Raw genomic sequence first — 72,089 nt, 5'->3', positions numbered from 1 at the left:
CAAAGCTGATGGACTCAAGAAAGCCAGACTTGACGCTGGTGACAAGCACCACAAACAAAACGTAGCAACTGTTGAAGCTTCATATTTGGTGGCACTCAGATCACCAGAGCTGTGCAACCTCACACCATTGCTGAGCATTTACTGTTGCCAGTGGCCAAAGGCACTGGTCGAGTTATGATTGCAGATGAATTTGTTACAAAATTGAATGCAATTTTCTTTTCTAATAGCACTGTCTACAGAAGAATAGATGACATGTCTGCTGATATTCTTGTCAGGTAATCCAGGAAATCAAATCTGCTCCTCTTCCAATATTTAAAATCCAGATTGATGAATCTACAGATGTTGCAAACTGCTCACAGTTACTGGTTTACATGAGGTATCTTAAAAATGGCAACTTTAAAGATGAGTGTCTTAATTGCAAACCTTTGAAATGACAACTACTGCATGTGATGTGTGACACAGTTGGTTCATTTCTGAGAGAGCATAAGATCTCTTGGGAAAAGATTTTTGGTGTTTGCACAGATGGTGCTCCAGCTATGCTAGGATGTCGATATGGATTTCAACGTTTGGCGCTGAATGAGTCTCCAAAGGTCATAGAAACTCACTCACTGTATGATTCATTGGCAAATATTAGCAATGAAGACTGCCACAAGAGTTATAAGAAGTAATGAAAAACATCATAAGTTCTGTCAATTTTGTAAACGCGAGCACTTTAAATAATCAATTGTTTTTGCAAATATGCAATGAATTAGATGCACTGACTAATGCTCTGCTATTTCACACTGAAGTGAAATGGTTGTCTAGAGGAAACGTTTTAAAGTGTGTTTTTGAGCTTCGTGATGAACTCAAAAAGTTTTTTAATCAGAAAGCAAGACCACAGTTTGAAGCACTTTTCAGTGATAAAAGTGAACTGCAGAAAATAGCTTACTTGGTTGACATCTTTGCCATCTTCAATGAGTTAAACAGATCACTGCAAGGACGAAATGCAACATGCCTCAATTTGCCTGAAAAGATCTGATTATTCCAAATGAAACCTCAGCTATGGCAAAAATAAGTACTTTTGTCTGTTGCCTGCCTTATCTGCTTTCTTTGAGGAACATGACATTGAACCAGACAAAAGGACTATGATGATAATTTCTGTGAAAGAACACTTACACATGCTTGCAGACAAAATTTCATGGAACTTTCCAAATCTTCCTGACACCCCATTTGTACTTGCCAGAAGCCCATTCACAGTCAAAGTTGAAGATGTTCCTGAGACAGCACAAGCAGAGTTCATTGAAGTTATTAACAGTAATGCAGTGAGAACTGATTTCTGTACAATGCCAGTAACAGATCCTGTTCTGTCTGAGACTATGCTGAGACTTCTTCTGCCATTTCCAACAATGTATCTTTGTGAAATAGGGTTTTCCAGCTTGTTGGTTATCAAGTCTAAATACAAAAGTAGATTTGTTGTGGAAGATGATCTTCGTTGTGCTCTTGCAAAGACTGCCCTGAGAATTTCTGATCTGGTGAGAAAGAAGCTTTCTCAACCTTTGCACTGACGTTGGCTTTTTACGCATACTGTCGCAAAATGTAACAGTGTAGTTTGCTGTTGTTATGTTAAGACTGTTATGCTACATCATGCTTCAAGACAAAATTCATTTATCTGTAATTAGAAATAAATATTTCACAATATATAATTATATAGTGTTTTGTGAGTAATCAATATATATTTTTATATTGTTTTGTGATTAATCAATATATAATTATATATTATTTTTGTGATTAATCACTATGCTTTAATTATGTTCAATTCATAACAATGAAAATACATCCTGCATATCCGATATTTACATTAGATTCATAACAGTAGCAAAATGACAGTGATGAAGTAGCAATGAAAATAAATTTATGGTTGTGGGTCACCACAACATAGGAACTTTATTACAGGGTCGCGGCATTAAGAAGGTTGAGAACCACTATACTAGAGCTTTGTGTTTTCTTTGATTTTTGTCAGTGATATCCTTGATCTCATTTTTAAACAGAATAGTCCTGGTTATAAATTTTTGAATTACTTATCAGGTAGTTCTCATAGGGTTTCCTCCTCTGGAAGATTTTCTTGATCTTTGTTTGAATTATGGTGCTGGCAAAGGACAGTGAAAGCACCGTAGACTGCCAAAAGAACAAGCAAGCCTGTCTGGGAAGCAGTACAACCAGAATGTTCCTTAGAGGCAAGGATGATAAACCCTGCTCTCATGGACTTTAGCCATGCTGTCAGGAGAGACCAGTCCCTTGGGGAAGGGCATCATGGTGGGAAAAGTAGAGGGAAAGTGAAAAAGATGAAGGTTCTCTACAAGATGGATTGACACAGTGGATGCACCAATGGATCGAACCTCAGAACAACTGTGAGGATGATGTAGACCTGGGTAGTGTTTTGTTCTGTTGCACAGAGCATTACTATGTGGTGGAAGGGACATGATGGCACCTAACAGCAACATATTTTGAACATATGTGTGATTCATCTTGTCCTGTTTTTGTGAGCCTTGAAATTGTACCTTGAAATTGTGAGCCTTGAAATTGAAAAGTTACCATAATGTAACTTGTTTATAGTATGCCTTGGTGGAGTGGTGGTTATGTGTTGAGCTGTTAATGACAAGGTCAAGAGTTTGAAGCCACCAACAGTTCCATGGGAGAAAGATGAGGCTTTCTATTCCCCAGGAGTTGTAAATTCAGACCACCAGAGAGACAGTTCTACCCTGCCCTATAAATAAAAAGAAAAATTTCTAAAGTGGATATTAAAGTGACCACCATGCACATGAAGTGATGTTCAATGTCAGCAGCAACTTCCAAATGCAAACAAAACCCACTCCCTTTGAGTCCATTTCAACTCATGGACACCTCAAGGAGAGAGGACTGCTGGGTAGGGTTTGCAAGGCTCTCCATTGTTACAGGAGCCAACTGTCAGTTCCCGTTCCCACAGAAGGACTGGGAAGTTTGAGCCACTGATCTTTCAGTTGGCATCCAAGAACTTGAAAACAGTCCCACCAGGCCTCCTTCATCAACCATTAGGATATGCAAATGAAAACTACAGTGAGCTACCATCTCATCCATTTTGAGAATGGCAATAATTCAAAAAGAGGAGAAACAATAGCTATTGACATGGTTCTGTAGAAGCTAGAGCCCAAGTCCATTGTTGATTGGCATGTAAAATGATATAACCATAATGGAAAAAGAACTGTTGAAGTATTTTTCCCATTTAAAAATATTTGGTTTTTTGTTGATAAATTGTAAACATTTAATATATGTACATTTTGGGTGTTAGACCCTTATCAGATACATGATTCCTGAAAAGTTTCTCCAAATATTGTCTCTTTGTGTTAGTAATTAATTTTAGTTATTTATTTAATAAACATCTTAAAATTATAGATTAAATGAGGGATTATATTTCAGATAATCAAGTTATTATTCAACAGTGTAAACTATTAATCAAGGCTCCCAATGGCTTCCTCTGGACACACTCCTTGAGTCCTCTTCTCCCTCTTGTGGACTACTCTGTAATTTTACCTAAGCGAACACCCATCAAAGCCTAGCCCATTGCTCTATCATCCCTCCTTTGCTCTTCCGTGCTTGGCCATCTCCAAAGTCTACGTCCTACATTATGAAAGTCTTCATCTTGTTTTGTTTGTTGCTCAGTGGTAGCATATAATGTTTGTCCTTTGGTCATTGGCTATTTTCACTCAACATAATGCTCTCCTAGGGCATTCATGCTATGAGGCTTTTGTGGTTTCGTCATTTTTTAAAATGATGCATAATAGTCCATTGTGTGGGATATCAATTTCATTTTCCGTTCTTCCACTGATGGGCATTTGCGCCCATCTTCTTGCTATTGTACCCATATTCTTGCGCTGCACTGGGCATGGGTATTCATGTTGACTCATTGCTGCCGGGTTGCTGGATCATATCAAATTGCATTCCCATTGTTGGAGGTAGTGCCATAGGACTCTGCACAGTGGTTGTGTAGATTGACTGTTGGCAGCTCCCACCACCATCATTTGTTATTATTATTTTTTTTTTGTACTTGCTGTCTTTGTTAGAGTGAGTGGTTGCTTGTTACTTGGAATGGCTTGGGATCGAAAGCCTTTCTCAGTTAGGTTTCTGGATGTCATCTTTGGTGAAAGGTCTGTCCATATCCTTTGTTCATGTCTTTAAATACTGTGGCTTCATTGAATTGTTCTTATTGAGAGTTTTGGTTTGCTCTAGATTTTGGAGATTACTTCCCTGTCTGTTGTGTTTTGGTCAAAAGTATTTTCCCTTTCATTCTGGTTCTCTTTTTTTAATTAATAAATCTTTTTATTGGGGCTCATACAACTTTTATCAAAATCCGTACATACATCAATTGAGCAAAGCACCCTTAAACATTCGTTGCACTCGTCATTCTCAAAATTCACCTTCCACTTGGGTTCCTGGAATCAGCTCGGTTTCTCTTTTTCCCCCCTCCCTCCCTGCTCCCCCCTTCCCCCTGGTCCCTTGATAGTTTATAAATAATTATTATATCTTATCTTACACTCCCCGGCTCTTTTTATTCTTTCGATGAAGACATTGGTGCACATAATATGTGTCCTATTTTCAGAAGGTTCCAGTCATCTCTTGTATCTTCGACCATGTGTTTCCTTTGTTAAATTGATACTGTGTCTATGCCCTGCAATAGGACCCTTAGGCTTCTCCCTATTTTCTCATTAATTAATAATTTTTCTAGTTCTGGGATTTACATTTAGGTCTTTGATCCATCTTGAGTTATTTTGTGCATGAATTCTTATCTGGGACCTGCTTCATTCTTCTGCAGATGGAAACCCTGTCTTGCCAGCTCTCTTTGTTGAAGAGGCTCTCTCCTGTTTAATGTTTTTTGGCCCTTTGTCCAAGATCAGTTGTCTGGATGTGGATGAATTTATTTATCACAGTACCAGTAACCGGCTGTTTAAATGACTAGAGCTGGTAATGGGTAGTGAGATGGAGAAGTTAGAGGACTGCTACTGTGTTTCTTTGCTTCAGAAGTGTTTTGCTTATCCTGTCCTCTCCTCACGAAGTTAGCATTCCAATTAACAAAGTATTTAATTTTAATGAAGTTCTATTTTTCTATTTTGTCCTTTTCTGTTTGTGCTTTGGTTTTCTAATCAGATAAAACACAGTTGAAAACTAGGTCTCATAGCCTTCCTCCTACATTTGATTCTAAGAACTTTATATGTTTGCTTTTCATATTTATGTCCTTTATCTATTTTATGAATTGTTTTTATGTGTTGCATAAGCCATGAATCTTTTGTTGTTCTGCGTGTGGAAGTCCAAAGTTCCCCACCCTTCATTGATGGGGTTTTCCCTTTTCCATTGAATGACCTTGGCACCCTGGTAAAAAATCAGCTGACCATATAAGTCTGGATTTATTTCTGGACTACAAAATCTATTCCACTAATCTATATGTCTGTTATTATATAAGGACCAGGCTGCTTTAATCGCTGTAGCTTTATTATATGTTTTGAAATCAGGACATATGAGTCATAAATTCTTTTAATGTTATACAATCTTGGAAAGAGTTTGTCATAGCTTAATTTTACAAATGAGAGCAAGAGGGCCAGAGAGTACAAATTGCATAGTTAATATATGAGCAGGGATTCAAACACAGGTTATTATAACTCTGCGGCCTGCTATAATAGGTTGAATGTTGGCTCCCTCAAAAATAAAACATGCTCTTCCAAAAAGGAGCCAGCCCTTTGACCCACTGATTTTGTCTTATGACCTCCAGACTTGAGAAAATAAATGTATGTTCTTCTAAGCCACTAAGTTTCTGGCAAATTGTTATTAATGCCCCGGAGAATGAATATGCTCTGCTTCTCTTTTTTCACATCATATATGCTCTTTTATAACCTCTTCTTCCTTTAGCTTGCCTTTTATCTCACAGTTTGCTTCAATAGGAATGGTCTATTGATAACAAAAATAAAAGGAATTAAAATGAAACAGCTCACATATGATTGCTATTTTGGAGGCTATTTCTGGGTCAGTTGTCTCTACCATACAAGCAACATTTCTTAAAATGGATTTCTTTGGAAAAAGAAGGGGAAGCACCCACAGTGAATTACAAACCAGCGTGACACTTACTTTTTGTAAAAATAAAAATGACATAGGCCACAGAAATGATTCCTAAATCATGTGATATGAATATTAAAGGCATCACACAGAACTACTTTGTTTACCACAATCTTTCTTTCACATTCATGGTATCATTTTGCTCTCGTGTCAACCCTGCATTATTCATGCCATATGATTGATGAGAAAACAGCACATCAGAGAGTTACCTGCCCTGGATACCAATAAGGACTTAAAACCATCTCAACTTGTGAAGACTTTTCCTCTGTGATATAAAGGGAAGGATGGTCCTTTACTATCTAATCCTTTTTTTCCATGTTACAGAAGAGCCTTGTCCATTGATCTCTATATAGAAGCAGAAAGAGGTCATAAGACAACTGGAAAGATTCCCACTCCTAATCCTTACGTGTCTCATCAGTTCAAAGCATTGTGTGGATAACGGGAAATTACTGTGAGAAGCCTTGTGGAATTCAAATCTGGGATTAAAGTCATAAAGCAGCCAGATGTTTCATAGTAAAACCTCCAAACATGCTAGAAAATATATAATTACTTCACAGCTCAGTCACATTGAAAACAGAAATTTGGGAACAGTCATCACTTTAATTGTGTCAATGGCCATACTTTCAATTTAATAAAAAAAATTGGAAACAGGGATTACATTGAACATATTTATAGCATTTATAACTTTTTTGTTCTCCTTTTACCCCTGAGATATGGAAGTCAATGTCACCATTTTATAGATGAGAAAACTGAGGCTGAGATGGATCTACAGACTTATTGACTTGGCACAGTAAAGACAGTGGTTGAGAGTCTAACCTCCCTTTTCATCAGACTTCATAGTGAATTCAATCTATTGAGGGAACTTTGACTCCTCTCAATTGATCAGAAGTTTTATCAAGTGTCATCTGTAGTAATGGAAACTGAGTGACAGAGACCAATAAATCACATATTGCATTTAAAGAGATGAATTTTTCCACAGGCAGGTTGGGGAAAGTCAGAAGCACAAAGCCTCAGAACAGCACCTGAGTTGGAAGAGTCATTCAGAATAGATATTATTTTAAAACCTCATACTTGGTTCTTTACCTGAACTTAGCACAGGTGGGTCCTTTTTCTGTACCAACAGAGATACCAATTGGAAGCTACACAAGTCTTATTAGTGGCTAAAACAATACAGGTTGACTAACTGATTTACTGAGAGCAAGAGTGCTATTAATAAATAGCTCCAGGGTTGGTTTCATGGTCTGCTGTTGCCATCAAGGATGGAGCCATTTCATTGTACCTCATGATTTAAGGACCACTTGTCTGTCAGTTTGTCACACTGTGGTAGCTTGTGTGTTGCTGTGATGCTGACAGTAACATCACTGGTCTTTCAAGTACCATCAAGGTCATCCAAAGTGAACAGATTCAGAAGGGGCAGTAATAGATGTCCCATGGATTTTGGCCGAAAGTAGAGAATACCAGAGGAATGGCTACTTGTGTTTTGTTAACTATGCTAACGCATTTCACTGGGTGGGCCCTAACTAATGATGGATAGCCTTGAGAAGAATGGACATTCCAGAACCCCTCATGGTACTTATGTGAAACCTGTGTCTGGATCAAGAGATCCAGGTTCAGGTAACATCACATTGAACAGAACAAGGAAATGCTGCATGGTTTAAAATCAGAAAAGATGTGCATCGGGGTGGCCTCTTGTCATACTTATTAAATCTCTATGCTGACACACGATCAAACAAACTGCATTACATGAATAAGAACCTGGAATCAAGATTGGAAGAAGACTTAAAAACAACCTGTGATATGCAGATGGCACAAACTTTCTTGCTGAAAGTGAGGACTTGAGGCACTTGCTAATGAACACCAAAGAGTTCAGCCTTCAGGATTGTGTTAATCCAGGTAGATCAGAGAAACAAATCCACAGAGACACTCATATGTCTATAAGAAAGAGGTTTATATGCAATTGCAATTAAATATTGAGAAAATATCCCAGCCTAGTCCAGGTCAAGTCTATAAATCCAATATTAGTCCATATGTCCAATACCAATCTATAAAGTCCTCTTCAGACTCATGAAACACATGCAATGATGTCAAATGCAGGAGGATCACAGACCAGTAGATTAGAAGTCTTGTGGATCCAGTGGCATAATCATCTCAGTGCTGGTAGGGATCTCTACGTGGCTTCTCCAGCTCCAGAGGTCTGGTTGCATCCAGGTAGGTCCATGTGGCTTCTCCAGCTCCCAGGACATAGAGCCATGTGTCTTGTCAGTAGCGTGTCTCTCAAAGAGTGAGCAGAAAGACAGTGTGTCTTCCGCCTCCAACGAGGAAATACAGGAGTTCCTAGAATTCTCAGAAGGCTCTGAACCACACAGAGGCCTCATTGGCTATGACCCAATTGACAGACTAGACTCCATCCCTTCACTCCTAATCCTCTCAAGTCCCCAAATGACACCAGATTATGTAACTACCAGGAGGATGTATTACAACTCAATGTAAAGAAAACCCAAACCCTCACAACTGTACCAATAGGTTGCATTATGATAATTGGAGAAAGGTTGAAGTTGTTAAGGGCTTTTTTTCTTGCTTGGATCCTCAATCAATGTTCATGGAAGCAGCAGTCAAAAGGTCAAAGGACACATTTCATTGAGTTAATCATCTGCGCAAACCCCTTTAAAGTGTTGAAAAGCAAGGCTGGTGCTTGGAGGACTAAGGCATGCCTGATCTGAGCCATGGTATTTTCAATCATCTCATATATATGTGAAAATTGGACTTTGGATAAGAAAGACTGAAGAAGAAAGGATTGATTTCAATTATGGTATTGGCATAGCACTTTGAAAGTACCATGGATTGCCCCAAAATACCAAAAAACCCGAAACAAAATCTCTCTTGGAAAAAAATACTCCTTAAAGGCAGGGATGGCAAGATTTCACCTTACATATTTTTGACATGTCAAGAGAGACAAATCCCTGGAGGAGGCCATCATGCCTGGTAATGTAGCAGGACAGAGAAAAAGAGGAGGACTTTCTAAGAGGAATTGATCCAGTGGTTGCATCAAAGGGTTCAAAAGTAAGAACAATTGCAAGGATGGCAAAAGATGGGGCAGTGCTTTGCTTTGCTGTACATAGAGTTGCCATGAGTTGGAACTCACTGGATGACACCTAACAACACAAACAACATAATTAAAAATTGTTGCTCCAGCGCTAGTCTTCACATCCTAATACTGGGGCAGAGAAAATAGGATTTTCTCCTCAAAAACCCGCTTTTTTATCAGAAACATTTTCTGTGCTGGGTGTTTTCTCATTTAATTTCCCACACACATTAAACCAAACCTAAACCATTGTTGTTAAATTGATTCTAACTCGAAGCAAGTCTGTAGACTACAGTAGAGCTGCCCGCATAGTGTTTCCAAGACTTTAATCTTTATGGAATGAGATTGATACATCTTTAGCCCTTAGTGAAATTGATAGGTTTACAGCCAACCTTTTGGTTAGCACCCAAGAGCTTAACAAATGCTCCACCAGGCACCTTATACACACGGCTCACCCAAAGCAAGCAAACTAGCAAAAACAAACGAACAAAACAAAACAGAGCAACATTATAATATTATCTACAACTCACAGGTAAAGTAATAGAAGTGTTATTTAATAGGTGTGAGGTCAGAGACAAAGGAAAGGATGGGTTTTGTATTATAATTCAGTTGAATTATAGTCTAAAGGATGTGCTTTTAATCATAAAACTTCTATAAAATCTGATTTGCTGAAAGCTAAGGATTCCTGGTGGCTCGGTGGTCGATTGCTTATCTGCTAACCGAGTGATCCACAGTTTGAACCCACCAGCAGCTCTGTGGAAGAAAAAGTATGGGGATCTACTCCAGTCAAGATCGCATGTCCCCTAGTAAACTCTATGGGACTGTTCTAGTCTATGTTACAGTCTTGTTATGTCAGAATCACAACAGCAATGCCATAATAACCTCTACAGTGAAATTTAGGCAAAGGCCAGGTACTTGCAGGCATATCATATGAGGGAATCATAAGTTTATGTGAATAGAGGAGGTACAACTATAACAGGAAGATAAGAATGGCTATGCAATTGGAAGCAGGGCATCAATATCATCACATGGTAGACATAGAAACTCCATTTGGTATTTTTTGCTAGGTATATTCCCAAAATGAATCCATTTTAAATAATTTAAAAAAATCTGTTCGAGCATGTTTTACCCCAGATGAAGAGGACAGTCTAGCAAAGAGTAAAAGGGAATCTTCCAAGATCACACCATGACTTGATGGTGAGGCACACCAGGTCTCTAAGCTCTCCAGTGTAGGAACTGTTCTCCTGTTGATTTTACTCCATTTCTGTGGAGGGGAGGACAGTCTAAGATGAGCATATGCTTTGAATGTTTCAATGAGAAATCGATGCTGTGGGTGGAGTAGGGTATGCATTGCTGTCCTATCTCAGGCAAGGCTAAAATACCAAGATTCCCCCTCTCTTTTCTTTAAGAAAATGCCATGAAAGAAAATACTTCAATGTGAGGGTGAAGGAGGGAGGGATGAGAAATGAAAGATATGAGAGCAAAAGAGAATCCAGAATGTGTTTTGGTCTGAGCTGTGAGGAAGTCACCACCTCTTTCCTCTTAGCCACCACTTACATCAGCTGGGAGACTGTTGGTCGTTTGTCTTCCTTTCTTTCATGAAGCTCGTCATTCCTCCAGGTATAAAACACAGCTGTCTGTGTAAGTGTAAATGAGGTGAAACAGGGTGTTTGTGTTTGTATTGGCTGGAACAATTGCTCCTCCAGTTTTTGCTCTTCCCCCACCCCCCTCATTCCTCTACCCGTGGACTTGGCGGTACTGTTGCTATGTCTCTTGCACAGGATTTGAATCCCTTCACGATTCACGATTTCTTTAGTCTTAGTAGCAATTTTCAAATAGCTTAGCCTGTGGGGGCCCTGTACATAGAACGTGCTGTCATATTTGGTGCTTCATCAAAATACATTCAGGAATCGAAGTGGAGGGTGGTATGAAATCTAATAAAGGATTGCGGTTTTGTGAGAAACTAAAGCCAATAATATCTTAACATATGTTAGGAAAATGTCAAACGATAGCAAGGGAGAGGTAAGAATATTGGGCTCTTAAATCACCCTAATTTGCCAGACAAATTATGTAATTAACAAAGATCTTCTTAAAGAGTCATTAGCAAAACTAGGTTTGAATATATGACAATTACAATACATGATTTTCTCATAAAACAGCCAACATGATGACTAGTAATTAGCCTAAGACCTGACAGAGCATCTTTCCTTCGGGTCCATTCTCAAGCAGAATTGTGCCACAATGACACGAAAACCCAAGAGATCTGTTGGTTTTCTCTGTCTGGATTAATTTCATGGATTTATTATTTATATCTGCAAAGACATCCAACTGTGTGGAGCCTAACAAACCATGTGAAATACAGAATACTTCATTGTGCTCGCGCGAAAACTAGGAAATAGTGCATGAGCCAAAGTAAGGGCTGTGTCCCCCCCACCGTACTTATTCAAGCTGTAGCTGAGCAATTATTCAGAGAAGCTGAACTATACAAAGAAGAATGTAGCTTCTGGATTTGCCAATGGCACAATCTTGCTCACTGAAATAAGGAGGAATTGAGGCACTTGCTGGTAAAGATCAAGGAGTTCAGCCTTCAGGAAGGATTATAACTCAATGTAGAGAAAACCCAACTCCTCACAACAGGACCAGCAGGTAACAATATCATAACTGGAGAAAAAACTGAGGTTGTCAAGGATTTCATCTGGCTTGGATCCACAATCAATGCTCAAGTAAGCAGCAATAAAGAGATCGAGCAACACATTACATTGGGTAAATCTGCTGCACAAGACCTCATTAAAGTGTTGGAAAAAATATATATATTTCTTCAAGGACTAAAGTGTGTCTGACTCAAGTCATGATATTTCCGATCTCCTTATAAGCATATGAAAGCTGGGCATTGACTAAAGAAGACAGAGGAAGAATGGATGCGTTTGAATCGTGGTGCTGGCGAAGACCATTTAAAATACAATGCCTGCCATAGGCACCAACATCTCTGTACGAGAAGAATTAGCCAGAATGCTCCTTAGAGGCAAGGACAGCAAGACTTTGTCTTGAGTATTTTGGACAGGTTGTCAGAAGAGTTGGGTCCCTGGAAATAGAAAAAAGCAAGGCCCTCAACAAGATAAACGGCTGCCACAATGAACTCCAGTGGCAGAATACTTGTGAGGATGGCCGTGCTTTGTCCTGTAGTCCATAGACTGGCCATGAGTTGTAAATAGCTCAGAGAGACCTGTTTCACCATGCTGCCGGTGTATACCTTGCTTGAGTTTGAGGCTGTCGAATCCTGTTGGCTTGCTTTGCTTAAGTTCGATATCCCATTTGTGCCTGCTTTCCAAGCTCCTGCAGTTTGCTGCCTGTGGCTAGACTGCCACATTTCCCTAGAGAAGACTCATCTGTCTGCTTCCTTGACCTTGGACCCAGCAGCTCCCATAAGTTGAAGGACTTCCAGTATATTAACTGTTCCATGGGAATGCTTAGTTGAACTGAGCCCTCTGTACTGCTGTGTGGACTAATTAGCTATTTTATTCCTTCATACTGTATACATCTATATCTATCTATCTATCTATCTATCTATCTATCTATCTATCTATCTATCTATCTATCTATCTATCTATCTATTCCTCTAGATAATGCCCTCTAACACAAGTGTCCTCCTCTAGAACTTCCCACAGGGTTTTCTAGGCTCTAATCTTTGCAGGGGGAGTTTACAGGTAGCTCTCTAGCACAGCAGCTCCTGGGTTCAAACCAGCAATCATTCTGTTCATAGCCAAATGATTAACAATTGCTCCACTAGGGGCCCTTGATGCTGATGCTGCTGGTCTTAAAAACACCTTCTGCATAGCAATAGTTTTGAAGCACTGATCATATTTGGCTTTATATTAAAATAGGCTATTTGTGTGTCTTCCTCAAGCGATTGTCATCTTCTCCACAATTGGATTACTGTTTAAATTCTTTCTCAAGAGCTCTCTAACTAATGTAAACACTCATTGGTGTTCTAATCCATCAGCTTCTTTTAATTATTTGTACAGGATTTCCCTTCTTCGTTAGGCTACCCCTCCTCCTGTCCCCCTTAGAAGTAGGAACATAGTTCTCTCAGTTTCAGATGCAAACTTCAACCTCATACCTGACACAGAATTGGTAGTTTGTAAATGTTTATCGAAGGGATAAGCACATCCTTTTTCCTTACTTCCAATTTCATATAATTATGGTAGGGGAGCTGTGAGGGTTAGCCTTCTGTGTTTTTTAAACTTTCATCATTTCTGTAGTTTCATATGTGCTGTATAAGGAGGATTGAAGAGACTGAATTGAGAGTAACTAACAACATGTTATTTTAAACCTGAAATCTTTGTATACGAGTGTGAGTGTATGAGTGTAAAGCATATAAGATACAAAATATAAAATAAATAATGCGTACTTCCTTTTGGCTGTTTGGGTCTCCATTCTGTCCTACCTGTGGTTTGTTTTTGTTTTGTTTTGATTTTGAGATTCTTGATTGGAATCAGATAAAGTGTAATCCCTTTTCAGGGCAGTAAAAACTTAGTATTGATTTTTCCTTATTGACCAATCATACATTGCAGTATAAATATTTATAATGGCTGCACATAAAAAAAGTTAAATACCACCGAGGAAAATGAAATGTAAATGGGAAAGGATTTCTCCAGTGTAATACATCACTTTACAATCTTGTGTTACTTTGAAAAGCACCTAGCGACTTTCTAGAATCAATGCTCACATTACAAGACCTCCATCACCACAAACAGACATTTGCAATTTGGTCTTGTGTCCTCTTGGGGCTCACACGAGTCAGGTTTATTTGGCGATTTAGCAAGTGAAATACAATATATATGCAAAGCCCTTCTAAAGTGGCCAGGTGTTTAAATGAAATTCTTCTAATACCTTAGAGTATTTTTGTAGATTCCCCAAATGTCAGAGTTGAAAGGAACTGTGCAGATTGGCATGCCGAGCCTCTGGTTTTATGATGAAAGGAACTGAGGTAAAGTGAAAGGGCTGATGTCAGGTCCTACAGCATGTTGAAAATGGAGCAAGAGTCTAATTGAGACCCCAGTTTTCTCATTCAAAGGAATCTCTTAAGTCTCCCATAATTCTGGAGACCTACCGATAGTTTGGGAGTGGAGGTATATAGGCTGGAGCAGACAGAGAAGGAGTGGTGAGGTAGACGTATATGTAGATAAGATTATAAAACCTGGTTTTTCCTTAAATACCTAACCAGAAAGCTTTAAAGTTCTCTTCTGGAGTTATTACTGCCTTGGTGAGAATGCATGGAGACAACCATCTGGTTTGAGATCAATTTCTGTTTTATCTGTCTCTGAAGAATAGTGATGATACTAAAAGGTTTTACAGTCAAAATTCTCTAAAGAAAAATGGATGCTTCCCACTACCATAAACGTCCTTGGGACAGTACCTTCCATTTTGGTAAAGGCAGGCTAATTTTTAACAATTCAGAATGATGGAAGCTGGGGAACTCCCAGGAATATCATCAACAATTAGATGTCTGCGGCTTTGAACATGAGCGATATGAATCAGATAAAATCTATTTTATACACCTAACGATAAGCTGTGGATAGGTTTACAAAACAGATTTTATTTTATGAGTATTCTTGTTTTATACAGCTATACACAGCTTGTTGTTAGGTTTATAAAACATTGTATTTGTGTTTGCATGTGACCAGTATTAGTAAAATAAAATCTGATTTTATACATAGTGACAATCTAAGAACTACATGTTGAGTTACTAACCTCCAGGTCAGTGGTTCAAGTGCGTGTGACAAAAGCTGAGACTGCTGATTGCAAAGATTTAAAGTTGCAGAAACCCCAAGGGCCAATTCTACCCTGTTCTGTGGGGTTGCAACGAGTCAAACTAGACTCGATGGCAGCAGGCATGCAGAACAATAAGCTAAGCATTTATCTTCTATTCTACTGTTAATGGTAAGAGAGGAGGACAAGGCTATGACATATCAGATTTTCAGTCTTTTTCAGTTATTTTTATTATCTTCCTTCTTTGTAGGAAACTTCCTTTGCCTGTCATTAACCTCTCCAAACACACTTCCTGAATACAATTCTTCAACTGCAAATGGATACAAAATGGGTATGAACATTCACTCAGTGAGGAAAAAATAAAATCAGAGGTCAGACATACACATAGACTGGGTCAAGATTACACCCCTTCTTTAGTTACAATTGCCGTATTTGTCTTCAGAAAGGAATGCTATTATGAAATGTGTATATATCAGTGTATGTAAGTACATATTTTTGTCTAGACATGCATAGATGCATGTTTTTAAACTACATATCTGTAAATTCTTTTTAAGCAAAGGAAGAAGAGAATTACAATTGAAAATGCAGAAATCCGAGGGAACTTGAGTATTCATAGCAGATCACAACCCAATGCAGCTTGAGGTTTGACAGCACAGCCCCACTAGCTCTAAAACCAGAGCCTGGGTGACAAGAAGGACACCTGATGTTTGAAGTGCCGTTGCAACTACATTTTTTTAAAGGCTTTCAAATTGCTGCTTGCTAACATTTACAGTTCTCTGCAGCCATAATATGGCACCATGGGACTTGGGAGGTGATCAAAGAATCAGGAAAGAAATTGCTATTCCCAAATTCTTAGAGTAAAAGATCGGTGCTTGTCAAACGACGTTTAAAGTCCACAAACCGAGCTCTGTGGGCACACGAGGCCGTTTCCATTAGTAAAACCTGCACTTTCCTCATTGAAAATCTGTTCAACTCCAAAGAGCAAAGAAACCCTGCTGTGAATCTTAATAGGTATAGACATTAGCCTTCAAAGGAACTTGCTCAACTTTTCTAGTCCCTTGTCCATTGGTTATAGAATAGGAGAGGACTGTTTGTTAAGAAAACTTACTCTTCATAAACTATTTTTTCTTAAACAACTAAGACAGGTACAGGAAAGTTGAATATTTCATTACAAAGAGTCTTCATTTTTGAAAGGAGTCTTTACAGTGGTGAGAACAGTATATGTAGCACACGTTAATTCTTCTCTAAGACCCCCCCACACATTGTTGTTCTTGGTGTTGTCATCAGGTACCATTGACTTAGTTTCCACTCAACGTGACCTCATGCACAGCAGAAGGAAACACTGCCCAGTCCTGTCTCATCCTCACAGCTGTGCCTATGTTTCAGCCCATTGTTGCTGCTCTGCGTCAACCCACCTCAATGAGGGGCTTCCTCTTGCCCACTGCCTTTCTACTTAACCAAGCAGTATGTCTTTCTCCAGGGCCTTGCCTCTCCTGACAACATATCTAAAGTATGTGAGATAAAGTCCCCTCATCCTTGATTGTAAGGAGCACCCTTGTTGTACTTTTGCCAAGACAGATCAGTTTGCCCTTCTAGCAATTCACAGGACTTTCAAAATTCTTCTCCAGTCCCCATTTTTAATGCACAACCCCATATACACATATTGAAAAATAGAAGAATGTGCAGAAAGACACAAAGTGACTCGATATAGGCTTAAGGAGGTCTTGTGGTGAATTGGTTAAGTACATGACTGCTAACAGAAAAAGTCAACCGTTCATGTTCAATAGTCACTCCATGAGAGAAAGATATAGAACTCTGCTTCCACAGAGATTTACAGACCTGTAAATCTTAGGGAAAATTCTACTTTGTCTGATTCTACAAAGTCAATGAGTCTGAACTGACTAATGGTGATGGGCTTTGGTACCTATCAAGGGGAGGGAGAGAGAGAGGTAACAGAAATAAAATGTAGACTTCTCTGAACATATCTCATATTGTAAATTGGACTTTGATGCAATATAAGTATTTACATAATTTTAAAAGGCAATCAAAAATTGAAATTACATTCCATAAATTTCAAAGAAAATTACCTCAAATGGACCAAGCAATGTATTAATTTGATAACTTAATATATAACCACATATGGAAAACAAATTTTAACAGTGTAAAATAGAATGACATAGTACTCCTTCTAAGGACAAAATGAATTTAAAAAAGAAAAACTTGCTTTCAAAAGTATAAATTCTTTGATATTATTACTATTTTCTTACTATTATTAACTATTATAGTTGAATAAAGGAACTCTGGTTGCCCCTTGGGTTTTGCTTTCAGCTATTAGTCAAAAGATGGGCAGTTCAAATCTACCTACCGGTTCACTGGAGAAAGATGAACCAATTTGCTTCCTTTATAAGATTTGTAGACTCAAAAACCCTCTAAAACAGTTTTACTCTGCCCTATAGTTTTGCTTTGGGTCAGAATTCACTCAACAGCAGCAAATTAGTTTATTTTTTGCCTTTATGGTTGAGGAAAAGTGTAGATTCAATTATAGAAAGTTTTAGCAGGTGAGACACTAATCTAAATTCTTGATATTGAATAAACTATAAGTTACCAAAACATGAATTTAAAATAGTATGTATTTTTGAAACATTTGCTTTTTAAGTGCTAGCTCTTTTCTAGCTTCATCCACTGATGAAAAAGCTAAGAAATAATGTCTTCCCAATACTGACCAAGCAACAGTGAGTGGCCACTTGCTAGATGATTGTTGGCTACATATACCATTTCCTATTTTCAAAATCCAAGACAACTTGAATAAAAAATGAATTAATTCCTTGTCTATAGCAGGAAACAAATCAGATGTTTATGGGATATATTTCGATACTTGGAAGCTATAAAGATTACCAATGAATGAAATTGTGTCAAAAACAATAAGGAGACAGAACAAGTGAAGCATTTCTGAAAAACTAGCCACTGAAAACTAGGTATCAGCAGAATATTGTCTGGTATAGTGTCAGAAGATGAACCCCTCAGATAGATTAGAAGATACTCAACATATGACTGAGGAATTGACTATACTATTCCCACGAAGATTTACAGTCTTGGAAACACAATGGGGCAGTTGTACTCTGCCCTGTGGGATGCTGTGGGTCAGAACTGGCTCAGTGGCAGTGGATTTTTTTATACATGTAGACCTTGCAAGAACTGTTTCAACTAGCAGCACCCTTCCATCTGTGCCAATATACTTGGCCAACCCACAGAGAGATCCCCATTTGTGCCCATTCCAAAGAACGTTGACCCAACAGAATGCAGAAATTATCAAGCAGTATAATCTTTGTCATCGGCAATTAAAATTTTGCTTAAAATAATACAAAAAAGCAGTAGTACATTAGTTGGGAGCTGGCAAGAAATCAATTTAAATTCAGAAGAGAACATGGCACTTGCATGAGGAATATCCTTACTGATGTGAGATGGTTCTTGGCTGAAAGCAGAGAATATTAGGAAGATGCTTACTTGTGTGTTTTATAGGCTATGCAAAAATGTATGTTTCATAAGAGACTATGGATAGCTTCGCAAATAGAATTAACAACCTTTAATATAGAGATGAATAGCTTGCTTGTGGAAAATAAAGAGTTCTTGAAGGATTTATTGATAAAGAACAAAGACTAAAGCCTTCAGTATGGATTAAACCTCAATATAAAGAAACCCCAGGAGCAGATGCAAGATTATGACCAGGTAAGTACCCAGACTGGGAGCTCTGAGGCCATCAGTGAGGCCGATCTCTAGGAGGACAAGTGGGAGGTTTCTGGTAGATGAAAGACCCCATGATCACACGCAGTGCTTCCTCTGTCCAGAAGGCAACCCTCCCCACATCTGCCTTCCTCCAGCACCTGAGAGACTTGCAAACCCATCCCAGGGATTTCCTGACCCATGAAGGCTGTGCTGCTTCTTCACACAGTCAAGGTCACGGTCACGGATTGAACCCCCACCCCTCTTCAAGGTTATCACACAAGATCTGGACAGCTGGAGGACCAGACAGCAGCTGTCCACCCATGGAATTCCCCTAGGGGTGCTACGCCCTTCTCCTATGGTTCCCCTCTCTCCACATCAGGGACATCCCACCACCAAGGTCTGGTCCCTCCCACCACCCACCCAGGGGTCGACCTGCAGTCACCTGCAGTAAATTTAGTAACCCACAGTTGTGGAGACCCTCTACACCACTCTCTGAGACCCCTCCACCCCTGTAGGAGATGTTTTTAACATGCTGGTCCACAGGGCGCAGTGCCCACAACTTCCCCAGCAGCACCTCTCTCGGCCTGCTGCTCACAGAGTGCATGCTTGGTCCAAAAAGTATATTTAACCCAAATTTAAACTTTTTTTGGAACCCAGGGGATTAGCAATCTAGTCCATGGAGCTCCCTGGCCCATGCCAGCCACACGACCTCAAACCCCAACGCAGCACCACCCATCTATCGGCACATCTCAGCCCTATCACTGTACCCAGAGCTTCTCCCCTCCTGCAACCGACAACAGCAGCGGCCTGTCCCATGCCAGCTCGGTGCTCCCAATGTGCAGCAACAGTAGTAGCCCCACCGGTTCCTGGCACCATCACTCTGTGGAGGCTTTCCCAGCCCCAGCCCCTCCAGCACCTACACTTGCAGCAGTTCCTGCCTTCACTCAGAATCCTCTCCTGTGTCAGTGGGGCCTCCCCCACCATTGACTTATATTAGCTGCCTTTTTTAAAAGTCTGATAACTGTGGCCTGACAGTCCAGACCAACTCAGTCAGGAGCTTGCATACAGTCAGTAGGCTCAATCAAGCCTCTCAGGCCCCTCATCACCATTGGCCACTGAGTTGCCACCACACCCTGTATACACAGCAGTCTGACTCACCACCATAGTAGGCCACAGGCAGCCCTAAAAAATACTCTTACCATTCACACAAAGAGTGCAGGGCCCATTGGTTCCCAGAAACATGGCACCCAGCTCTATAAAACTGTCGTGTAAATAACAGCAAACCACAATATACCATACAATAAAATAAGAAAGACAAAACACAACAGCAGAGCTAACAATTCTCCCAGAAGAATCAGACATTGATCTGCTGCAAAAAGAAATATTCAGAAGGCTGCTTGGAGTAAGACAGGAGATGAGGGAAGCAATGCAGAATAAGGATTCAGTGATAGAGGAGATGAAGTCCACAACGGAGCAGATGAAGTCCACAATAGAAAGGATAAAGCCCATGTACCAAAAGGAAATACAGGAGCTAATGGATGAGGTAAAAGAAGCTATACACACGATTACAGATCTCATGAACAGACTAGAGGAGGCTGAGAATTGTATCAGTGATCTCAAAGACAACCAGGCAGACCCCAGCAAAAGAAAGAGTCAATCGATAATAAAAGAGGTGGCAGAAAACCTGAGATCAATTACAGATGCTATAAAGATGAAGAAATTGGCAGTTAAATTAGCAAGGGAATTTCTGAAAGCAAACGTTTCCACCTTAATGAGAATCAGACACTCATACCGGAACACAGAGGACAACTATCAGACTAAACCCTAGGAAGGATTCAATAAGGCATATTATAGTTAAATTATCGAACTTCAAGGATAAAGATAAAATTTTAAGAGCAGCAAGTTAAATGAAGACAGTTACATACAAGGGTTCTCAGAAAAAAACACTATGCTCAGACCTACCAGCAGAAACCATGAAGAGGAGGAGAGAGCGGAGTAACATCTCCCAAAAGCTGAAATAAAAAACACCTGCTCAAAAATCCTCTACCCTGCCAAACTATTTAAATAGAAGGAGAGAAAAGGGACTTCCAGGACAAGGAAAACTCAAAGAATATGCCATAAGACACCCAACCCTGCAGAGGAACCTTGTAGACTCACTTGGTCAGATACCAATATCCACCAGGAGACCACCACATAGCCCAACTCCACCTAGAAGCCAGCATGCTAATAACAATAACCATGATAACATGGCCTCAGAGGGAAAAGAAGGCAGGAATGAAGTTCCCACACACAAATACAGCATCTGAAGGAAGATAGGGAAACACCCCACACAGAAGACATGAGATGACAGCAATGAATCCACAGATTGTGATAATATCTCTAAAGGTCAATGGTCTGAATCCATACACTAATAAAAAAAAAAGGCTAGCAGACTGCCTCAGGAAACATAACCCATCAATCTTTTGCCTACAAGAGAAACATCTTAGGGTAGCCGACAAAAATAAGCTAAGAATAAAGGGCTGGTGGAAAAATGCACCAGGCAAATTACAACTTAAAAAAAGGCAGAGGTTGCAACGCTAATCTCCGACAAACTTCACCTAAAGGTTCAAACCATAAAAAGACAAGGAAGGGCACTATATGATGCTCAAAGGATCAGTAAACCAGGAACCAGAGAGCATAATAAAAATATACACACCTAATGAGAGACCTGCGGAATTTTTCAAACTATTCAAAAGATGAAAAAAGAAATCACAGATTCAACAATCATAGTAGTTGACTTTAATACACCACTATCAGAGAAAGATAGATCACTGGGAAGAAAGTTCGGCTAAACACTACAATTAGGCAATTGGACCTGATAAATATACATAGAGCTTTCCATCCAAATGCAAAAACAAACCAAAACAAAAACTTTCACATTCTTTTTCAAGCTCTCATGGCTCAATTTCAAAAATAGACCACGTGCTGGGATACGAGTTGAGCCTGAGTAATTAAAAAACACAGAGATTACTCAGACGTCCTTGGATAACCATGCCATAATGCTGGAGATTAATAAAAGGAGGACTGGAAAAGCAAGGGCAAACAATTGGAGGATGAATAACGATCTTTGGCAACATGAGTGAGTACTGGCCCAAATTGGAGAGGATTTTAGGATGTTTCTAGAAAGTAATGAAAATGAGAATACAATGTATCAAAACTTATGGGACACCCCAAAAGCAGTTATGAGAGGTAACTAGATAGCTATAAGTCCATAATTGTAAAAGGAATAGAGACCTATGACAGATACACTATCACAAATCCTCCAGCAACTATAATAGAGTCAACAGAACAACCCCTCCAATAGCAAAAGCAAAAAAAATCAGAGCAGAGTTAAAGCAGTGGGAAGATAAAAGAATGATGCAAAAGATTAATGTAGCAAAAGCTGGTTCTTTGAAAGGATCAACAGAATCAACAGAATCACAAAGTACTATGAAAGTCGATATTCTAATGAATTCAACATGGAAGACATGAGAAAATACGTGGAAAAGCAATCCTTCCCTAGATTATCCCAGATAGAGTTTAAAAACTTCAACACACTAATAGAAAAAGAAGAAATAGATATGGTTATCATGAAACTACCAACACAAAAAGCTCCTGGACCAAACAGCTTCACAGGAGAATTCTACCAACATCCAGAGAAGAGCTGACACTGATGATCCACAAATTATTCCAGAGCATTAAAAAGGATGGCAAACTCCCAAATTTATTTTACGAAGCCAGCATAACTTTGATACCCAAACAGGTCAAGGATCCCACAGGAATAGAGAACAACACACTGATATCCATAATGAATATAGATGTGAAAATACTTACAAGGTGTTGGCTAATAGAATACAAAAGCACACAAAACATATCATTTACCATGATCAGGTAGGATTCATCCCAGGAATGCAGGGATGGTTTAACATCCAAAAACCCATCAATATTACACACCATATTGATAAGAAAATGTATAAGTATCACATAATATTGATAGATTCAGGAAAAGCATTTGACAACATCCAACACCCATTCCTAAGAAGATGGGAATGGAAGGAAAATTCAACTTAATACAAACTATGAAAAGCCAACAGCCAACATCATAGTTCATGGAGAAAAGACAATCAATCTCATGTTTTCAGGGGACCAGACAAGGATGTCCCTTCTCCCCACTTCTATTCAATATCATACTACAGGTCCTAGCTAGCAACACAAGACAGCGGAAAAACATTAAAGGAGGTTAGCACATGAGGTTAGCACAAATCAGAAAATCAGAGAGCAACAAATGTTGGAGGGGAAGTGGTGAAACAGGAACTCTCCTCTATTGCTGGTGGTCGTGCAGATATGCACAGCTTCTGTAGAAAGCAATCTAGCAATATTTAAAGAAAGGGGAAATTGAACTCCCTTATGACCCAGCTCTCCCTCTACTGGGCATATACTCAGAAGAGGTAAGAAATAAAACACGACCAGTTGTCTGTGCTCCAATGTTTATTGTGGCACAATTCACAATTGCAGACTAGGAAACAATCTAATTTTCCATGGATAGATGAGTGGATTAGTAAACTCTGGCACATAAACACAATGGAGTACTACACATCACTAAAAAGCACTGAGGATTGCATGAAACACTTCATCTCATGGGAACAGTTGGAGGAAATTATGCTAATAGAAGTCAGTCAATCACAAAAGGTCAAGCACAACATGAGTCCCCTGAGGTAAGTATAACCAGCACAGTAGGTATAGAAGAAAAGCCACTTATCTCACAATATATGGGTTGAGATACAGACAGTTCAGTGTAGGTCAGACCAAAACCCAGACGTACATGTTAATCCAACACAAATAAGGGGAAAGGGAGGGAGAAGGGGGCACCAAAAGTAAGATGATGGCAGGTAGAGGGGTGTCAGGGCACTAACCCACCCAGGGGGAGAGTACTGGTTACGTCTCCACAGAATTGGGAGTTTGCACACAGACCCCACCATAGCACACCAAACCACGAGAGCAACGTAACCACGTGGAGGAATGCATGATTGGGCTACAGGGCAGACCCCAACCAGAGCCAAACTGACCCCCACCCTAAAAATATGTGTGACAGTGAACAACACTAAACCTGCAGGTTGGGGTGAGGGACCAGCATATGTCCACATGGAAGCAAATCAAGAAGGAAAAAGAAAAGGGACAGTTGGTCTAGACCCCATATTGGCACACCAAGCCCGGAGGATGATGTTCCTGCATAGAGCTGCTAAAACACAGAGAGGACTGTAGGGCTGACAACAGCTCACGACGTGTTGCCCCCCTACTGGAGCATACTGTGACAGAGGACAATACTGGGGACACACAGCAGGGAGGTAGTGTGATCTGAACCCCCTGCAATGGGGCAAACCAGGAAAGGAACATAACAGATCAGCGACTGAAGCAAAACAAAACCACAAAACCCCTAAAGAGCCTACAAAATAGATGTCAGGCTAGGAGGGACAGCTCCTGAATTCCCCCAGGACCAGTGGGGAGATCGTCATAATGGTCAGCAGACAGACCTGGAATTATGTATGTTTTCTCTCTTTTCCTTTTTCAATCTTTTGTTTTCTTCTTGTCTGACCTATGTCATTGCTGGTTTGTCTGTTTATTTAAGACTGGCATGGGAGGAAATAATTTTGAGGAGAAAGCAATAGGACAGATGGTCCCAGAGGGACTTTGGGGTAGAAGGTGGCAGGGAAAGGGTGTGGTGAGCAAACAACGCCATAGAAGGGGGAGCAACTAGGGAATTCAAATCAACAACAAGGAGGATGTAGAGCTCCTGCGAGTGTTGGAACAACAGCAATCTAGCTGAGAGGAGGTACTTACAGGAAGTAGTAGGGGGAACGTGACAGTGGGATAGGAGGAAGGTAAAAGAAACAGAGAAAGGATCTAGGAAGCAAAGCAATGGGTACAGGGATAAGCACAGATGGGTAGGTATGTAAATTAACCCATAAAAATAGAGGTATTGACCTATTTACATTTTTTATATAGCAATACACTGAGGTAGTGGATGGACTTTGGGCCTCTGTTCATATACTCCCTCAATATAAGAGCACTTTGTTCTGACCAACTGGTATTCTGTGATGCTCACTTTCCTGGAACAATCGCTGAAGCAAAATGGGTAAAGAAAGTGGATGGTGCCGGTTATTAAAAGGTATAGCGTCTGGGGTCTTAGAGGCTTGAAATGAAACAAGCAGCCCTCTAGCAGAGAAGCAACAAGCCCACACGGAAGGAGCACACCAGTTGGTGTGATCAGGAGGTGTCATCGGGACCATGTAAGCGCCATCAGAAGACTGAAACAAACAACAAAAACATATTGTTGAGAATGAGAGGTGTGGGAACAGAGACCCAAAGCTTATCTCCTCCCGCCCCCCACACCAGGAGTCACAGGGAAGGGATGAGTCAACCAGGGCACAGCAAAGCATCGATGAAACACACAATATTGCTCTGGTTCCTTGAGGCTTCCTCACCCCCCACTATCCTGACCCCAGTGCTGCCTTTCACTTCACCCTTGGAAAAAAGTACAGTCAGATTAATCCTTAGAAATGAAGAGGATGGGACTTTGTCACTCATCGTGTTACCAAGAGACACCAGTCCCTAGAAGAGGACATTATATGACAATAAGGGGTCTGAGAGAAAGATAAATGCCATCGACGAATGAATGTCTTGGCACAGTGGCTGTGCTACGGACACACATCACAACGATGGGAATCACACAGGGCCAGGGAGTATTTTATTTTGTTTTACAGTGTGGCTCTTGCTGTGAGTCAGATTGGAATGACCAGCCTCTAACAGCAAAAATTTAAACTTTCGAATGGATGAGTAGGACAGAAAATATCTTAAATTAAAAAAAAATCATTTTATTGAGGGCTTGTACAACTCTCCTCCCAGTCCATACATCCATCCATTGTGTCAAGCACATTTGTACATCTGTCGCCATCATCATTTTCAAAACATTTGCTTCTTGCTTGAGCCCCTCATTTTTCCTTTCCCCGTTTCCCCCTTCTTCATGAACCCTTGATAATTTATAAATTATTTTGTCCTTACACTGCCTGACGTCTCCCTTCACCTTAACAACAACAAAGCCCCAAGCCCACTGTCTTGAGTGGATTTCCACTCATAATGACTCTGTATGATAAGGTCAAATAGTCTGTGGAGTGTCTAAGGTTATAAATCTTTCTGGAAGCAAATGGCCACATAGTTCTCCCTCTAAAAGGCTGGCTGATTCAAACTACAGATCTTCTGATTAGCAGCCAAACATTTTGTCACCAGGGTTATTGAAACCTACTGATAAATCTTAACATGTTAATCAAGAGACAGCATTAATAATTAATATTCAGACTTTAATTCTCCCTTGACAAAACAGGAACTACACCCAATCTACAGATGAAAAGGAGGAGGGGGAAGGGAGAGGGAGAAGAAGGAGAGGAGAAGATCCTCACCACTACCAACAACATTTTGCCAGTTTGTCAAAAATACAAGGTCAGAATAAGATGCTTACATATAAAATCTGCAGGACGAATTGCCAGATATCTTCACCAGATTAGTTATGTCCAAGCACTGGAACACAAAGAGAGATGGGGAACTTGTGAATGATATTTAAAAGGACTTAAGACACAGAGTGATTGCTTTAGACCTTGTTTTCATTGAGCTTTGGAAGAATGGCAAAAATTGTATTTTTCATGTAATCTGGAAACTTGAATACTATATGGATATTTGATAATACTGATATTTTTTTATTTTTGTTGTGATCTAGATAGTGTGGCTATCTTTTAAAAAATAATTCTTAAACTTGGGGAAAATGGCAATAACATATCAGACAAGGAACTAATTTCTGAAATTCATAGAAAACTTCAACATCTCAACAAGAAAAAGAGAAAAATCATACAGTTAAAGAATGAGCAGAGGACAAGAGCAGAGGACATCTTCACTGAGGACAACAATTAGGTGGCCAAAAAATCCATGAAGAAATGCCCATGATCACTAGCTATTCAGAAGATGCAAATCAAAACACCAACGAAATATGTCCTCACTCCAGTATTAATAGCAAAGTTCAGAAAACAAACAAACCAATCAAAGGACAAACACACAGGAAAACTACAGAGGCTGATGATGGTTTATAAATACAGGGCCGGACACATTCCCCACTGGGCTGTGATATGGTGAGCAACTGGGAGCCCTGTGGGGCTGCCCCAAACATTTGGGAAGAGAGCTGTCCTAGGACCTAGCAAACGTTCCACTGAACTTCAACCCTAGAGAAGTGGGAGCCACAGCACAAGTAGATGTACGCACAGCACTATTCACAATTGCAAAAAGATGGTAGCACACTCCATCAGCAGAAGAATGGATAACTAATTTGGTGCGTACACATTAGGATCCTAAACAACATTAAGAATAACAATATTTTTGCAAAACATCCCATAACATGGATGGGCATTGAGGACCTCATGCTGGTTGAAATTTTTCGTTCAGAAAAGCATAATTATTGTATGAGATCACTTGCAAAAATTAAAAAAATAAAAAGTTGTCAAATGAAAGGATAACAGATGACTACTAGGGGAGAAAGGGGAAAAGAGGGGAAGTCACTGGTTATGTGGTAGATAAGCACATAAGTATTAACTTGGGTGAAGGGGAAGGTGATATCAAATAAGAGGGAGGGGGGCCCAAAGTGATGGAGGCAAAGGAAGACGCTGGGAATTTTGTGGGCTCAAGGCAAGGGAGGCCAAGGCTGTTATATGCAGAATCCCGTCATCTCTGAACAGATGTTTCAATAGGCATGCAGGCTGAACAAGTGAGATAGCGAGAGTACATACCCACCGGGGCCAGGGGGAATAGATACACCTCTGCTTCAATGCATCCATGAATGTGGTGGAGCACACAAGGAAAAAAGCTAAACAACAATATCAGCAACAACAAAAACACCCTCTTAGTGTTAGAACTATTCATTGAAGTATATTTTGAAATGGTACATATCTAGGATTGACTTTAAATGCAGACAGCCGTGTGTGAGCACGTGGGTGGAGGGTGGGTAGTCAGCGGTAGCAGAGGACAAGTGGAATGAAAGAAACAAATTTAGCCATATAGTAAAAATGGTTCGGTTAAAGCGAAGTATTCTCTACTTTCTGATAACTTCTCTACTTTTGCATATGATTGAATATTTTCATGATAAAACACTTTACAATGCTAAAATGTGACTTGGCAAAGCATTCTTGAAATATTAAAATGTACTAGGGTAATAGCACATTGTTAATGCGAATGACAGTACCCAATACAAGCTAGCTTAAGCAGAAAGAGAGAGAAAGGAAGATGAATTTGTTTAAATTCCTAAAAACAATTCAGATGTGGAACAGTCTCAGAAACTCTGATGATTAAAATGTCCACTTTGCATACAGTGCCACCCCACCCCCAGAAGAATTTACTTCAGAGGACAGCAGTGAAGCTATAGCTCAGGGAGGGGACATGTCTGATCAGAGCACACAGGAGAAAATGAAGGGGGAGGAAGAGAGAGTGGAGCACATGCCATGCCAGCCAATATGTCTTGAGGACAATATCTCTGCTCAGAGCAGCCAATGCACAGAGAGGACCATATGGCCAGTCCCACTAGGAGACACACCATCCCCCACCCATAGCACTATGGGGTACAACACTGGAGACACTGTAGGAGTTGCACCCGATCTGACCCCACTACACGGAGGCAAAACACTAAGGGCATGCAACAGATCAGCAAGGGGAGCAAAGCAAGGAAGTCCCCAGGGAATACCAAAAATAGACTTTAGGGACAGGGCATGACACCCCATCAGACTCAAGCTGAAAACACTCTGAAAGGTCAACAAAAAGACCTTGAACTATTTACAGGTTTTTCTTTTTGTGTGTGTGTTTTTTGTTGTTGTTGTTTATTTTCTTTTTTTGCTCTGTTTTGTTTTTTGTGCATATTATTATCTCTGCAGGTCTATCTAGTTAAGATAGGTGGCATAAACAACCTGGAAGAAAAAAACAACAGACTGACCATTCTGGGGGGAAAGGGAAGACAGGGAGGCGGGGGAAAGGAAATGGGTATTAACAACCCAGGGACAAGGGAACAAGTGATCAAAAGTCCTTGGTGAGGAGGGTGTAGGAAGCCTTGTAGGGACTGATCAAGGGCAACGTACCCGAGAGGAATTACTGAAACGCAAACAAAAGCTGAACATAATAGTGGGACGAGAGGAAAGCAAAAGGAAATAGAGAAAAGAACTAGGAAGCAAAGGTCATTTATGGAGGTCTAAATACAGGCATGTACATATATAAATATATTTATGGCAATGGGGAAATAAATCTATGCATATATTTATAGGTTTAATATTAAGGTAGCAGATGGACATTGGGCCTCTACTCAAGTACTCCCTCAATGCAGAAACACTTTGCTCCATTAAACTGACATTCCATGATGCTCACCTTCCAATATAATTGCTGAAGACAAAGCGGGTGCATAAGCAAATATGGTGAAGAAAGCTCATGGTGTCCAGCTATCAAAATATATAGCATCTGGGGTTTTAAAGACTTGAAGATAAACAAGCAACCATCTAGCTGAGAAGCAACAAAGCCCACATGGAAGAAGCACACCAGCCTGTGTGATCATGAGGTGTTGATGGGATCAGGTATCAGGCATCAAAGAACAAAAAATCATATCCTTGTGAATGAGGGGAGTGCGGAGTGGAGACCCAAAACCCATCTGTGGACAGTTGGACAGCCCCTTACAGGAGAGTGGTTAGGAGGAGACTAGCCCTTCATGGTGCAGGGTATCAGCTATGAAACACAACTTTCCTCTAGTTCTTTAATGTTTCCCCCACCCCCACTATCATGATCCCAATTCTACCTTACAAATTCAGCTAGACCAGAGGATATACACTGGTACAGATAAGAACTGGAAACACAGGGAATCCAGGACAGATAAACCCCTCAGGACCAATAATGAAAGTAGCCATACCATGAGGGTAAGGGGAACGTGGGTTCGAAAGGAGAAACCAATCACAAGGATCTACATATAACCCCCTCCCTGGGAGACGGACAACAAAAGAGTGGGTTAAGGGAGACGTCGGACAGTGTAAGATGTGACAAAATAACAATAATTTACAAATTATCAAGGGTTTCGCGAGTGGAGGGAGGGAGGGGAAAATGAAGAGCTGATACCAAGGGCTCAAGTCAAAAGAAAATGTTTTGAGGATGATGATGGCAACAAATGTACAAACATGCTTGTCTCAATGGATGTATGTGTGGATTGAGATAAGAGTTGTACGAACCCCCAATACAATTATTTTTAAAAGAAAATAAAATGTCCACGTTGCCTCCCTTTTCCATCTCTCCTATATCTCCCAGTCCTTCTCCCTCCTTTAGGTTCTATTTCTCTGTTCCAAATTGTTTCTCCTTCTACAGCCAGGATTATGAGAGTAGAGGACTAAAGCAGGGCTAGAGACAACTCATTATTACATAATCCCGATTTAGCCAATTCTGGAAAAAAGAAAGATGATCACTTGTTATGGGATTGTATTATTTGTTTGCTTCAGGTGTAGAGTTGAGCCAATCTCCCTCCCCTGGAATGGCTCACCTTTAGTGTATTTAAGAACCTTCTTATAGATTTTCTAGTTTGTTCTCATTTGTGGACTTTAATCCCTAATCTTATTACCATACACTTCCCCTATCTTCACTTGATGTTTTTCATCATTTGTGGTGAAAACATGTGAAGGTGTTCACTGGAGATTAGTAAATAAGCAAAAGTGCATCCTTGCTGACCTTGATTCCTGGGTACTTCGTTCCCATCAGGGATTATAAACTTGAAAGGAGACTTTGATCAAATAGGAAGATGCTGTAGGCCTGGAAAGAGAAACTGATGCCAGTTACCTATGGAAACAACATCTTTGATGGGGGAAAAAATAAGTGAAAATCTTCACTGCAAATTAGTAAACTGGTACTCATGGAATGATATATCAGCTATAATTTATCTTTTTGCCTTTAAAACTCTGAGTTAAAAATACTAATTTAAAGTAACCAAATTAATGTACAGAAAACACACAGATCTTAGATGTATAATTCAGTGAATTTTGACAAATTTGCATGCCCACACAAAGGGTGCTGTAATGAGAATATTATAGTCCTGGTACCACAGTGGTTACAAGTTGGGCTGCAATCTGCAAAGCCAGCGGTTCAAAACCACCAGCCTCTCTGAGGAAGAAAGCTGAGTCTGTACTACTTAAAGCGATACAGTCTTGGAAACCCACAGAGGCAGTTCTACCCTGTCTTACAGAATCACTATGAGTCACTTCATCATCTTGATGGAGTGAGTTTTTATGTCAAAATACAGGCATATAGACCCATAATGACCTTTTGAATGGAAATATAATGGAATTGATGCAGGGAGGAGGAACTTCTTTGAAGTGTACCAGGAGCGGGGTCAGCATGGAGCTTGCATGCAGTGGTCTGCGCCCACCACTGATCTGCTTGACTGTAATCCACTACTCGGCTGCAGCCTTTGAGCCTGGCATAGCTTGTGGCCCAGAAAAGACACCGCTTCCACCTTTGGAGCTGAGACAATAGCTGACTGTTGCAGGTGCATGTCCTTCCCCTTGCTGCCTTCCCACTCCCCTCCAACCCCAACGGTGCCTGGGGGTAGGTGCTGGGCTGTGGCTGCTTTGCTGTATCCCTCCAGGCTTCTGAATCTGCCCAGGTGCCCTGGGATTGTCCAAAAAAATAATAAAATGTTTGCCTCGAGGCAAGTTTCACTTTTCAAACCCGAAGATTCTGGGTGCTAAGGGAGTTAGAGCAATTTGCAAGGGAGTTACTTTCATGTATGTACATTGACTACATATGAATATATATATATATATAAAATGTATTTACACAACATCCAAATCACTTAACATCCTATTTCACAGACCATATGGTGAAGTTTAAGGCACTGATACCTATGTAGAGTATTTCTATGACCCCGGAAAAATCCTTCCTCTGCCCAGAGACAACTGTAGTTCTGATTCATTTTACTTCGATTAAATTTCAATGTCCATAAACTTCATAGACACGGAATCATATAGCGTATACTCTTGTATTACTGACCTCCTTTATTCACAACGTCTGTGATATTAAACCACCTTTTTTGCATGGTCCATTAATTTTTTAACTAGTATTTTATTATTGGCTAGTATTTCAGAGTAGGGCTACATGTTTTTGAAGACATCTATAAAACCCGCTGCATTGCACTTATTCCGACTCCTAGAAATCCTGTGTGGTATTCCTGAGACTGTACATCTTCAGAGAAGCATCCAGTCCAGTCGGCCTTCTGTGGATCAGCTGACCGTGTGGTTAGCAGACCTATGCCTAACCCACATGGCCACCAGAAGTAGAAGGCCATCTAATATTATTTCTGATTATCTGTGATATTCTGGAGTTCTGTGATATGCTTCTTCTCTCTTTTACTCATAAGATTCCCTAATCATGAACTATTAGATTGTGTTCCCCTATAATCTGCTTGTGTTACCCACAGTTGCCTATAGAAACAAAGACAGTGACATCCCTATATGCATAAGAATTTCCCACGGAGATGTAATTTTCTACCAACAAGGCATCCCAGTGGGGTGTAGCTCATGTCCATGAGTGTGGTTCTATCCTGGCCCTTCTTCAGACTCACGAAGTTGCAGGGCAGGGATGCACAAAGGTGAATCCAGGAGATCACAGGCTGGTGAGTGCAGAGTTGTGTGAATCCAAAGTCAGTGGAAACAAGATAAGGCACCAATTGCCCTCAGGACATGTGGCCCACATGGGGCTGTCCCTGGAGGCAGATACAGAGTCCCAGCCAGGATGAAGGTGAAAGACAAGAGACGGAGAAATTCCCAGTTTCTCTCATTAAAAACAAACAAACAAAAACCCAAGGAGCTGACATCGGGCTGTGACGAATGGACAAGTTGGACTCCACCCCTCCAGCAGTACAAGTGGACATAAAAATCTGCCTACCACGCTGCTACCACAAATGGTGCCACAATAGGCATCTTTACTGTGTCTGCTTTGGGATCTGTGTGAAATTGTTCGCTGGAGCATACAGCATTTTTTTTCATTTTATTTTAAAACATTGCTTCCTCGAATGCTTCCATGGGTTTACATTCTCTTTAGCAGACCTTGCAGCCACCATTTTCCCATATGTTCCCGATGTAAACTATGGCTGGTGTCTTTATCTGATGCTTAGTAGCCCTAGCCAGCTTACCCAGAAGCCATTCACGTGACCATGTCTCCCTAGCTCTCGAAGCCAAAGAGCAGGGCGTGCATGGAGAGCAGGTCAAAGATGGACACAGATTTTTAAAAATGGGAATCCATTTAACATTTAAATTATTTTTTACAACCTATGGCTATGACTGCCCTTGGGTTATAGTATTGTACCTATAAAGGAGTGTCGTTCTGCTACACAATTTATCTGGGCATTGAAAATGCTACCTGGTTAAAATAAGATCAGTAATATAAACCAGTTTTCAATATTTACAGCAAAGTTTTCCAAAAGCAATTCTTATGACGAAGGAAATATTCCATGTCTTAAAAACTGCTTGCAATGGTGACCATTCGTCACACCTGGTTCGTGAACGCTTGAAATCTGACTGGTGGCTGGGCAAGGAGTCTGGAGGTGCTTGCTGTCAGGTAAGAGAGGCACTGCTAACCTAATCAGCAGCTCAACTCCATCTACCTCCCGGTAGAAAGACGAGCGGGTCTGCTCCTGTAGAGATCTTAAAAAGCTTCAGGAACACTTCATACTCCATGCGTCAGAATGGACTTCATGGCAGTGGGTTTGATTCGATGTTATGGCCTGGCAAATAAGGTCAAATTTTTCATTTTAATTAAAGGTCCCTTAAATAGCCATATGTGGCTTGTGGCTCCCAATGTGTGCGCAGGCTTAGACTCCAGCAGCATGATAAGACTGGACTTATTCTGAGACTCGTGGGGAGTGACCTCAAAGGACTTCAAGCGAATGCCACGAGGCCATCATGCCTTAGATCATTTCAGCGAGGATCAGACCTTGGGGGAGTGAAACACTTCAGGAAATGTAGCCGGGACACTAATGTGAGTCCTGGTGGGAGAGTAGCTAAACATGTGGGACAGCTAACCACAAAGTCAGCAGTTTGAAACGACCAGCTGCTCTGTGGCAGAAAGAGGTGGGTTTCTATTTCCATAAAATTGTGTTTAGTCTTGGAATGCACGGGAGCCGTTCTTCGCTGTCCTATAGGGTCACTATGAGTCAGAATTGACTTGATGGCAGTGTGTTTGAATTTGCTTGGTTTGAGAGAAAATGGTGATTTGTCTGACAGAAACAGAGATTGATAGATTAGACAGAATCAAAGACTTCAAGGCAAAATCTGATAGGATCTAGAGACTCACATTAAAGTATGAGAGAGTCAATAATTAACTTGAAATTTTTAACTTGGAGAATAAAATGCATGGCTGCATATAGACTCTGATGAAGAATAATCCAGCAAATCCACATGGAACATCATCCATCAGTGACTAGTGGTGATGGAAACTTAGTCAAGGTCCTTTGAGTCATGGAAAGATTGTGTCTGGGGCTAGGTTGTCTTGGGGCCTGAAACCCCATCTGTCACTACTCTGGTTCTACCAAGGCTTAAGCCAAAGATCACCTTCATCTGTTATACACCCTCTTTTGCTCAGTCACATACTGATGAAATTTAGCACAAGAGAAATGAAGCAACCTGGGGACACTTGGAAAAATCTGGAAGCACTGGGGTGGACACTAGGAAGGAATAGTCTGGGAAGTGATGTGCGTCCATTGTTTAATGTTGCAGGCAATTTGTGAGCAGGAGCAGCTGCTATGGTTAAACGATTTAAAATGCCAAAGGAAGTGAAGCAGAACATATGGGATAGGCTTTATCTCCAAAATACTGCTTTGAGGATAATATTGACTTAATTTGCCTATAATATTTCCACCCTTTGAAAGGATTTGTTTAACATTTCCTAGAAATAGGTTGCATATGCATTTTAGCAATTTGGTGGAAGAAGTGTGAACTTCAGCTCATTGAAGAAGGGCCAACTCCCAGAGAAGCTGTGAATCTGCAATTGGAGGGAGATGGGTCCTCAGGGGAGCCAAGACAGTTACTGAGAACTCCTGTCTGCCAAGAACTCTGCTGGTTCTACCGAGTACAGTTTCTAGGTATGGAGTAACAGCTCCATTTTGTAGATTTGAAAACAGAAATAAAAAGAAAATAGGCAATTTTCTCAAATCACACAGCTAAATAGTGCCTGTGCCAATAGATCTAATCTATCGAAGGTATACATTTCCTTCATGACTTAATTAAAATGATAGATAATTCACGGAGCCTTTCCTGAGCCCATAATGTGGTGAGCATCCCTCCTTTCGCCAATACATAGCATATCACCTTTTGAATACTGTATCCATTAAGTATGCATTTGACTGCCCAACAGAATGCCTTGTTTCCAATCATTTTAATGAGAGACAAATATATTTGTTCCCAAATTCTAAGGAAGATGGCTCTATGACCAATTTAGTTAATAGTTTTAAAGGATCATCAAAGACTCGGGACATTTTTATCTCTCCCCATATTCCAGTCTAACTTTCACCCACTAGATAAATCAAAAAAGAGTCACCAGAGTTTCACGTCACACGATATAAAAAATACCCAGTGGATGGAGAGAGAGCTTTTGTTGATGTGTCTGGTCTTCAAAACAAGGAAACTTTTTGATGACTCCGCCCCGTCGACCTCCTCTCCAGGTGTCTGGGCAAAAATTATAGCACATAAACCATTCACTGGCAACGGGAATGCTATTTCCAGGATTGGCTCACTGAAGCACGTGGTTAATGCAAGGATTTCTTGAACACAATTTGAGGACTCTTAGAAAGGAGGCTTAATAGTAGTTGGTGATGGGAGATGCCAAGGTGGATGACTCCATCTTTTCCTGAAATCTTAATGCCAGCAAGTGGATTCCGACTCACAGCAAAATAGAACAAAATCCTACTACAGGACAAAGCAGAACTGCCCCCTGTGAATTTCCAAGACCGTAACGTTTTATAGGAGGGGAAATCCTAATCTGTATCCCTCCCAGTGGCTGGTGGTTTCAAACAGCTGACATTGAGGCTAGCAGCCCAATGTGTAAACCATTATGTCAGTAGGTGTTTTCAATTGACAATAGTTCCCCGGGCTCATGTCTTGTTTTCTCATTAAATCCAAGATGCCTTGAGGACAAATTTTGTTTTGTGATTAAAGACACGAAGTTTGGGTTCCAATATCTCTGGATTGAAGACGGGATGAACTCCTCCCAGTTTGCGCAGGACTTCTCACTTTTTATGTTTGCTTGAACCACTGACTGCTGTATACCCCCAGAAATCCCACTCCTGGACACATAAGAACAGTGGGTCACTTGTGTTGAACTTTCAGCTTTGTTATTTACTGACTGTTAAATCATTTCATCTGTGTTTCCTTCAAGAACTGCATATTGATTGCCCACCATGTGACTGGCATAGTTTCCGAAAGGCATCTTTGGTTCTGACTAGTCTGGCACCGGCTCCCCCTTTTCCCGTAATCGCGCTGAAGCTTCCCCTAGAATGCCTTGTGCGTGACCCCCTCTCTGCACCCCATCACTCAGAGGTGATGTCAGAGGAAGGCTGCTGGATGCCTGACAAGTGGGCTTGGGAAATCCCCAGGAGTTTTTAGACACTGCTTCTGGCCCAAAAAACAAAAACACCCTCGAAACAGCCAAGGGGCTGACTCTACTGGGGGAACACGATGTCCTCCCTGTTTGCAGGGCCCTGTCTTGGACAAGCACAGGCTCTGTTTGCTGGACTTTTGGCCCTCTGCAGTCAATGCGAGGGAAGGCCCATCTCACACAAACGAACCAGTGAAATGAGGTAATTGTGGCTTTCCATGAATGCTATTTCTGTTTCCATAGCGATGCTAGCCAGGAGACGAAGGCCCAGAGCTAACGTCTCTGACACGGTAAGGCCCTCCGCACCAAATGGAAATAAATGGCATGAGGGTGGGAAAGTCTCCTGTTTCTTGTTGAGCAGTGCATATTTCGTGTGCATGCTGTTTTCAGTCAAGCGCTGTTCCACTTTAGCAGAGCTTTCTGATCGCCAGAGATTGTTTCCCCCTCATTTGGATGACAGCATTATCTTTACATTTGAATCTATATTGTATTTTTGGACAAAAATATATGTGCCAGGCATGTTACTTATGTCATCTATTTTCACCTTCAACGGGACTCTTGGAAACAGCTATTTTTGTACTGTACTGTAGGGAGAAGCTTACATGTGGCTCAGAATAGCTCAGCCCTAGGTCACTGGATAAATGGGGAGAGGCCCGAGGTGGTGCTCAAGACTCCTCTTTCCATAACGAGAGCTGTTCCATTACAACATTGCCAATTTTAGCTACGTGGGCTGGATTATTTTGGATGAAATTATTTTATTCTTTCTTAAAAACCACAAATCTTGGAAATATAATAAAACTATTTATTTGTAACCCAGAATTATCTGTCATCTGTGATACTCTGCAGCGGATTATAGAGATAGTGTCAACTGTTGACCTAGTACTTCATTTTCTCATGATTGTCTCTGTTTCTCTTGTTTTGTTTTGTTCTAGGTGTGTGTTTTTGTATCCTCAGTCATTGGTAGTCAGCTCCCTGATCACGTGTTTAAGTTGTCAATGGATCTACTTCTTGTCTTCCCTCACCACTGTTGTTGTGGCTGTTTTTATAGTTAGGTGCCAATAAGTCAATTCCATATCATAGCAACCCTATGTATAACAGAACTCAACGCTGCTCCATCTAATGTCGTTCTTACAATCATCGCTGTGCTTGAGACCATTATTGCAGCCAAGTGTCAATCCAGCTCATTGATGGTCTCTCTTTGTCATGTACCCTCTAGTTTACCAAGCATGATGCCATGCTCCCAGCATTGGTCCCTCCTGAGAGCTTGTATGAATTATGAGTCAAAGTTTAGTGATGCTCTTGTCTAAGGAGCGTTCTGGCTGTACCTCTTCCAAGACAGATTTGTTTGCCTTTTGGACAGTTGCTACTTGTAATTTTAAAGACATTTTTTGTAGCACAAAAGTTGGGATTTAAGACATATATCATTCCATATTTTAATCACGTTGAGTAGAATTGTATAATTGCTACAATAATCAGTTTCTAAACTTTCTTTTTCTACATGGACTCCTTGACATTTTCTCCTATTTACCCCATGTGATTGAACATGATTCAACTATGGAATGATATAACTGATGCATTAACTCCAAAGTTATAGCATATTAAAAGGGAAAAAAAAAAGCATGGATCCAGGAATGGGTTTGGGGCATTCACTGAATCATAGCTCAAATGTAAGAACAATTAGGTTTTACATCATGGCCCCACTCAATACTTGCCCTCAGGAAGGGAACACAGAAGATCCAGGTGCCATAGCAAAATGTGGTGAAGGATCTAGATCAGCGATTCTTAACCTGTGGATTGAGACCCCTTTGGGGGTCGAATGACTCACAGGGGTCGCCTAAGACCATCGGAAAGCATATTTCTGATAGTCTTACGAACCAAGACACCACTCCTCTATTGGTCCCAAGGCGGGTCCACCAACATGCAGATATGCCCACATATGAGTACCCGGCGTGACGACTGTTATCCATTCTACCCCATGCTGCAAGACAAAATTTCATTTATTTGTAATTAGAAATAAATATTTCACAATATATAATTGCATATTTTTGTGATTAATCACAGTGTTACACAGGGTTTTCTAGAGAAAGAAAACCAGAATGCTAATCATTTTATATATTTCTACAGATAGATAGATAAAAAAATCAATAAAAAATCAACGGTTAATTAAATTATAAAGCAGTACAAATGGCTCAGTGCAACTCACTCCTGTGAGGCACCTTCTTCTGCTGCTCATTCTGTATTACCTTTGCCTTCGGTAAGCATCTCAACTATCTGCATTTTTTTGCCTGATGAGGTGACCCAGACTTCATTCCTGAGGGGTCTCGGTCATTATACATCCTGTCAGGATTGGGTTACTGTAACTTACCATTTACTTTAATCACAGGGCATGGTAGCACTAGGAGTCGGCCTATGGGATCGCCTGGATTCCAGACATATTCTTCTTTACCTCCATTATGTAGCTCCAGTCTGATTCCTCCTTGGTAATCCGGATCAATCACACCACTCAGTACAGTGACACCCTTTCTGACCTGTTGATCCAAAGGCATGAGAAGCGCAAAGTGGCCAGCGGGGAATTCTCAGCTGCAAGTTCAGTGGAATCCCTGACTTGTTTCCAGGTGGGAGAGTTCCTTCCTTCAGGACCAGGACCTCCAGGCCTGAAGCACACAGGGTTGCTGGGACAGGAAGCAAAAATGCTGTGAGTAGATCACTAGGAGTAATAGTGAGTGGTGCCACGTCAGCTTCCACCCCTTGGTTCCTGGACCCATGAATTCTGGCTATTGGAGACACAGCACCATATATTGGCGACTGGTTTAGAGGATATACAGCTTCCTGGAGAACATTGCCCTAGCCCCACAAGTTGTTTCCACCTAGTTGGCTCTGTAATTGTGTCTTTGGGAGCCCATTCCATCATTCGATCAAGCCACCAGCTTCAGGATAACAAGGAACATGATACCACCAGTGGATTCCATGGGCATGGGTCCATTGCCGCACTGAATTTGCTGTAAAGTAAGTTCCTTGATCTGAAGCAATGCTATGTAGGATGCCATGCGGGTGGATGAGGCATTCTGTAAGTCCAAGAATGGTAGTTTTGGCAGAAGCATTTTGTGCAGGGAAGGCAAATACATATCCAGGGTAGGTGTCTATTCCAGGAGTAACAAAATGCTGTCCCCTTCATGATGGATGTGGTCCTATGTAATCAACTTGCCACCAAGTTGCCAGTTGATCTCCTGGAGGAATGGTCCAATATCTTGAACTTACTGTTGGTTTCTGCTGCTGGAAAATGCACTGCTGCTGGAAAAAGCACTGCGCTCAGCAGTGGCAGTGGCCAAGTCAGTGTAAGTTGCTGTGCCCAAGCATAACCTCCATCCCTGCCACTATGTCCACTTTGTTCATGTGCCCATTGGGCGATAACAGGGGTGGCAGAGGAAAGAGGAGGGCCAGTCTCCAAAGCGTGTGTCATCTTATCCACTTGATTGTTAAAGTCCTCCTCTTCAGAGGTAACCCTTCGGTGAACATTCACATGAGATACAATTACCTTTACTTTCTTGGCCCATTTAGAGAGGTCTATCCACATACCTCTTCCCCACACCTCCTTTTCACCAATTTTCCAATCATATTCCTTCCAGTTCCCAGACCATCCAGCCAAGCCATTAGCCACAGCCCATGAGTCAATATATAGTCTCACATCTGGCAATTTTTCCTTGTAGGAAAACTGAACAGCCAGGTGAACTTCTCAAAGTTCTGCCCATTGGAAACTTATCCCTTCACCACTGTCCTTTAGGGAGATCCGAGAAAAGGGCTGTAGTGCTGCTGCTGTCCACTTACGAGGGACGTCTGCATATCGTGCAGAGCCATCTATAAACAAAGCATGACTTTTTTGGTCGTCAGTTAAAGTATTGTAAGAACTCCCCAGGAGGCCATAGGTGCAGACTGGGAGAAAGAAGGTAATGTGACAGGAGTGGAGATTGTGGGCATTTGGGTCCCTTCAGGTCCTGCTTTGGCCCTATCTCATTTATACCACTTCCACTTAACAATTAAGTTTTGCTGTGCATGTCTAACTTTATGATTCTGTGGGTCAAACAATACCTAGTTCATGATGGGTAGTTTAGGCCTCATGGTGACTTGGTGGCCCATGGTGAGACGTTCAGTCTCCACCAAGGGCCAGGAATACACAAACAGCTGTTTTTCAAAGAGGGAGTAGTCTGCAGGGGATGTCAGGACTTTACTCCAAAACCCAATGGTCTACGCTGTGATTCACCAATAGGAATTTGCCAAAGACTCCACACTGCACCTTTGTCTACATCTGACATCTCTAGGACCATTGGGTCAGCTGGATCATGTGCTCCCGGTGGCAAAGCAGCTTGCACGGCAGCTTGAACCCGTTGACGAGCCTTTTTTTGTTCTGGGCCCCACTCAAAATTTGAAGCTTTTAATGTCCTTGATAAATAGGTTGAAGTAGAACACCCAAGTGAGAGATAAGTTGCCTCCAAAATCCAAAGAGGCCCACTAGGCATTGTGCCCCTTTTCTAGTCGTTGGGGATGGGGGACAAATGCAATAGCTTATCCTTCACTTTAGTAGGAATATCTCGACATGCCCCACACCACTGGACCCCTAGACATTTTACTGAGGTGGACCATGCCTGAACCTTCCTCAGGTAAATTTTTCAAACTCTTGTATGAAGATGTTGCACCAATGAATCGAGACACTTTGATACATCCTCTTTAGTGGGTCCAATCAGCACAATGTCATTCATCAATATAATGGACCAGTGTGATAGTTTGTGCAATAGACAGGCAATCAAGGTCCCTTCAGACTAAATTATGGCACAGGGCAGAAGAGTTGATGTACCCCTGGGGGAGAGTTGTGAAAGTGTATTGTTGCTCCTACCAACTGAAGGCAAGCTGTTTCTGGTGGTCCTTTGAGACTGGTATTGAGAAGAATACATTAGCTAAATCAATAGCTGCATACCAAGTACCAGGGGAAGTATTAATTTGCTCAAATAATGAAATCACATCTGGAACAGCAGCTGCAATTGGAGTCACCACCTGGTTAAATTTGCGATAATCCATTGTCATTCTCCAGGATCCGTCTGTCTTCTTTACAGGCCAAAGAGGTGAGTTAAACGGGGATGTGGTAGGAATCACCACTTCTGCATCTCTCAAGTCTTTGATGGTGGCACTGATCTCTGCAATCCCTCCAGGAATGTGGTACTGTTTTTGGTTTACTATTTTCCTAGGCAATGGCAGTTCTAATGGGGTCCGCTTGGCCTCTCCTACCATGATAGCCCTTATTCCACGTTTCAGAGATCCAATGTGGGAGTTCTGACAATACTAAGTATGTATTCTAATGATGCATTTTGGGACTGGGGAAATAACCACAGGATGTGTCCGGGGGCCCACTGGACTCACAGTGAGCCATACCTGAGCTATAACTCCATTGATAACCTGACCTCCATAAGCCCCACTCTGACTGGTGGGCCTTCGAAACACTTTGGGTCTCCTGGAATTAGTGTCAGTCCTGAGCTAGTATCCAGTAATTCCCGAAAAGTTTGATTATTTCCTTTGCCCCAATGAACAGTCACTCTTGTGAAAGGCCACAGGTCCCTTTGGGGAAGGCTAGAAGAAAGACTAACCTTATAGATCTTCAGTGATATAGCAGGGTCCTCTTTCAAAGGGACCAGCCTTCCCCATATTTACATGGTTGTGGGTCTGTAAACTGGCTCAGGTCTGGGAATTGATTGAGTGATCATGACTGTCTATTCTGATGTTCACCTGATCTAGCATTCTTCTGCATGTATAGATCTTGTAAATATTTAGTAGGTTTCCCATCTATTTCACTCCTCGGGACACCGTGGCTAAGAAGCCAATGCCATAATTCCACATGAAACAGGTTGCTTTGATTACTATGGAAACCTTGTTTATTATAACCATGCCCACCCAGTCTCTGTTGATTCAGTGCTGACACCTGCCCTCTACCACCACAGGTACCAATCAGCCTCATTGTGGGCAAATGTCAGAGGTCGCTTAGGGCACTGACCACTGCTAATCCTGGTGCACATAAAATAGCAATTACAGGAGTCTTAAGAGATGCTGGGTCCCACTTCAAAAACTTGTTCCTTATGGTTGTGGTGAAGGGTATGTCATCAGGACACCCCCTTTTTGAGTCTATGGGAATATCCTGATAGATCTATTCCAACATACCAATTTCCCTAAGCTTTTGCATGCCTTCTTCTACAGTATACCAAGGTAGGTCAGGCACCTCAAATTGGTCTAATGTAGGTCATCTGGCAGTCCATGCTTCATTGAACCAACCAAGTAAAGAATTAGGTCCTCTCTTAGCCTCTCTAACTGAGACATTGAAAGAAGAATCTGTGCTTAGGTGATTCCATATCCAGAAATTCAAACCGGTCTAATATTACATTTTGTACACCAGTATCCCACACCCTTAGCAACCATGCCCAGGGATGCTCCACAGGCTTCTGCTTGTGCGTATTTGAAAACTCAAGATCTTTGTGAGTATAGCACGCTTCTTCTTGGGTAATCATCTCAAATTCACCTTTAGGAGCTTTCTGACCCTTAATTTTTGTTACAGGTCTAGTGGAAATAATGAGTGTGAGGGTGTTTCCCGGGTGCTCTCAGAAATATCTTGTAAGGCATCCCCCTCAGGCTGCTTCCCTAGGGAAGCAGCCCCACCTGGTATTTCAGCTTGAACAGTTTGGCCAATCTGCTCAGGTGTGGATCATTTTATTGATAGTGAATTAATGCCTTCAATAGGGGTGGGCATATTGACTGGGGTGGATCAGTTTCTAGGGGTTCAATATCCTCCTCTTCTGGATCATCAGCCCGTATGTTCCCATCCCATGTTTCAGGGTCCCAACTTTTTCCCATCAATGCCCTCACTTTGGTATCAGACACTGCTCTAGATCTGAAACTCAGCCGACGTTGTAATTCAGCCACTCGCATAATGAGACTCTGGACCTGGTTCTCAGCAATGTTAGCGCTTTTATCAGAGGAGAGAAGGCTCTCCTTTGTAGCATAGAAAGAAGCTTTCAAATCTATTAGTCGGCACCTGAAGCATGCTTCTGAGGCTCTGAAACCATCCCTCTCCTTAATCACACTTTCCGTTGTGAGAAAGACCAGCCAACCAGCTTCCCTGTACTTATCATCCTAACAAAACTCTTGGAAAATATCAAAGATTCGGTCACTCAGAGCCTCTCTTTAACTAGAACCTCATCTATTGGTGGTGCTGCTGTAGGTATTAGCTTTGTTATTTCACACTATGGATTAGTAATAGCCAAAGACTTATCCATGCTTATGGGCATAAAAGTAGCATTATTAGTGCTATTAAGACTAATCATGCTGGAGAACCAATTTAAGAAGCCCACATTTATGATTTTATTTTTCTAGAAGCACTGCTGGGACCAAATGTGTTAGACAGGGTTCTCTAGAGAAACAAAACTATACACTAATTATTATATATAAAAATATGCAGATAGATATATAAATAAGAGATAAACAGTTAATTATAAAGCACTACAAATGGCTCAGTGCAACTCACTCCCATGAGACAGTTGTGAGACACTGGCAGTTCTTCAAGTCTTGAGGGCCGCTGGGTCGTCCTCTGTAGAACAATTCAGGCTATCCTGGCATAGGCAGCTAACAGCAAGGTAGGTCACCACCAGTTAGTCAGATGACAGGGTCTGACAGTCCCCAGCTCAAGAGATGTAAATCCTAAAGGTGTGTCAAAGCAGTTCTTGAAGTAGCCTCAAATTACAGCGCCACAGTCCACAGGTTAGTTGTCCCACAGGTAGTGTAGCTTGCAAATTGAGCAAGGCAGCTGCAAACTGGTTTGATGATCAAAGAGCAAGAGACAAGAAAGGTGAGGCTCACTGAGCCATTTATCTCTCCACCCTCCAATAATCCCACATGTGTTTATCAGCCAGGTTGGCACAATAAACTAACTACTTCAATCACCATGCTTTAATTATGTTCCATTTGTAGCAATGAAAACATATCCTGCATATCAGATATTTGCATTGCAATTCATAGCAGTAGCAAAATTACAATTCTTAAGAAGCAACAAAAGTAATTTTATTGTTGGGGGTCACCAAAACATGAGGAACTGTATTAAACAGCATTAGGAAGGATGATAATCATTGATCTAGGTGGTACCCAGCTATCAGATTTTTAAAAAAAAGCATTTGTGCTCTTAAAGGCTTGTCTTCAAACAATCTGCCATCTCAGAAGATGTCAACTAAGTCCACATGGAAGAAGCACACCATCATCAGTCACTGAAGGACTGGAATCCACATAATCTGAAGGTGAAAGAAGGATTAGTATCAGAGCCTAAATTGTGAGGATCCACTGTACAGAAGGTGACAGATGACAGCGGGAACCCCCCTCACTCCACCCAAATCCCTGTTTCTACTTGCTGTCTCTGTTGGGTCATTAATCCTGGGCTTCAAATACCAAAAAATAAAAAATCTCTGGAGATAATGCATATGTCATTTCATTCCATAGTTCTATCATGTCAAACAGAATTCTACACTTAGTGCTTTCATGATCAGTCTTCAAACACACTTTACCTCCTGTACCCTTATGACACCACCTCCACCACCCCTCTATATCTCCTCTTCCCTGAAACTGTAGTTATATCTGCTCTCCCTATAGGCTCAACATCTCTAGGTTTCATTTACCAAAAAACAGAGAACAAATAGCACAGCTTCTCACGTGGTGGCACACCTCATAGACACTCCCTAATATGAACAGGCATAAGCAAAATATAACAGCATGACTCACAAGATTGTTGGAATAATACATATCTTAACACAGCCTATAGGTTATTTATGTAGCAAGACCTTGTGTGTCCTCCAACCAACATCCCACCAAGCTTGCTACAGCTGTCTTCTACTCCCATGCATTTTATGACACCGTGCATTTTATGACCTACGTCCTTGAGATCCAAGTGTGTTGGAGGTAAAGTCCAGTTCACCCAATGGATTTTTCCATGTGGGCTTCACCAAAACATTCTGTGGAGCATGCCATACACCCTGAAGATCCAGGATCCAGTGTTCCCGATCTAGGTTCCTGGGATACCCCCTGATGCCCTAGTCTAATTTTGCCCACCTGCCGCACTTCACTAAAGGCACGCCCCACCTCATGTTCCCCAAAGCATCCTCAGGTTCTCCTCCCTCTCCCTGGAGGTCAGTCCCCCCACCCCTGCCTGGTCCTCCGCTCCCCTCAACAGACAAGCACCTTCAGGGGCTCTTTTTATATCTACACTACAGACATTTTGCTTCTCAGACCTATTAGGTTATCCAAAATAGGACAGTTGGTAAGCACCCAGCTGCTCAAAGAAAAGTACTTAATATTGGGAACCTACCAGCTCCTCTGTCAGACAAAGATAAGGCCGTTTGCTTCCATAAAGAGTATACCCTTGGGAAACATATGGGGCAGTTCTCCTTTGTCCTGTAGGGCCACTGTAAATTAGAATAAAACCAAGCCCAACACTTTGTTTTGTTTTGTTTTGTTTTTGCTTGTTTGTGTATCTATGGGGTCCCTGGGCAGCACAAATGGTTAATGCACTCATCTGCTAATCTGAAGGTTAAAGGTTTGAATCCACCCAGAGACTCCTTGGAAGAAAAGACTAGAAATGTACTTCCAAAAAACATCCTTTGAAAGTTTTTTGGAGCCCAGTTCTCCCATGACTCACTTGTGGTTACTACGAGTCGGAGTTGACCCCACAACTGGTTTTGGTTATTCAAAAAGGAGATGCTTTGGATTAAGATCATTTGGTTTAAAACATACAGGGGTGGGGAGGGTGTGTGTGTGTGTGTGTGTGTGTGTGTGTGTGTGTGTGTGTGTGTGTGTGTGTGTGTTTTAATCAACGTTCTAGTGCAAACTGCACCGCAGTCTACTTCAAAGATATTTGCCATCCATGTATCCTTTCCAAGCCTCAATTTTATTGTAAAAAAGGGAAATAGGCACATGTTTTTAAAAAATCTTACAAGACATGACGTGTGCGTAAACCCTTTAGTAAGTGCCTGGCACTGAGTGCAAGCTCTGTAAATCATCGTTATATATTGCTATTGGGCTAAGTGTTTATACGCCTGTGTTAGATGTTCAGATTCTTCTGTTGCCTGTTCCTAAGTTAAGGCTCTGCTAGCAAAGCTATATGCAAGTGGCTGAGCTATTGTTGTGTCTGCAAATGTATCTGCATGTTCGCATTCACAGTGGCATTTCCAGGAAGCACTCTCATGAGCTTCCTCATCCAGGAAGAAGGAGAGGGTTGCAGTCCCACCATCACTGACTGGTGTTCTAATAAGCTCAGGTCAAACATCAAAGGGGCCCAGGATTCAATCTCTACCTTTTGACTCTGCTGCTCATTTCCTCTCATGTTTCTGTTTTCTCCTATTTCTGCGTTCCACTAGTTTTCCTGTATTGAGTGAATCATGAATCTCTTTTATTACCTCTTTCTAACTATACCCTCAGGGTCCTACCTTCCATCCAAAGGAGCTAATCAGGATACTTTGATAAACAAATTATTTCCCACCCTAGAGGAACTTTGTTGCCAGCTGTTAGGTTAATGTATACATGTCTTCCCTCTACAAGGAAAGCACGGGGCATGTTTTTAAAAGCAGGGCACTGTTAACTCTGCCTGGACCAAACTTTGAGGCAGGAAGGGAAGCTAGTGAGAGTTTTACTCAGAATATATCATTGCAGTTGAAACTTGAGAGGTGAGGGGACCAGGTCTTCAGCCCTAGGTTGTTCCTCTCCCCTAGGTGCTACTTGAGGCCAATATGTGCAGAACCAACTAAAGGGCGCTCCCAGCACAATGGGAGCAAATCTCCACCACTACCAATGACTGCAAGGGTTGATAAAAGTTGCAAAACTGCCCAAGGACTCATGAAAGGTAAGGAGGAGAGAGGATTCTGGACATTTGCTAGGGGATGGATTGTGATGTTGTGCATTCATTAAATAGTTGTATATTCATTAAAGCAAAAACAAAACAAAACGCTCTCAGGGATATGCAGGATCAAGGTCACTGGTATTAAGGAATTAGAGCCCTACTCCCTGAACACACACATTCTGTCGTAGAAACGTCTCATTTAGAAACATTGATGAATTGATCCATGTCTCTCTCTCTCTCTCTGTTTAATGCTTAAAATGCTGGTGAACATACTTATTGGTAACTGGAAGACAGCAGGAAATCCAGGGGAATTCATATGTCTTTAGATAGTGTTTTTGGATGTGCAAAACAAGAGCAAACTGATGACAAAAAAGGAGCCCAAAAGAAATGCTCAGAAACACCAGATGGACACATGCTGGTTTCATATTTCAAATGGATTTTAATGTACAGCTGAAGAGACCTATCTGCTCAGGATGCTCATCTTCTTCTGGGTCTAGCACTATATCAAGGTCAGCAGAAGCCATGCTATGGCTTGGATTTAGTTTCCTCCCCTTACCCACCCAGTCATCCATACCATCACTGACTCCCGCTTCTCCTTCTTTCCTCTCACCCAGTTCCTTTCAAATTTGTCATATTAGTCTCAGCATGAAGTTTGAATAAATTCACACATGAGAGTACTTCAAAAAGTTTGTGTCAAATGGAATTTAAAGATAATATTTCCATAAACTTTTAGAAGCACCATTTATATCTCTCCAAAACAACTCACCACCATCGCATCGATGCCAGCTCATAGCAACCCCATAGGACAAGGGAGAATCGACCGTGTGAGTTTCTGAGACTGTAACCCTCTATGGGAATAGAAAGTCCAGCCTTTCTCCCATTTATATCTCGATTCTGTTTAATTCTTTCTGTCCATATGTTACTGTCCTGGTTTTGGCATCCATCTTGACTTTGATCTTAGCAGCCTGGCTGAGTTTCCTGCATTTGGCCAACCTGCCCAACCTTCTCCACAGTTTTCTGCTTGTTTTTTCTAAAATATAATTCTGACCATGACAATTCCCAGTTGAAAGTCACCAATTTCTTCATGTCACTCTCAGAAAAATTTTTTTTCGAAGTTTTTTGCAAGGCATACTAAGCTGTAATAGGAATTAATAAAGATGGAAGGTGTAAATTGCGTAGTAATAAAATTGTCAATTTAAGGATTAAGCATGTAGGGATGGAGTCTAGCCTGTCAATCGGGTCATAGCCAATGAGGCTTCTGTGTGGGCATAGCCTTCCCTTAAGGATTCTGGGAATTCCGGTATTTCCTCCTCAGAGGAGGGAGACTCTCTGCTCACACCCTGGGAGACAGAGCAGCTGACAAGACACATGGACCCACCCTGATGCAGCCCTGGGTGCTGGAGAAGCCAATTCAGAGACACCTGCCAGCGCTGTGATGTTTCCAATGCCATTGGACCCAAAGTCTTTCTACCGCTGGCCTGTGATTGTCTACGTTAGGCATCACTACATGTGTTTTGTGAGACTGAAGAGGACTTTATGGATTGGTATCAGACATATGGGCTAATATTGCACTTATGGACTTGATCTAGACTGGCCTGGATTGTTTTCTCAATGTTAATTGCTCTTGTATATAAATCTCTTTCTTATACACATATGTGTGTCAATGGATTTGTTTCCCTAGTCTACCCAAACTTACACATAGATGAACATAAAATTGTCGATTTCTAACTTGGCAATAACAAAATTTGGAGAAGGCGTGATTGTCGTCTTCACATATAACAAGGAATGTTACCAGAAAGGGAGGACAGTCAAAATTCACTTGCATCTCCACCGACTATGTGGCAGGCATTGTGTGATTCTTCTATATTATCACAGTTACTCATTTCCATAACCCTAAAAAGTAGATTCCAATTTAAACTATTTTATAAATGAGAGGACTAGGCTTTGATTTATTAAGTGGCCTATCATAGTCCAGAACTCTCAAATTTTCTTATCTTAAGACTCTCAGGTGGAAAAAAACCCTACTCTGATATGAATTCAGGTGATTGGCAAAATTGACTGCCTTGCAGCAGCTCATGAAGCCCCTTCCTTCCTGGCAGTCAGCTGAGCGCCATCTTCAGGTCCTGAGGACTCTTGCTGGACCTCGTAGTCCTCTGTCTCAGACTGACCAAGGGTCCCGGGAGCCTTGTCACTCTTAGTATCTCTGATTTCTGGCATAGCCCTTTGCTGCCAGCTAGTCAGAAGTCACCTAGATTACAAAACAAAAATATAAAACTCACTGTCATTGAGTCAATTCTGACTCAAAGCCACCTTATAGGACAGGGCCGAAATGCCCTGGTGGGTTTCTGAGACAGTAACTCTGTGGGTTTAGAAGGCCTCATCTTTGGTTTTGAACTGATGATCTTGCAGATAGCAGCCTAAAGTGCAATACACTATTCCACCGAGTCTCCTCACCTCGATAAAGCAGTGTAATTGCTATTTTTTAAAATCAATAAACTTACTTCTATTTTCTTTTTTTAAATTTTTCTTTCGTACTTCTATTTTCAACCCTCTTTTTCCATGCAACGTAATGCATTCACAGACTCCAGGGATTAAGTCAGAGACACCTTTGGAGAGTAATTATTTAACCTCCCTTTAATTTCCTCTTTCAACTTTTCTATGTTGATTCTACCTCAAAAACAGGTCTGTATACATAATAGAATGCCACTCTGTATACAGGCATACAAGGAAGCTACCTATCTTGAAGACTAATGTACACCTGATCCAAACCAGGGGAATTTTTAACCACTTCCTATGTATTTGAAAATTAGACACTCAATCAGGAAAGGCTGAAGAATTGATGCAATTGAATTTATGGTGTTGGCAAAAAATATTGCAAGTACAATGGACTACCAGAAAGCAAACAAATTTGTCTTGAAAGAAGTACAATCAGAATATTACTTAGGAGTAAAGGCTGTAAAACTTTGTCTCATGTAATTTAGACATGGTATCAGGAAAGACCAGTCCCTGGAAAAGGGCATCAAGGTTGGGAAAGTGGAGAATCATTGAACGAAAGGAAGACCTTTGACCGGTTGGGCTGACACAGTGGCTGCACAGAGAGTCTCAAAGGTAACAACTATTGTGCTAATGGGACAGAACTGAGCAATTTATTATTCTGTGTCTCACAGGGTGGATCTGAGTCTGAATTGATTTCAGGACAACAACAGCATCGGCATGGGTACAGAGTGTCACCACCCTGGTTTCTAAGGCGCATGATCCTTAGAATTGATCAACCTCCCAATGTTCATCTCAGTTGATGCATTTATTTTTATAGATATGTTGGAAGACAAAGCAGTAGAAGATACAATAAGGACCTTTGGGGTGCTCTTCCAGTCACTCATTCTAGAAGAATTCCCAGCTTCGAGCAATGAGAGAAAATGTGCTCAGGAAACTCCTACGTCTTCTCTTCATCTCCTTTCGTACGTCCACGTTTCTTTTCCTCCAAACTGTTATGCAGAGGAGGAAAATGCACATGATAGCTATTTACCGGATGCCAGGTGCTTTCTGTATATTTCTTCTATTATCTTTTTAGGGACCATTCAAACAAATGACTGCCTCTTTTTAGTGTACAATAGAATTAAGGCTGAGAGAGATAAAATGGCTTTCTTGGATTCATGATACAGATTTGGAAACTTCAGCATCAAAGCTTTCACATACGTAAGTCTGCAAGCTGACCTTAGCGAAGCTACCTTTAAGGTCCCAGCTGTGAAGGCTCAGGGTTCAATGGCCCTTGTCTTAAATTCTTCATGAAAAAGTACAGTCAGCAAACAGACACAAGGTCGCAGTCGAGATATTTTGGTAAAATGAATAGCTGACTACAGAAATGGAGAAATGAGCAAAACCCTCTTTGTATTCAAGTGCCACTTTAAGCAACATATCAGAGAAAAACTTGGGTTAATGCAAAAGTGGGGCAGAGCCAGAGGCTAGAATCTTGGCAGGGACTGCTGGGCGAGGGTGTCTTCAGGAAGATGAAGTGCTTGGTAGAAGCAGAGTTTAACAAGCCTCCACTGCTACCTTCTAAACCCTCACCTACTGCCAGGCACAGAGTGTTCCCAGGCAGGGGAATTGCCCGTGCTTCAGCATTCTTAGGGATTATGGCTGTTGTCAGGTGAGGATTATGCTTGTTGTTATATGGCCAGGGAGAGGATGCCAGGACAAGGCACAACTCACCTAAAAGGACGGCGTGGCAGAACAAAATCTAAATTCCCCCTACACATGCTAGAAGGTACCCAAAGACGTTGTTTCTCTCTTAGTAACAGCTAGTTTATTAGCATTGCACTACACTCGGTAGAGATGATCATTGTTGTACATCATGACTTCTCTCTGAGCCAAGTATCTTTAACTCCATTGCCAGATTACAAAACTAAGGTCCACAGTTCACTTAATTCAGGGTCACCGAACCAATGAGTAGCTTAGCTGGTATTGAAAAGCAGGTGTATCGGACTTCAAACCCCTTATTCCAGACCTTGTAGCAAAATATCACAATTAGTCATCGTAACTGGCAGGGATCTGACATTTTATAACTAACCCTGCATATTGCTAATTATTTTTGAAATTCCTATATGAATTTATTTCCTCTTCTGGAATATCAACACCTTAATGACTGGTTCTTTTGACTAGCTTACTGGTTTGTCTTATCATTTTAAATCAGTTCAAATTTGTCTGTGCTTTTCATAAACCAGAAGCACATCTACCTTGCCTGGCGTGCTGCTAAGAATGCTGCGTTTGAAGTTAGAAATAGAGAACCTGGTCCCAAACCGAAATTTGCCCCTGCGACCCTGGGTGACTCATTTCAATGGTCTAAGTATTGTTGGATGAACCATCAAGTGGGAGTGATTTTGTCCAAGCTAGTTATGTGTCCTTGGGAGAATCAAATTAGATAATTCCTATAAAAATGTTCCACAAACTATAAAATATGGTGGAGTACATTTGCAACTCATGCTCTCATCCAGCACAATGTTTTTTCCCTTAAATTGCCAAATAACTCTCTTAATCAGGTGTGACAAGTTTGGTAATTCCAGATTTGCAGATTTTTTTTTCTATCCCTTCTCGTCTTGCCTCCTTCAGCTTCTCTCCTTCCCCTTACTTTCTTCTCCAAACTACCCTCACTTACGGCCTTGGCACTGACGTGGCACTGTGCCACAGGACACGAGGTCAAAGACGGCATGCGCTTTGCTCGCAGGAGGGCTGCAGCTGAGCATAAGGAGTGGGCACCTACATGATGAGATTAAGAAGGGGGGAAGTGGATTAACGAAAGCTTATGGGGAAGTGAGTGCACAGACGAACTGAAATCCAGGCTTTCAAAGTCTCCAGACAGTATTGTTCCTGTCTTTTTACAAGTTCCTTCTGGGAAAAGTACTACTCTGAAGCCAAGTTTCCAAGGACAAAATATGGCTCCAGGCAAAGGAAGCCATTGTTTATTCACTGAATATCTGCACACGCAGAACATCATGCTACCTTTTAATGTTTCCCCATCTGCGTTGTTATTCGAGATGACGACAAAGGGTCCAGGGAAACCAAGTGTTTGTCCCTGATTAGAGAGCTAGAACATGGCAGCAATGGAGTGAGTGAAAGAGTTCACCTGCTATTAATGGAACTGCTAGAAATATGACATACTTCAAGAATTAGTTTCTCAGAAATACAAAATGAAACAGCCCTCTCCCTGGCAGTAAAAATTCCTTTTAAGATTAATCAGTAGAGAGATCCTCATTAGGAAAAAAGGCTACTAAGGTCATTCGGGGAAATAGCCAGACACGAAGCATCCCCACTCAGACACCTTAAGGGAGGGGATCTGGTGAGGCCAGGTATGAAAGGATCCTCCAAGGTAGATAAACAAGGGTTCATGAAGCTTCTGGACATGGTGGTCTAATGGCCCCTGGAGAAATATAACTCACTGCCATCAAGTCAAAGCTGACTTACAGCATTGTCTCCCTGTGGGTTTCTGAGACTGTCACTGTTTATGGTAGCCCAGTCTCTCTCCTGTGGAGCCTCTGGTGGTTTTGAACTGCTGATCATGAGGATCACAGTCCAACGCTTAACCACGACACCACACAGACAATTTCCTAATGATCATTGCAAAACCAGGGCTTTCTTAGAGTATGAATTGCATCCTGTGACCATTGTAAAAACCTCATAATCTCTTCCTGTGACCCTTGTATAAACGTAACTTTTATCACATAGTTTAAGGTATATAACATGCTTGACTTTTACTGGATTTTGGAAGCAATTTGGAGGTAACAAACCCCATGATTTTCTTTTGTCAGTGCTTGAAGAAGTGAATTTAGTCTTTCGGAAATCCACCTGGCGGATCCAGTCTTTGGCTGAAACAGAGTCCGGCTCTCCCAGACCCCGTTCTTGCTAGCAACTTTGCTGCTTTGTTTCCACTACAGGCTGCTTGAACTTCAGCTTTTTCAAGGCAGAGGCTTTTTCAAGGATAGAGAGAAAATAAATTTACACTTGTTCCCTAGAAAGAAATAGGCAAAGGAAAAAGAAGTGACAATGACAAGAATTGTAGCAAAATAGAGAAATGGAGATGTTTCCCCACATACTTCTTCTGCACACAGGCAGAGAAGACACAGTTCCACATCACTGGCAGGGACTTGAAGATAGTAAAAAGGCCAGGTGGGAAAAGACAGAATTTTCACAATACCCTTATAATGATTGAATGGACCCTTGGGATTTGGGTCTGGGGAAAAGGTCATGACATGAAGTCTGGGGTGCAGGGACCCGCATGCCAGGAGAGAGGAGGTACACCACGGAGAACTAGCCAATAGCAGCAGACTCACCAGAAATCCAGCCAATAGTGGGAGGTCTTCCATGTGCAGAGTAAAAAGTCTGTCTCTACATCCCACCAGGCCATTGTACTAGCTGAGAGCCTTTTGGTGTTCTTTCCCAAAATATACCCTTCAATAAATTCACTTCTTCCATTCACACATTTCTCTGACTCTGCTCTGAATTTTGTTCATCTGAAATCTGTTTGGCAAGCAGGCCAACCACCATGGAGTGGAAAGGCTGAAAACCTTGAGCTACCTCCCAGGAAGCTACGAATAAATTACCTCTTAGAAGCTGGGAGAGTTTGTCCTTCACAGTCTCACATCTTCTATGACTTCTTCAAATGAATGAACCATGGATTTCTTGTTATTATAGTCATTTTATCAAATGTTTTTCCTTTTTGAGAGCTATGCCATTTGGTGCCTGTCTGGGAGTTCAGTCGCTTAGACCTACTGGTGCCCTTTGAAATTTTCCTTCAGCCTTCTCTTCAAGTTTAGTACAAACCTCTCCAGCCCGAAGGAGCAGCCTATGGAAAATTCCTGACACTGTATGTTCTCATAATTTTTGGAACATTGTAAATATTTGAGTCAGTAGATCTTAATCCATAAACACAGCTGTACCTAAAAAAAACCACGATGGAGAGTTATTATGATTTAAACAATTGGGTAACAAAACAAATCAATGTTAATGATTTTCCTTTTCTGAGGACAATGGGCTCAGAGTCCTCATAAAACTGACGTGATGAGCTTCACAATGGCATCCACAAATAAACTTACAAAGGCTAAGACAAACCATTCTCAACTTTTCAAGAACATTGTAAAAAGTGAGTGGAGTGGGGGAAGGCCAGGAAAAAGCAGAAAACCAAAACAACTTTGAGCAAGACCAAGACTCTTTTACTCAAAATGCACCTAACACCTCCAAAGGTAAACAGTAAGGGTGAAAACCGTTCTGGGTTTGTCTTTTTTCAGTCGAAATTTGGCTATGAATTACCATTGTTGCAGGTTTATTCACGTTTCTAACAGAGCTACTTTTGACTCCCTTCAGTTCACTGCAGTTTATAGAAAGGACTCAGAACCGTCAATTAATTTCACAAAAGTTTATTGAGCTCTTGTAAATCAAACACTATATTAATCATTGAGGTTAATATAAAGAATCATATACAGCTCCAGTTTTAAGGGGATCAGAATATGACTGCCACGGCCAAAATTTGAAACAATCTATCAATACTATTTTAATTAAATATTAAGCTGAATTTTTTCTTTGCGAAAGAGAAAGGGATTCAAATACTTTGGAGGCTATTTTCAGATGGGTGGTGTTTGTAGATGATTTTGGAGATAGTCATAAACAAGCCATTTAAACTCAAGATGTAAAAGATCCAAGATGGAGAGTGGGGACATGAAGGGTTCCAGACGTAGGGCACTGTTCCATCAAAATAGTAACACAGGGAAACTAAGGACATGGCTTGGCTCAAGTTCAGGGGAGGTATAGGAAACTAAAACTTAAAAAAATCAAGCCAAAAAACCAATTAAAACAAATAAACTCACTATCATTGAACCAGTTCTGATTCCTAGCAACCCAATAGCACAGGGTGTAACTACAGAGATGGTAGCTCTTGGTAGAACGACTTATCTTTCTCCTGTGGAGTGGCTGGTGTTTTTGTACTGCTGAGCCTGGGGTTAGTAGACCAACATATTCTCTATGATCTTGAAGTCAGACTCAAGTGTCTCTACACTCTTCGAGTTGCATGGGAGGCATAAACTATTTCATATTAAAATGTTGCAAACTGAGACAAATACCCTTAAGAAGACATCACTGACTATATAAGCACTATAGAAAAGAGAGCTAAAGAAGTTAGATAGTGCCCAGCTATCAGAAGGAAAAACACCTGGGGTCTTAAAGGCTCGTCTTCAATCAAGGCATCAACTAAGTCCATAGGGAATGAACACGCCAGTCTGTGTGATCCAAGGATTGTAAATAATAAAATCCAAATACACAGGAGAGAAGGGTATAGGACCTTAAATTGTGAGCGCCTGGTTTGCCAAAGGCTATGGACAACATGGGAAGCTGGGCTCCGTTTACAGGGTCCACGTATGGATTAATCCTCCAGTGAATTTCCTCGGACTGCAGTCAAGGGATATTAATAGACTTGTTATCAGAGAGCATTACGTAAAGTCAAATATGGCAGACATACTAGGTTAAAATGTAATATTTTATCACTTGATCTCCCTGTTGGCTCATTTAAAAGTTGTTTCAATTTTTTTTAATATTTATTTATTTACTTAGAAAACGTTTTATTAAGAGCTCATACAACTCTTATCACAATCCATAAAGACATCAATTGTGTAAAGCACCTCTGTAAATTCATTGCCCTCATCATTTTCAAAACATTTGCTCGCCGCTTAAGCCCTTGGCATCAGGTCCTCTTTTTATTTTCCCCTCCCTCATGAGCCCTCGAGAATTTATAAATTATTATTTTATCATATCTTGCCCTCTCCAATGTCCCCCTTCACCCCTTTTCTGTTGTCCATTCCCCAGGGAGGAGGTCACATGTAGATCCTTGTAATCAGTTCCCTCTTTCCAACCCACTCTCCCTCTACCCTCCCAGTATCACCACTCACACCCCTGGTCCTGAAGGGATCTTCCGCCCTGGATTCCCTGTGTCTCCAGCTCAGATCTGCACCAGTGTACATCCTCTGGTCTAGACAGACTTGCAAGGTGGAATTCGGATCATGATGGGGGTGGGGCGTGGGGGAAACATTTAGGAACTAGAGGAAAGCTGTATTCTTCATCGGTGCTACATCACACCCTGACTGACTCATCTCTTCCCCTAAAACCCTCTGCAAGGGGATCTCCAGTGGCTGACAGATGGGCTTTGGGTCTCCACTCTGCAGTTCCCCCTTTATCCACTAAGGTAAGATTTTTTGTTCTGATGGTGGTATAAGGCATCATCATTTTTTTTTAAGTGAAGTGGTAATACTTGTGGACTAGGTCTCTAGTGAATCACCTCTGACCATAGACCAGGGATGTAAATAGTCTTACTGCCATGCAGCATGCATCAGAAAGTGGGTTATTACAAATGAAGTCAGGTTAAAATTTAACACCTTATCATTTGGTTTCCTTTTTACTGTTTAAAATAATTCTAGTTCTTAATGTTTTCGGCTTTCCTTTTGAGGCTTTGATTTCATTTTCTTCGTTACTGTTGTTTTCTTTAAAATGCTTTCCTGCATATGGGATCCAGGATAAGTAAATCTATAGCGAGAGCAGCCGTGGGTGTGGCAGCGAGCTTGGAGGGAAGTGTGCGCGAAAAGCAACGAGCACAAGGACAGAGGACATAGTCTCAAATTGAGTGTGGTGATGATCCTACAACTGTATGATTTGTGAATTACGTGCCAATAAAACTGTTGAAAAATGAAATGCATTTAATAATTGAGATGTAAAAAAGCGACAGGAAAATATGGTAATTTATTGGGATAGGAAAGAAAAGAAACAGTGAGTTCAAAAGAAAGGAATGGAAATTTTGACTGGTTTCATTTCATCTGGAGGCTATAAAGGAGAAACATTCATGAAAGAGGCATTGGAAGGGTGAAATCAGCGTAGTTTTCTGTGGGATTGCACGTGAGACTCAACAGATTTTGTGGACAAAAACTTTCAAATGTAGCAGAGGTTTTGGGGATCAAAATATCTAGATAGTATTTACCTTCATTCCAAAGCACTGTTGATATTCCAAGATTCTACATATAAATGATTGGTTTTATCTTCCCCTAAGATTTTCCTGACTACTCTTTCTCTTCTTTCCACTGTCCTTCATATGTCCTGTAGGTGAGTAGGACACAGGTAACATGACCAGAGTGGTATAAAGATGCACAATAGCCTGGTTTATTGTCTCACTTATTCTGTTTTCCAAGCTTAGAACAAGCTTAGAAAAACTGTTTTCTAAGCTAAGAACAAACAGTTTTCTAAGCTAAGAACAAGCTTAGAAAAACTGAGCAAGACATGCATGGAGGAGATCTTTCTGTTTTTATGTCACAGAAGGAAAAGAAAATTACACAAATACAGAAGAAATAAAAAAGTAAAACCAAATCTTTAACCTTAGATCACAGAGTTACAAGCAGAATTTAAATTAATCATGGGTTAATAATGAGTCTTGAGGGAACAGAGTTAGAGACGGGAGAAACAGGCAGAAGGAGGTCTAGACTCGGAGAGGGGAATTTGGTTCTTGTCCCAGTTTCTTACTAAATATCTCAGGGTTGACACGATTCAAGTCAACTTTCTGAGCCTCAAGCTTTCTAACAGCAAGTCACTCGATTAATGAGACACTATAGAATGCCTGCGCTTCTGCAGTTGTGGTTAGATAGCATCCATACTGACAATCAGCAACTCTCTGTACAACAGAGCAAGGCACTACCATGTTAAAAAAAATGGAATAAAAAAACAACGCACTGCCATCGAGTGGATGCCAACTCATAGCAGCTAATCCAGCAGCATCCTCACAATTGTCGTCTTCCTTGAGACCATTTGTTGCCATTGTTGTCTCAATCCAACTCCTGGAGAGTACGCCTGCTTTTCACTGGCCCTCGACTTTACCAAGCATGGCGTTTTTCTCCAAGGACTTTTCTTCCTGTTAGCATGTCCAAAGCATGTGAGTTGAGGGGCTGCCATGCCTGTGTCCAGAAAGCATCTGGCTGTACTTCCTGCACAGCCTTGTTTATTTCTGGCTGTCCGTGGAATGTTTAATATTCCTCATCACCACCGTCATTCTAAGGTATCAATTCCTCAACAACGTCGCATTTTCAGACTTCCTAAATCACCATTTGATTTTCCATGCATTTGAGACAATTGAAAATCCCATGACCTGGCTCTGACATCCGTTAGTCCTCCAAAGGACATCTTTGCTTCTTAATGGTTTAAAGAGATCTGTTGCTACACAGTTTCCCAGTGTAATGCATCGTTTGACTTCTTGACTGCTCTTTCTATGGGCATGAATTTGGGGTTAAAGTAAAATGAAATCCTTGACCACTTTAAATTTTGCTCATTTATCACAATGGGCCTATTGGCCCAGTTAAGAGGATTTTTATTTTCTTTATATTTAAATATGATCTATACTGCTAACTTCCATTTTGACCTTCATCAGTAAGGACTTCAAGTCCTCTTCCATTTCAGGAAGCAAGGTTGTGTCACAAGCACATCACAGGCTCTTAATGAGTTGCTCTCCAATCCTGATATTGTATTCTTCATCTAGTCCAGCTTCTCAGAGTATTTGCTCTGTGTAAAGATTTGAGTAAGTATTATGGAAGGATATAAGTCGGATACACACCTTTACTAATTTCAAACGACACGACTACTTCTTGTTCTGTTTGAATTGACTTCTTCTTGGCCCCGGAGCAGATCAGGCTTGAGTGCAATAAAGTGTTCTGAACTTCTGATTCTTTGCAATGCTAAATATAATTTATTACTTTGAGACATTCAAACACATTTACATAGTAAAATACAAGCAAACATCTTTTGAGAATGCTCTACTTTCAGCCCCAATTCATCTGACATCAGCAATGATACCCTAATTCCACATCCTCACTTGAATCCAGCTTGAATTTCTGTCAGCTCCATGTTGATATACCTTTGCCGCCATTTTAATTTTGTCTTCAGTAAAATGTTATAGGTATGCAATATTAATATATTCTTCAGTAATTTCCACATTTGGTTGGGTGGACTTTCTTTGGAATTGGCTCAAGTAGTTATTAGTGTCCAATGCATCAAATATATTCTTAATATGCTCTCTATATTCAGGTAGGATACACTTTGGCTTGTGTGGATTTGTTTTTATTTTCTTCAGCCTCAGCTTTCACTTGCACAAAAACAGTTGATGGCATATTCCATAATCACCCCCTGACCTATTCTGATTAATTGACATTGAGCTTCTCCATTATCTTATTCCATAGATGTAGGTAATTGATGACTATGTATTTAATTTAGTGGAATCCACATGTACAGTTACCATAAGAGTATTGGAAAACCATGTTTACAATGAATAAGTAATTGGTGTTGGAAAACTATCATGCGATCTTGACCATGTCATTTCTATCACCTAGGCCATATTTCCCAATGATCAGTCCTGTTACTCAGTTTCCAGCCTGTATGTTCAAAACACCAATAATTATCCATGCATCTTAAGTGCATGTTTAAACTTCAAATTGTAGAAGCTGAAATAAAATCTTTCATCCTTGGCATTAGTGGTTGGTGTATAAATTTGGATAATAATCATATGAACTCATCTCCCTTGCATATGTACATACAAATATTGTCCTTTCACTGACAACATTAGTGTGTACCTCAGGATAGATCTTGAAATGTTATTTTTTGGTGATGAATGTGATGTCGTCATTTCTCTTTATTTTTTCATTTTAGGCGGAGTATGCTACATTATTGTCTGTCTAATTCCAAATGGCCAATACTAGTGTATTTCGACTGACAAGTGCCTACAGTATATATATATCAATAGGTTCCATTTTATTTTTGATGGCTACGAATTTTCCTAGAATCACATTTCATATATTCTATGTTCTGATTATTAATGGATGTTTGCAGCTGCCTCTTCTCATTTTGAGTTGTGCCAAATTAGTAAGCGAAGATCTTGAAACCCTTGTTCCCTCTGCATCCACTAGATGAACATGACGAGAAGACAGTTCTCCCCCAGGTAGTTTTGAGTTGAAGTTCTTCCAACTTCAGTGGTTTGTGTTCAAAAACAGCTTCAGACAATGTTCTCCTATTCCTAAGGTTTTTCACTGGGCCATTTACTTTCTTTCTTTCTTTCTTTCTTTCTTTCTTTCTTTCTTTCTTCTTCTTCTTCTTCTTCCTCTTCCTCTTCTTCTTCTTTTCTTAAGTCAGACAGCCAGCTTCTTCTTTCTAGTCTTTGTTCAGAAGATCTTTTGAAATCTGGCAACCATGGGTGAAGTACTGACAGCATAGCTTTCAATATCACGCTAAACTCTAAGCCATCACTACAGTACAGCAAACGATGGACAGAATACATATATCAGTCATGTGGTTTACTTTTCACATTCTATGTGTATACCTTACCCAATAATGTAGGATTTTTTAAAACATAATAAGACAGGATCAGTAGAGAAGAAAATCAAATATTTAAAAGTTTTATTGAAATTCTACGAGCATTGGATACTTCTCATATACATTCTTTTGTAGTTATCACAATGTCCTAGTTGATGAATAAGAGGATTGAGGTTTAGAGATGAATTTTCCATTTCCACAGTTTCTTAGAATAAATTGTGCATGGAATAAACAAAGTACAACACTATTTCTGTGTCAGTTACTGTCTCACAATGAACATTTTACTTTATATTTATCAAGAAGCATAAAGGTGGATGATTCTACTGCCTAATGGACCTATCTTAGACTGCTGTCTCTAGAGAAACAAAGCCAGTCTGCACAGAGAGAGATTTATATAACAATGGCTTGCATGACTATAGTAACAGACAAGTTCCAATACAGGCAGGTTCAGATGGAGACTTCTCCTGAAACATGGAGCTTTGCGGCAAAGTAGGAAGACCACAAGCTGGTGGCTTCTGAGATAGTGTGTCCAAGGTTAGCATGTAAGATGACAGGTCAATCAATCGGCAGTATGGTGGACCATTGTCTCAAGTCCAAAGAACACATGTCACCCAGATGCAGGGACGAGACCCAGTAAAAAGCGAACAAGCTTCCTCCAACTGATTGGTGATGATTACATTATGTTAAGTCAGGTCATAGGGGATTACTACATATTACCTGTCAAATCACTGAGAATCCCAGCCAGGTTGACACAAAACCTTCACTATCACAAGATCTTTAAGTACAACTACAGCACTAAAATGTAGCATCTCTTATCTTGTCTATATGCCTTTTCACATCGATTCCTTTTTTTAACTCTTCTGCCTCAAGCCCTTACTACCATCCTGACCCGTCTCTACTAGAATCTTTGTCTACAATTGATGTTTCTCCAATGTTCCATTCTGTTGGGTTCTTCTTCTTTTTTAATCATTTTATTAGAGGCTCATACAACTCTGATCACAATCCATACATACATCAAATGTGTACAGCATATTTGTACATTCATTGCCCTCATCATTCTCAAAACATTTGCTCTCCACTTAAGCCCCTGGCATCAGGTCCTCATTTTTCCCCTCCCTCCCTTCTCCCCCTCCCTCATGAGCCCTTGATAATTTATAAATTATTATTTTGTCATATCTTTCCCTGTCCGACATCTCCCTTCACCCACTTTTCTGTTGGCCCACCCCCAGGGAGGAGGTCACATGTAAATCCTTTTAATCGGTTCCCCTTTCCAACCTACTCTCCCTCTGCATTCCCAGTATCGCCACTCACACCATTGGTCCTGAAGGGATCATCCACCCTGGATTTCCTGTGTTTCTGATTCCTATCTGTACCAGTGTACATCCGCTGGTCTAGCCAGACTTGCAAGGTAGAACTGGCATCATGAGAGTGAGTGGGGAGGAGGAAGCATTTAGGAACTAGCGGAAAGTTGTATTTTTCATCGTTGCTATGTTGCACCCTGTCTGCCTCATCTCCTCCCTGAGACCCCTCTGCAAGGGGATCTCCAGTGGCCAACAAATGGGCTTTAGATCTCCACTTCGCACTCTCCTCCTCATTCACTATGGTAAGATTTTTTTGTTCTGATGATGCCTGATAGCTGATCCATTTGGCACCTCATGATCACACAGGCTGGTGTGCTTCTTCCATGCGGGCTTTGTGGCTTCTGAACTAGATGGCCACTTATTTACATTCAAGCCTTTAAGACCCCAGACACTATATCTTTTTATAGCTGGGCACCATCAGTATTTTTCACCACATTTGCTTATTCACCCGCTTTGTCTTCAGCGGTTGTGTAGGAAAGGTGAGCATCATAGAATGCCAATTTAATAGAAGAAAGTATTCTTGCATTGAGGGAGTACTTGAGTGGAAGCCCAATGCCCTTCTGCTACCTTAAAACTAAACCTAAACATATATTCACCCAGATCTATTTCCCCATCCTCATATATAAATATATTTGCATATGTACATGTCTTTATCTTGACCTCTATAAATGCCCTTTGCCTCCCAGCTCTTTGCTCTATTTCCTTTGATTTTCCTCCTGTCCCACTAACATGCTCTGTCCCCACCTGGGTTTCAGCAATTCCTCTCTGTTACATTACCCTTGATCACTCCCTACCAGGCCTCCCACACCCTCCTCACCAACAATTTGGATCACTTGTTGTTCCCTTGTCCCTGGGTTTGTTAACACCACTTCCTTTCCCCCCACTTCCCCCTCTCCCATGTCCCCCTGGAACTGTCGGTCCCATTGTTTCCTCCTCCAGATTGTTCATCCAGCCTATCTTGTTTAGACAGACCTGCAGAGATAATAACAGGCACAAAAATAAGACAGAGCAAAACCAAGCAACGATGTATAACAAAACAACAACCACAAACCAATGACAAAATAAAACACAACACAATAAGGAAGAAAAGCTTGTAGTTAGTTCAAGGATTGTTTGGTGGCCTTTAGGAGTGTTTTCCAGTCCAGTGTGTTGGGCACCACGCCCTGGCTCCAAAGTCCACCTTCAGCATTCCCTGGGGACTTCACTGCTCCATTCCCTTGCTGTTCTGTTACACACCCTTCGTGTTTTGCCTCGATGTGGTGAGATCAGATTGGGTGCAATTCCCTCACTGTGTCTCCAGTGTTGTCCTCTGTAGAGCTATGGGTCAATGAGGGGCATCATGTCTCATAGTGGGACTGGCCATGTGGTTCTCTCTGTGGACTGGCTGCTCTAATTGGGGTCATCATCCTCAAGGGTTAGTGGGCCAGGATGTGCTCTACTCTCTCCTCCTCCCACTTCAACAGCACCCGTATGTTCTGATTAGATATGTCCCTCTCTGGCAGCTGCAGATTCAATGCTGTCTTTTGAAATAAATTCTTCTAGGGGGAGGGACAGGTGTCCACCTAGTAGCTGGGATTGGGGTCTGCCCCCCAGACCTCTTCACTGGTTTCCTACTCCATGCTGGCATGTTGCATTCACATCCTGGAGCACTGGGTTGAAATCTGGTCTCCCTTTCCCTGTGGAGATATAAACAATACTCTCCCCTTGGGTGGGTTAGTGCCCTGTGATCCCACTACCCATTTCTTTTTTATTATTTATTTATTTTCCCTTTCCCCACCTCCTTTTTAGTTGTCTACCACGTGTATCCCTGTATTTGATCTGGTCCCTGTCATATTACCTCATCCTCACCCCAGGAATGTTTGTATATAGTAGCTTTTCCCCTATGCCTCCGTTGGGTTCTCCATAGAACTTTTCCCCTACCTTTTAAAAATCATTGATCTTATGCAGACCTTGTACATTGACCATGAGGCAGTTACATGAACACATAAGGAATATTGCATGATTCAAAATCTGAAAATGTATGTGGCAGGGTTGTATCATCTCATCCTACTTAGTCAATCTGTATGATGGACAAATAATCACAGAAAATGTCTCAGAAGAAGAAGAATGTCTTATCGAGATTGAAGGAAGGCTTATGAATGTCACAGCCTTCCTTGATGAAAATGAAGAGCACTTGATGCACTGTTGATGAATATCAATGGTTGTCGCCTTCATTATGTATTATAACAATGTAAAAAAAAAGAAAGACCCAAATCCTCAGAACGCAACCAATTGGTAACATGATAAAAACAGAAAAGGTTGACATTGTCAAGGATTTTGTCTTGCTTGTAGATCCATCCTTATGGAAGCCGCAGTCAAGAGATCAAAAGATGTGTTGCAGTGGGCAATCTGCTACACAGGACCTCTTTAGAGTATTGGGAAGCAAAAATATTACTTTGAGGACTAAGGTGCACCTAGCCCAAGTCATGGTATTTTCAATGGTTTCATATGCATGTGAAAGTTGGATGCTGAATAAAGAAGACTGGAGTGGAATTGCTGCATTGGAATTGTGTTTCTACAGAAGAATGTTGAAAGCACCATGGACTCATGGACTACCATAGCAACAAAGTGACCTGTCTTGGAAGAAGTCTGGCCAGAGAGCTCTTGGGAGCCGAGGATGGTGAGACTTCTTACAAACTTTGGCAATGTTGTCAAGAAAGGCCAGTCATTGTAAAGGAAATCATGTTTGGGAAAGTGGAGGGGTGGCTGAAAGGAGAAGGCCCTCAATAAGATGGGTTGACACGGTGGCCACAACACTGACTTAAAGATAGGAACAACTGTGAGGATGGTGCAGGACTTGACAGCTTTCCGTTCCGTTGTGCAAAGGTCGCTATAGGTCAGAACATTCACATTCTAGAATTCTATAACAGAAGCAGAAAGGAGTCGAATTTTGTGAGAATTTCCTAAATGACTCAATAAATGTATCTAAGACCTAATCAAAGATTTTTTGACCATTCCACATTCCTCATCTGATCCTCGGAATCCCTGGGTTTGCAGGCATTTCAATTTGAGACAAGTTTGCTGCTGTAGATTTGCCTCATCTGAGGAAGAAAACACACTCAGAAGCTGTAAGAATTTCCTACCTCAATTATGCAACCAATCCATGTCACTCAAACCCAAATTTCTCAACCACTGCCATTGACAATGCCTTTCTGAATCCAACCGTGACTGTTGGCTTCCCCTTCTTTCTTTGGCTGCGTTATTGCTTCTCTGTTTATGTAAGTCACATTAGAAGGTCTTTTCTTCCTATTCAAGGACACAACGTTCTTCTCTGCAATTTGAGGAACTAAGTGAGACTTCCATGTTCCTTCTGAGAGAGCGCATTAAATTCACACCTAGTGTTAATGGGGGTGAGTTCAAGTGAATACAGACTGATTCATTTCCTGTCAAGCTTACTTGGGAGGGTTGGGGAAGACTAGAAATTACATTTTAGAGGCTTTTTTCCCCCCACCTGAGCTTCTATGTCCATTTTCTTTTGGTCTCTCTGGACTACTAACTAAAAAGTCAGTTGTTCAAACCCACTAATCATCCCATGGTAGAAAGATGAGGTTATTTCTTCTCATATGGAAAATAGATGCAGATAGTACCTGTCTTGAAAGGCATCTCTTCTCATATGCCTTTAAGGTCCATAGAGGGATGGGAAAAGAAACACAATGGCAATGGGGATCACGACACTAACCCACCCAAGGGGAGGGTATTGTTTATATCTCCACAGCAAAGGGAGAACAAGAGTAGACCTCATTCCAATGTACCAACTTTTAAAAATCCTTTTATTAGTGGTTCATACCACTCTTATCACAATCCATACATACATCAATTATGTAAAACACATATGTACATTCATTGCCCTCATCATTCTCAAAATATTTGCTCTCCACTTAAGCTCCTGGCATCAGCTCCTCATTTTTTCCTTCCCTCCCTGCTCCCCCTCCCTCTTGAACCCTTGATTATTTATAAACTATTATTTTGTCATATCTTACCCTGTCTGACTTCTCCCTTCACCCACTTTTCTGTTGTCTGTCCCCCAGGGAGGAGGTCACATGTAGATCCTTGTAATCAGTTCCCATTTCCAACTCACCCTCCCTTTACCTTCCCAGTATTGCCACTCACACCACAGGTCCTGAAGGGATCATCCACCCTGGATTCCCTCCATTTCCAGATCCTATCTGTATCAGTGTACATCCTTTGGTCTAGCCAGATTTTTAATGTAGAATTGGATCATGGTAGTGAGGAAGGAGGAAGCATTTAGGAACTAGAGGGAAGTTGTATGTTTCATTGTTGCTACATCACACTCTGGCTTGTCTCCTCCCTGAGACCCTTCTGTAAGGGGATGCCCAATATTACAAATGGACTTTGGGCCTACACTCCACACTTCCTCCCTCATTCACTATGATATGATATTTTGTTCCGATGATGCCTGATACCTGATCCCTTTGACACCTCATGATCACACAGGTTGATATGCTTCTTCCATGTGGCTTTGTTGCTTCCAACCTAGATGGCCACTTGTTTACCTTCAAGCCTTTAAGACCCTAGACGCTATACCTTTTGATAGCTGGGCACCATCAGCTTTCTTCACATTTGCTTATGCTTCCATTTGTCTTCAGTGATCATATCAGGGAGGTGAGCACACAATGATATGATTATTTGTTCTTTGATGCCTGATAACTGATCCCTTCGCCAATGTGCCAATTCTTGAAGGTAATGCCCCTCCTCAGAGCAGCTCGTTCCCAGAGATACTGCAGGGCCATCTTCAACTGGGGACATGATGTCCTCTCCTAAGATGACAGCGCTGCAGAGGACAGCTCTGAAAAATGCAGCTCAGAGGGAGTGGCCAGTCTGACCCACCCACATGGGGACAAACCAATAGGGGAGTGCAACAGACTAGTGAAGGCAGTAAAGCCACGGAATCCCAGAGGGATCCAGATTTTAGGCTTCTGACTTGGGAGGGGTGGCAGTACTTGGCACTCCATTTGAGCTGCTTGGAGGTTACTCACAAGGGGTGTACATATATGTGTGTGTGTGTGTGTGTGTGTGTGTGTATAAAGACATAAATGGGATTGGGGGAAAAGCACTAGATCACTCTATCCCTGGCTGTGGGAATAGCAAGGGGGGCTTTTAGGATGCATACACTTGGGCACAAATGTTGAAGATGAAAAGACTGCATGTGTTGTTAGGGAAGCGCGACCCAGATGAGTAGATCTGTAAGAAATGAGGACTTCACTGATGGTCTATAACATGCCCTTCGCTCTATTTAATGGAGAGATATCCATGTGCTCTGTATCACGATCCTTCTTAGTCTCGTGACTATCTGACTGTGTTTATTTATTTATTTAAACGTTTTATTAGGGGCTCGTACAACTCTTATCACAATCCATATATACATCAATTGTATAAAGCACATCCGTACATTCATTGCCCTAATCATTTTCAAAGCATTTGCTCTCCACTTAAGCCCTTTGCATCAGACCCTCTTTTTTCCCTCTCCCTCCCCACGCCCCCTCCTTCATGATTCCTTGATAATTTATAAATTATTATTTTGTCATATATTACCCTGTCCAACGTCTCCCTTCAACCCCTTTTCTGTTGTCCATCCCCCAGGGAGGAGGTCACATGTAGATCCTTGTAATCTGTTCCCTCTTTCCAACCCACTCTCCCTCTACCCTCCCAGTATCGCCCCTCACACCACTGGTCTTAAAGGGATCATCCGCCCTGGATTCCCTGTGCCTACAGCTCCTATTTGCACCAGTGTACATCCTCTTCTCTATCTAGACTTGCAAGGTAGAATTCGGATCATAATAGTGGGGTGGGAGGGGGGGAGGAAGCATTTAGGAACTAGAGGAAAGCTGTATTCTTCATCGGTGCTACATCGCACCCTGACTGACTCGTCTCCTCCCCTAGACCCCTCTACAAGGGGATCTCCAGTGGCTGACAAATGGGCTTTGGGTCTCCACTATGCACTTCCCCCTTAATTCACTATGGTAATATTTTTTTTGTTCTGATGATGCCTTATATCTGCTCCATTCGACATCTCGTGATCGCATAGGCTGGTGTGCTTCTTCCACGTGGGCTTTGTTGCTTCTGAGCTTGATTGCCGCTGTTTATCTTCAAGCCTTTAAGACCCAAGATGCTATACCTTTTGAGAGCTGGCCACCATCAGCTTTCTTCACCACATTTGCTTACTCACCCACTTTGTCTTCAGGGGTTGTGTCTGGAGGGTGAGCATCATAGAATGCCAGTTTAATAGAAGAAAGTATTCTTGCATTGAGGGAGTACTTCAGTAGAGGCCCAATGTCCTTCCGCCACCTTAATACTAAACCTATAAATATAGGCACATAGATCTATTTACACACACACACACACACACACACACACACACACGTCTTTGTCTAGAGCTCTATAAATCCCCTTTGCCTCCCACATCTTTCTTTTATTTTCCTTGATTTTCCTCCTGTCCCACTATCATGCTAGGTCCCCACCTGGGTTTCATCAATACCTCTTCATTACATTACCCTTGATAATTCCCTACCAGGTCTTCCACAGCCACCTCACCAAAATTTGGATCACTAGTTGTTCCCTTGTCCCTGGGTTTGTTAACGCCACTTCCTTACCCCCACCTCCCCCTATCCCATTTCCCCCCGGAACTGTCGGTCCCATTGTTTTTCTTCCAGCTTGTTCATACAGCCTATCTTATTTAGACACACCTGCGGAGATAATAACATGCACAAAAACAAGACAGAGCAAAACCAAGCAACAATATACAACAAAGCAACAACAAACCACTGACAAAGAACAAAACAAAACACAACAAGAAAGAAAAGCTTGTAGTTAGTTATTGTGACTATGTGTATTTTTTAATTTATTTGATTATTTATATATTTATTATTTTTGGTATTTATCTGTACAAGATAGGCAGAATAAGCAATTGTTTGGAAAGAGTGACTGGTCTAATGATTCCTGGTGGCCATGGAGGTGGGGGCGTGACAGGGAGCTAACAAAGACAGGTACAGAGGAATAGTAAGTGTTCTAAAATTGATGGTGAGGAGGATGCAGTTTTCTGGTCATATTTGATCAATTGAATTGTATCTGAGAGGACTTACTGGGAAGTGAACAATAGGAAAACATGATAATGGGGGAGGAGGAAAGAAAGAAGAAGAAGAGTAAGGAAGAAGAAAGGAAAAAATATATATGGGTATATAAGGACATATTCATTTATAAATATATGTATATTTGTTTATATGTGTATATATGTAAATAAAAAAGGAAGCAGATGGACTTTGGGCCTCTACTTAAATCTTACCAAATTAAAAAACAGTTTGTTCTAACAATGTGGCATTGTGATGCTCACCTTCCCAACACAATCACTGAAGACAAAATGGGTGCTTAAGCAAATATGGTGAAGAATGCTGATGGAGCCTAGCTATTAAGAGATATAGTGTCTGTGGTCTTAAAGGCCTGTTGTTAAACAAGTGCCCATCTAGCAGGGAAGTAAAAAAGCCCACATGGAAGAAACACAACAGCCTGGGTGATCATGAGGTGTAAATGTAAATAGGTATCTGAAGTTCAGAAACAAGCAACCAAATTGATGTGATGGAACGTGGATATAGTGAAGACCCCAAACCCACCTGTAAGATAATTAGACAATCCCTTTCAGAAGGGCCAGGCAGAAGGGATGATAAACCCAGGGTGTGGTATAGTACTGATAAAACACATAACTCTCTTCTAGTTCTTTAATATTTCCTCCTCTTACTATTGTGGTTTTTATTTGTTTTACTTCAATCATGTTAGGCTTGTATATGTTTCATTTGTATAGTTAAGATCACTCAGTACATGAAAACTGGGATAGATAATTCTTCAGAAAGAGTAACAGGAGTAATGATTCCCTGAGGGTATGAGAAGAGGTGGGGGCAGATGGGTGTGTTGATATTATTGATGACTGTATAATCCCACTCGAGGAAGGCAGGCAACAGAATTGTATGTGAATGGATGCATTGGATGGTATAAGATATGGTAAAAATAAATAAGTGTTTCTGGGGATAAGGTTGAGGAGGGAGGGGATAAAGGGGAGCAGATATCAAGGGGCTAAAGAAAAATGAAAATATTTTCAAACAGATTGTAGTAGCAATTGTGCAATACTGCTTGATGTGATTGAACTATGGAATGTTATGACATCTCTAAGAGTTCCCAATAAAATGATTAATTAAAACAAAAAATAAAATGAGCACACACACAAAAATGTTAAGCATTGAAAAACCTGAAGATCTGTTATAATCTGGTCTTTAAGTTCTCTATGAGTTAGAATCAGCTCAATGGCAGTGGGATTATATATTCCATTTATTGCATATATGAAATGTTTAGAAATATTACATAATATAAAAAGTATAAAGACAATACAAAATGTCAGAAGGGAAAATGGGTCTGTATACTGCAGTGGCATAGTTCTTGCTCAAGAGTCTGTGTCAGAACAAAATTTGAGGCATTTCCTGCTTCTCTATCTTCAGTTTTGGATCTATTTGTATAATATTTGGATTAGCACATAGCTAATTTTACTTAGGACTTGCCTCTGATTGATATTTATGTTTTTCCTCTGAAGACCAATTGGGTGATCTTGGCAAATTTCTCTGTATCTTTAAAAAAAATTAATTTCTCTGTGTCTTAATATCATGTACAAAATAAGTATATAGAAAAAGGGGAATAAATGAATTCACATATATGAGATTCTTTGTACATATATTGGCATATAGTAAACAGTCAACAGAATGTAGTTCTTGTTGGTTTCCTGGTATGATGGAATTGGTGCTAATAATTATGATTACAAGGCGATAATGGTTAAGTGTTAGTGTTACATTTGATAGCAATGGTGGGAGCAGTCAAAACAACATTCCAGGTTTGGCTGATAGTGTTGGTAACCATGGTAATGAAATGGTGGCAATGCTGTTGTTGTAGTTGTAGTAGTAATTGCTGTTGTACTTGTAGTAATTGTTGTTGTCAGGGGCCACCAAGTTGATTCCAACCCAAAGGCACACTATGCACAACAGTGTCCTGAACCAGGTCCTGTACCAGCCTCCCAATTCTTCCTGTGCCTGAGCCCACTGCTGCAGCCACTGTGTTAATCTGTCTCCCCAAGGGCCTTCCTTTGTTTGCTGCCCCTCCTCTTTGCAAAGCATGATGTTCTTCTCCAGAGACTGGTCTTTCCTGACAATATGTATGTCCAAAGTGTGTAAGATAGGGTCTTGTCATCCTTTTCTCTAAGGAGCACTCTGGCTGTACTTCTTCCAAAACAGATTGGGTTGTCGTTTTAGCAGTCCATGGTACTTTCAATATTCTCCTTCAGTACTATAACTCAAATGTGTCGATCCTTTTTTAGACTTCCTTATATGGTGGCAATAGGAAAATGATAAGAACAGTAATGGTTTTATCTTTGAGTCTCTGGGTGGTGCAAATGGTTAGCATGTTTGAGAGCTAACCCCAAAGAAAGGCTTGGTGGTCTACTTCCAAAAACCAG

Source organism: Tenrec ecaudatus, chromosome 10 (genome assembly GCF_050624435.1).
Source record: "Tenrec ecaudatus isolate mTenEca1 chromosome 10, mTenEca1.hap1, whole genome shotgun sequence".
NCBI lineage: Eukaryota > Metazoa > Chordata > Mammalia > Afrosoricida > Tenrecidae > Tenrec > Tenrec ecaudatus.
This window is presented reverse-complemented; position numbering follows the sequence as displayed.